This window comes from Xenopus laevis, chromosome 6S (genome assembly GCF_017654675.1).
Source record: "Xenopus laevis strain J_2021 chromosome 6S, Xenopus_laevis_v10.1, whole genome shotgun sequence".
Lineage (NCBI taxonomy): Eukaryota > Metazoa > Chordata > Amphibia > Anura > Pipidae > Xenopus > Xenopus laevis.
In genome coordinates this window covers 116231800-116303888 of record NC_054382.1, presented here as the reverse complement: position 1 = coordinate 116303888, position 72089 = coordinate 116231800, and the positions used below count along the sequence as shown (strand labels likewise).

General features: G+C 41.1%; 3 protein-coding genes across 5 annotated transcripts; 1 reads left to right on the top strand and 2 right to left on the bottom strand.

Annotated features, from left to right (window-relative positions):
• Positions 1 to 7130: 7130 nt before the first annotated feature.
• On the bottom strand, positions 7131 to 14437 carry uqcrb.S (ubiquinol-cytochrome c reductase binding protein S homeolog). The gene is given in 4 exon segments (NM_001093801.1): positions 7131 to 7318; positions 10173 to 10339; positions 12270 to 12341; positions 14399 to 14437. Coding segments are annotated over 4 exon segments (336 nt in total). The 5' UTR covers positions 14418 to 14437; the 3' UTR covers positions 7131 to 7240.
• A 3973-nt stretch (positions 14438 to 18410) lies between these two features.
• Positions 18411 to 33812, bottom strand: mterf3.S (mitochondrial transcription termination factor 3 S homeolog). Of its 3 annotated transcripts, none has more exons than XM_018268538.2 (8): positions 33673 to 33812; positions 29704 to 30171; positions 28122 to 28274; positions 25944 to 26133; positions 24126 to 24273; positions 21785 to 21856; positions 19939 to 20100; positions 18411 to 18779 (listed from the first exon to the last, which is right to left on the bottom strand). In XM_018268538.2, the coding sequence occupies exons 2-8, from the start codon at positions 30038 to 30040 to the stop codon at positions 18585 to 18587; spliced, it is 1257 nt and encodes a 418-aa protein (XP_018124027.1). In that variant the 5' UTR covers positions 30041 to 30171; positions 33673 to 33812; the 3' UTR covers positions 18411 to 18584.
• A 101-nt stretch (positions 33813 to 33913) lies between these two features.
• ptdss1.S (phosphatidylserine synthase 1 S homeolog) lies at positions 33914 to 68982 on the top strand. Its single transcript, NM_001096780.1, is given in 13 exon segments — positions 33914 to 34117; positions 45412 to 45503; positions 46897 to 46941; positions 48600 to 48724; positions 50038 to 50196; positions 53837 to 53988; positions 55886 to 56027; positions 57499 to 57611; positions 60060 to 60125; positions 61698 to 61797; positions 63592 to 63660; positions 65329 to 65395; positions 67994 to 68982. Coding segments are annotated over 13 exon segments (1398 nt in total). The 5' UTR covers positions 33914 to 33938; the 3' UTR covers positions 68083 to 68982.
• Positions 68983 to 72089: the final 3107 nt, after the last annotated feature.

Here is a 72089-nt window from a genome sequence, read left to right as displayed (position 1 = left end):
ATCCCCATGTCCTGGTTACACAATTAAATCGTTAAGAGAGCTGGGGGAATGTAGGGAGAGCAGTGACATCTAGGAAGTGCTGAATGGAAAGTGAAAGTAATTGCTTGCCCCGCCTCTATGCCTAGGCATAGAGGCGGGGTAGGCAATACTTGATTGACAGCTGATATTTTTAAATGAGTTTACAACAGCTATGAATGCTTTAATAAAAAAAAGAAATTGGATTTCATATTTAATTTAAGAAGGACTTTTATTATACAGATTTTTATGTCTAGGTGACGGGTCCACTTTAAAAATACATCTATACAGACCCCATAATAATCTGCTCTATGCGTTCCGTACCTACTTGTATTTAATCATAGGCCAATGATTGACCTATGATTAATGATTGGCTGGTGATTAAATATAATTGGTGGAATCATCATCATCTTCATTTATTTATAGAGCGCCAACAAGATACGCAGTGCTTTACCTTAGTTATAACAAACTGAATAAATGGAGGATAACAAACAAGGGTTACAGAGTATAGTAGGATTCAAGCGCTCTACAAATTAGAGTTTACAAATTAAAGGTTAGTGTACAATTGAGACATTAAGATTTTAGAAACAATTTTGTGATTTTTGATACAGCAATGATTGATTAATAAAGGTACATTAAATAAGCCTCTTTAAACAGGTGGGTCTTTAAGGGCATGCAAAGGCAAAAAAATAAAATCCCATTTTTACTTTCTTTAATGAAAAAGAAACCTATCTCCAATTAAAAAATGTGTACCGTTTTTATAAGAAACCTGACTGTATGCAGTGAAATTCTCCCTTCATTTACTGCTGTGGATAGGAATTGTCAGATGGTCCCTAACTGCTGAGCAGGGAAACAATCACACTTATGAACAGCAGGGGGAGCCCCCACCTTACTTCCCAGCCATGCAGAACTCAAGCAGCTTTGTTTATGATGATCCCTAAGCAGCCCAGACCGCACTGAGCATGTGCACAGTCTTAGTCTTGCAAAGATGTATAACAAAGTTACAAGATGGTGACCCCCTGTAGCCAACTTTGAAAGCATAAATTATTTGTTTGATTAGGCTTGTGGTGCAGTAAGTTCATGTTTATATTTAGTATACAAAATACAGCATTTCTAGCCTTATTCTATTTTAGAATTTACATGCCCTTTAAGGAGTGTTTGAAAGTTTGGAAAGAAGGAGAAAGTCTGACTGTTTGAGGCAGAGAGTTCCAGAGAAGAGCAGAAGCCAGAGAGAAGTCTTATAGACGAGAATGGGTCTGTACGTATGTCTTTTGCTTAGTAGTCAGATTCTGTCAAATCCAAAGTGCCTAGTGGGATTAAATCCTACAAACTCTCCAAAGACATAACGAGCGATTGTTATTTTCTAATCAGTTTTCTGTGTTATTCCTAATTTGGGCCAGTTTGGGAAAATGATTATACAACTGATTGGGAAAGTCATCCATGGATGAGCATCAAATTTTATTTCATTGGAACTTTCCAGTAAGGTTTTACATTCCAGTTGGTATTTGGCTGAATCTTTTAAACAATATTCAGGTAAATAAAATTACAGATTATGTGCAGCCCTTGATCATATTATATATATAGATATTTGTGTGGGATTATTATATTGTGAAGCTTGATGACAGTTTAATAACTTGCTTTGTATCTTGAATGCAAGTAATGTAGCGGCCCCTAGTGTCAGACCTTTTATAACTGAAAGAAATGCATGAAATCCAGGCCAGCAGGGTAAGTTACTATTATCATGCTTTATTATATAGCACAAGAATATTCTGCAGTGCTTGTTCATTATTTCCATCAATCCCTGGGTCAGTGCTCTTACAATCTAACACACTCACGCTGTGAATCGCTGACAGATTTGCAGGGAAGCAATTTGAGCTGGAAAAATAATTAAAGGGCATGTAAAGTCTAAAATAGAATAAGGCTAGAAATGCTGTATTTTGTATACTAAATATAAACATGAACTTACTGCACCACAAGCCTAATCAAACAAATAATTTATGCTTTCAAAGTTGGCTACAGGGGGTCACCATCTTGTAACTTTGTTAAACATCTTTGCAAGACTAAGACTGTGCACATGCTCAGTGTGGTCTGGGCTGCTTAGGGATCATCATAAACAAAGCTGCTTGAGTTCTGCATGGCTGGGAAGTAAGGCGGGGGCTCCCCCTGCTGTTCATAAGTATGATTGTTTCCCTGCTCAGCAGTTAGGGACCATCTGACAATTCCTATCCACAGCAGTTAATGAAGGGAGAATCTCACTGCATACAGTCAGGTTATATTGGAGATAGGTTTCTTTTTCATTAAAGAAAGTAAAAATGGGATTTTATTTTTTTGCCTTTACATGCCATTTAATAATCAATAGCTAGAGTTTGAGAAGACATGTTTATATCGATGACAGTTCTCCTTTAAGGGGAGCCCCATCCAACAACTGATTTTTGCATAATGAAAAAGTCATACTAAGTAAAGGTGGCCATACACTGAGAGATCCGCTCATTTGGCGACCGGGCTGATCCGATCGTGGGCCCTAGGCCAATGATCGGATCCTAACGCATGGGAAACGGGGGTCGGATCGCGGGACCGCATCAACGAACAGATGCGGCCGCGATCCGACGGGATTTTTCGTCCCATCCGATCAAGATCTGGTCGATTTCGGCCAGATCTCGATCGGTGAAGCCCGTCGGGGGGCCCCATACACAGGCCAATAAGCTGCCGACACGGTCTGTCGGCAGCTTTTATCGGCCCGTGTATGGCCACCTTAAATTTCTAATACACTAGATATCAGCAGTCTGCTAATATAGTGAATTTGAAACAGCAGTGCCACCTGCTGTTCATTTAGGCCCACTGGCTACAGTCAGCTGAAAATTACTTTTGTGAGAAAAGAAAAGCCTTGTGATGTTGCTTTGTACAGGGTCGGACTGGGCCGGTAGGACACTGGGAAAAAACCTGATGGGCCCCAGCCCTCATGGGCCCCCGCCGGCCAAGACCCGCTCCTCCAATCTGCTGGCCCCCAAAAGAAAACAATGATGTGTGCTGTGTCGTCGTTCGCAAGTGCCCGTCGGGGGGGAGTTTGGAACCTGGTGGGCCCTCAATGCTCTAGTCCGATCCGGGTTTTGTAGTCATGGTCAGACCAGACCCGTTATTGCTGCTGCCCCTCGACCCCTGTCCCAGCCCCTGGTAATCGCTTTTTCCACGAGCAGGAAAAAATCTAACTGCAGGGTGCCAGACGAAGGTTGTGGCTGGGGCGGGGAGTCTGAGGTGTCTTTGCCCCTGGGGGTGTGTGGGGAAAAAGAAACCCTGGTGGGCCCTGCCCCCCCCAGTCCGACCCTGTTTGTTGTGATGTGCAAGCTGGCCGCAAACCCATGGGACCAGTAACTCTTTAGTCTGTCCATGGCCAACCCCACCCAAGAAGTTACTGCGAGTCTAAATGCCCCGACAGCTGTCTGCCTTATTTAAACACATGTGCCTTCCCTGTCCCTATTGGTGATGTCAGAAATAGGCGTCTTGAGTGTGGGCATATAAATGATAACAGCACGGTGGGTCAGGTAGGGTTTGGGAGTAAGTAAATTAAAGGAATTGTTCAGTATAAAAATAAAAACTGGGTAAATAGATAGGCTGTGCAAAATAAAAAAATGTTTTTAATATAGCAAGTTATTATACAAAAAAAAAAGGATTCTGGGAGTAGATTCCTTTTAAAATCTCAATTGAAAATGTTTAATTAGTATATATCTGACAGTTGTTTTATGATACAAAAAAAAGGATTCTGGGAGTAGATTCCTTTTAAAATCTCAATTCTTTCTAGTTTTTCTGTGGGACAAGCAAAGAGAAACCTGTCTGAACTTTTGCTGAGTAATCACAGGAATAAATTCAGAGTCCCTTGGCTTCAGTGCCTTCTGGCTGCAATTGGGAGGATTTCATTGTACAACATTCACTCGCTTTGGGGGATTTGGGGAACAAAGCTGTGTTTAGGGAAAGATCTGCCTGAGATTGTTAGTGCTCCCTGTCAGCTTTAGCAGGACTTGTTCCATGATATAAAGTGGAAAATGAGATGCCACACGATTAACACATTTCTCAAGGAATCTTTCTGGCTCCTGGGGGAGGTATATGTAACGGGGTTCCTGGCTGCCTCAACAAAACAAGCAAATCATTCCTTCAAGGCCACGGTGTATGTGAGGCCGGGCCTCTGTATCATAGATGGAGATGTGCAGGGAAGATGGATGAGAAGCAGATGACTCTTGGAGGGGGACACTAAGGCCCATCAATTATAAAGGATTAAACAGCCACAGGAAACCATAGGAAAAGCACGGCGAGAACCAACAGGTTCCTTATTGACCTTTGCCGGAAGCACCTGCTTTTGTTTGGGGCCCTGAGTTTAAGGGGATTAAATCTGAGCAGGACATCATATGAGGATATGAAAGCACCCTAATGGCTTTAGCCTGCAAGAGAAGAATGCCTTTTCCTTGGAAACTCAGCCCATACAAACACACTAAAGCCAACACTCTTCTGCTTTACTTCACCCCGAGGAACCTCGGGAGAAGCCATCAAACATCTTCTTTAATCATTCAGGATTAGTAACCAGACCATGAGGTAACCTGCCCAATAGCGGACGATTAAATGCGCTTATTAAACAACAGTCAATATATTTGTTCAGTTGCTTTGGGACTGTGGCCAATCAATTTGCACCGGATTGACACCCCTTTTTACTTTTTCATTGTCCAGAGGGGAAAATGAATAAAATCAACATGGAGAGTCTAATGCTAAGGGTCTACATGGCAATTTTGATCAATGGATTTATATTCAACCAACCAAACTGACATTATCACCTGATTCATTGGGGTGCATTGGGGACTGTAAAGCTGGCCATAGATGTTGAGATTTTTTAAAAGATCAGATCCTGATCGTGAGACCACGATCTTCTCAGAACGATCGTACGAATCTACCATCAACTAAAAAGACCAATTTGGCAGGAAAACAAAGGGGAGCTGCCTGCTTGGCCCTGCAAACATAGAGAGATTGCACTGGGACCGACAAAGATTTTTTGACCTGGCCGATCAATTTCCCGACAGATGTCGGCCGAAAAATCGTAAGATGTACGATCGTTCGAATACCACTAACCGCACGATAATTTCGAAGGATTGGTCGGGCTTCCCTAAAATCGGTCGTTCGGCAAGAAGAATCGTCGCGTCTATGGGGACCTTTAGGGTCAGGGCACACGCTCAGATCAGGCGACTAATCTCCCTGAATTGCCTCCCGCTGGCTATAATGTAAATCGCCGGTGGGATGGCACTCAAGATCGCTTAATTTTCTGACTTCGCCCGAAGTTTCCTCGTTATCACATTGGCGATTTACATTGTAGCAGGCGGGAGGCAGTTCGGAGAGATTAGTTGCCCTGAAGAAGAGGAGATTTGTTACCGGGCAACTAATCTCCCCAAATCTGAGCCCTGACCCTTAGGCACAGCATCAGACTGGGGGTCAAAGATCCCCTCTGTCACTCCACCCCTGACACCCCCCCGAGTCCACAAGAGCATTAGTAAAGTTTGGCAATGATGTTGGAGATTAGGCCTGGATCACAGTTGGGATACCTGTTCATCCCACAGGGGCTCCATTGGGTTGAGGTCAGGGCTCAGTGCAAACCAGACAGGTTCTTCGTTCTCTGCAAATCCATTCTATACGGACTTCATGGGAGGCATTATTGTTCTGAACCAGGAAAATACCTGAAGCAGGAATCAAAGAATTGCCAAGAATTCCGTTGTACACTTATTTTTTGCGTTCAGTTTTACCAGGGGCCCAAATCATGGATAAAAGGCCACTTATACCTCCTCAAGAAACCTTACAATAGGCTTTATGTCAAACTGTCAGACTACAGATAAGCAAATTAACACTAGAAGAGGAGTCCAATGGTGTGGGACCTTTACCCCACTCCAAGCGACACTTGATACTGCACAAGGAGATGTGAAGTTTGTTTGCCTCTGATAGTCCGTACAAACCCCACATTCCCTACTAATAATTCTTGTTCTCATATTGCTTCTAGGCAGTTTGGAACTCAGCAGTGAGTGTTTCAGCTGAGAACATCATTGTACAAGGAGTGTTTAGGCCAAAAAATGTATTTTATCTATGGACTACTGCCTCATGAGGAAACAGGCGACTTTGGAAAACGAAACGTTCAGAGTGCCATCCCGCCGGCGATTTAGATTCTAGCCAGCAGTAAGGTAGTTCAGGGAGATTAGTCGTCCGAAGAAGAGGCAATTTGTCGCCTGGCGACTAATCTCACCTAAACTCCACATGTGTCTCTGCCCTAAATGTACTATGTAACCTGTGCCTTTTCTCCTGTTTACCAGTTTTGAATGGCTGCCCCCATGGCTACACAGCAGCTTATTTATATAAACTATAGTAGTGTCTCTGAAGCAAACACACCAGTTTTAACTAGTGCAGGCCAGCAGTACACTATTTTTTATTACTCTGCTACACTTTAATTTGTTGGTGTTACTGTTCCTTTAATATGGGGCACAGAAGTTTGGGATGCCATATTTTACATCAGTTTCCACCAAAGAAATAAAAATTGCATTTAAGTTTACTAATAATTAAATAAATGTAATATTTTTACTGAAATGAACTGTAATTCTTAATACAGGTATGTGATCCGTTATCCGGACACCCATTATATAGCCGAGAATTACGGAAAAGCTGTCTCCCATAGACTCTATTTTATCCAAATAATCCACATTTTAAAACTGATTTACTTTTTCTCTGTAATAATAAAACAGTAACTTGTACTTGATCCCAACTAAGATATAATTATTCCTTATTGGAAGCAAACCCAGCCTATTGGATTTATTTAATGTTTACATGATTTTATAGTAGAAGGTGAAGATCCAAATTACAGAAAGATCTGTTATCTGGAACACCTCAGGTCCTGAGCATTCTGAACAACAAGTCCCATTCCTTTATCTGAAAATACCTGAAAGGAACCCATTTGTATAAAACCCCAAATATCTGTAGGTGCCCAAACATAAAATAAAATATTTTATTCTAAATGGTGTTTATTAATATCTTCACGTTTCTGTGGCTGGAGAACGTTTTGGGGAGGCATTAATACTAACAAATAAGACAGATGCTGCTCATGCTGAAGGTGTATTTATTGGCGAGTCCCACGAGTACATAAGGACGTGCTCTGTTTGAATAGAAAGACATTTACATAAACTTTCCCAGAAGAGAAAACAGCATTTACAGCTCATTTCTTTTGCCATTCTTCTTTTTCTTTTCTTTCACGAATCACTTCTTTCAGATATGGTTCAAGATAGCGAACATCCTACAAAACATACAGAATTATTCTTTTAGTAAAATCATTAAATATATTTAATCCTCATTTGCATGAAACAGAGATGTGTTAGTGCTCATTAACAAAACTGACTCCAGAACTAACAAAATAACTGGCTTTGCCACAAATCCTGCCTGTAGATAGAGAGTATTTCTGGTGATTTTAAAAGAGTGAACTCCAAAGGCTGCTTTGGACCCAACTGTCATTAAAGATCTGACTTCCGGCTGTTGCACGAAGAGAGTCAGATGCTGAAATGGGGAAAATGTCTTATTTTAGTTTGATGAAGCTTAAAGGGCATGTAAAGTCTAAAATAGAATAAGGCTAGAAATGCTGTATTTTGTATACTAAATATAAACATGAACTTACTGCACCACAAGCCTAATCAAACAAATAATTTATGCTTTCAAAGTTGGCTACAGGGGGTCACCATCTTGTAACTTTGTTAAACATCTTTGAAAGACTAAGACTGTGCACATGCTCAGTGTGGTCTGGGCTGCTTAGGGATCGTCATAAACAAAGCTGCTTGAGTTCTGCATGGCTGGGAAGTAAGGTGGGGGCTCCCCCTGCTGTTCATAAGTATGATTGTTTCCCTGCTCAGCAGTTAGGGACCATCTGACAATTCCTATCCAGAGCAGTAAATGAAGGGAGAATTTCACTGCATACAGTCAGGTTTCTTATAAAAACGATACACATTTTTTAATTAAAGTATATTGGACATAGGTTTCTTTTTCATTAAAGAAAGTAAAAGTGGGTTTTTATTTTTTTGCCTTTACATGCCCTTTAAACAGTTTTCAGTTTCGTGATAGTTCCCATTTAAAATGAAACTAAACCGTTTTAGAGAACTGATATAGATGAAGACATCAGAATAATATATTCAGCAAGGAAATTCAGCAGGGAAAACCCTTGCGTGTTTATTTAGAGGAAAGATTGCAAGCCCCTTTGTCAAGCATCATCATATTATTATTATGTTTTTCCTGCTGCACACACTCTGTGAGTCGGTGAATTTTGTGGTCTTTTGTTTCAGGAGGGCGCTGATCCCTCTATCCATGTGCACTGAGCTCCTCATAATTTGGAAAGGTAATTGTGTTGTGAGCTTCTTTCTCACCAATATAGATCAAGACAACAGCAGACTACCAGGTTATAAAGAGACTGCGGTTGGCTCAGGCAGAAAGTTAAAGGAGAGATTTGTGTAAAAAATAAGAATGTACCAGTTTGTTATACTCATTTAGATATAGAAGAATTGTGCTTAAAAAAAAAGTAGTGTTTCAGGCTGATTTATTGAATATTTCTGCAAAAAATAAACCCTCCCTTTTCTTCCACTTCCTGCTCCCTGAATTCCCAGGCTGTACAGGGGAGCCGATGGCTCTCCGCTCACTGCACTGTAGGACATGAACCAATCAGCAGCTAGCAGGACCTGAGAGGGAACTGAAGCCTGTCTGTGCTTGTGTGACTACAGGGATGTGATTGGCTGTCCCCCTCCTACTGTGCTTCTGGCAGGGGCCGTTAGGACACGCCCACCCCTCATATGAAACACAGACAGGGACCAGAGAACATCTATAGGAAGGTGATTTTTTAAGATAATTTTTAGCACCATGTAAAAGAAACACCATATATTACTTATAATTGCCTACAAAATGAGGGGTTTTTCATTTATCCAATATGTCTCCTACAAAAAAGCAGCAGTTAAAGGAAAACTATACCCCCAAAATGAATACTTAAGCAACAGATAGTTTATATCAAATTGAATGACATATTAAAGAATCTTACCAAACTGGAATATATATTTACATAAATATTGCCCTTTTACATCTCTTGCCTTGAACCACCATTTCGTGACTCTATCTGTGCTGCCTCAGAGATCACCTGACCAGAAATACTACAACACTAACTGTAACAGGAAGAAGTGAGGAAGCAAAAGGCAGAACTCTGTCTGTTAATTGGCTCATGTGACCTTACATGTGGTTTGTATGTGTGCACAGTGAATCTTACGTTCTCTGGGGGCGGCCCTTATTTTTTAAAATGGCAATTTTCTATTTATGATTACCCAATGGCACATACTACTAGAAAAGTATATTATTATGATAATGGTTCATTTACATGAAGCAGGGTTTTACACATGAGCTTTTTTACTCTATCTTTTAATAGAGACCTACATTGTTTGGGGGGTATAGTTTTCCTTTAATAAAAAAAGTTCCATTGCCACTGTCACTGCTTCTCATGAAGTACAATGGGATTTTTATTTGCAGCGACAGACAACTGTCCAAATAGACAAAAGTCTTGCTGTCTAAATAAATCATTTTTAATACAACAGCTCCCACATACATAAATGAAACACGAATACAGAATGATGGGGCAGGTAAATTAGCAGATGTGCAATTAGACAATAATGGGATCTGTTATCCGGAAACCTGTTATCCAGAAAGCTCAGAATTACAGAAAGGCCATCATCCATAGACTACGTTTTATCCAAATAATCCAAATTTTTTATAATGATTTCCTTTTTCTCTGTAATAATAAAACAGTAGCTTGTACTTGATCCCAACTAAGATATAATTAAGATAAAACCAGCCTATTGGGTTTATTTAATGTTTCCATGATTTTCTAGTAGAATTAAGGCATGTAGATCCAAATAACGGAAAGATCCATTATCCCGAGCATTCTAGATAATAGTTGCAATACCTGTATCATGATACAGTGCAGCAGTGCCTCTTTCACATGACATTACACAAGGCATGTAATGTTACATCTGGCACAAAATAGGGCCCATCTCAAAAGCATTTTAAATAACGAACTGGACATGTCATTACATTAGTCATTTACATTTGAATATAATCATGCTCCATACCTCTTCATATTTAGTCCACTGTTGTTTTGGGAGGTGCTGCTGTCTGAGGCTAACGTCCAGAGCCCTCTTGATACGAAAAAGTCTGTCATCATAAACTCTAGGTGGCAGCCTCCGTATTGCCTCTTTCACGTCATCATCTTCATAAATGGTGTCATCTCTCATTAAACCTGGTAAAGGGAACAATGCATGGTCACACGAGTAATGCGCGGTGACACGAGTAATGCGCGGTGACACGAGTAATGCGCGGTGACACGAGTAATGCGCGGTGACACGAGTAATGCGCGGTCACACGAGTAATGCGCGGTCACACGAGTAATGCGCGGTCACACGAGTAATGCGCGGTCACACGAGTAATGCGCGGTCACACGAGTAATGCGCGGTCACACGAGTAATGCAGGGTCACACGAGTAATGCAGGGTCACACGAGTAATGCAGGGTCACACGAGTAATGCGCGGTCACACGAGTAATGCGCGGTCACACGAGTAATGCAGGGTCACACGAGTAATGCGCGGTCACACGAGTAATGCAGGGTCACACGAGTAATGCGCGGTCACACGAGTAATGCAGGGTCACACGAGTAATGCAGGGTCACACGAGTAATGCGCGGTCACACGAGTAATGCGCGGTCACACGAGTAATGCGCGGTCACACGAGTAATGCCCGGTCACACGAGTAATGCCCGGTCACAATTGCACCAATATTTTGCCACGCTAGGAAATCTTGGAAAATCACAAAGAGAACAGGGCAGACTGTTGGCAGCATTTAGACTAAGGTGGTACGCGGATACGCTGAATACTGGTGGTACTCAGATGTTTTCTCTGTACGATCTCAGCCAATACACATCCTGAGGCCATGCAGTTTGTAAGTCTTGAAAAGGAATCTATCCCTGTGTGAGGGCAGAGCTGCGATTGGTTATAAACATCCAACCAGAGAAATTTTTTTAGGGGTAGTTAAGAAAGACTAATTCTAAGCAACATTCTAATTGTTTTTGTTTGTTGTTTTGGCTCTTTCCGGCGTTCAAATGGATGTCACTGACCCCCATTGCTTTCTGAGACTATAATTAGTCTATTCCTTTTTATTATCCTTTTATCCAGGACTCCCCTATTCATTTCACGGCCTCTCATGTAAGCCAATGGCTGGTTGTTGGGGTATACAGAACCCTAGCAACCAGGAAGCTGATGAAATTGCACACAAGAAAATGAAAAGTGAAATAATTTAAAAAAACAAATATGCTTGCAAATGTTCTTACAATATCCATGTCTACATCATGCTAAATGTGTATTTACAAATCAACTACCCTTTTAGACAATAATCCTTTTAGCCCAAATTTTAAACAAGACGTTATATATTTATTATTGCCTCCAAGATAAGGGTGATTTTTAACAAACACTATGTGTTTATTTATTTCAAAGTGGTGGTTCACCTTTAAGCTTTTAGAATGCTAGGAAATTGCCAATTCTAAGCAATGTTTCAATTGGTCTCCATTATTTATATTTTATTATATTTTTTAATTATTTGCCTTCTTCTTCTGACTCTTTCCAGCTTTCAAATTGGAGTCACTGACGCCATCTAAAAAACAAATGCTCTGTAAGGCTACAAATGTATTGTTATTGCTACTTTTTATTACTCCTCTTTCTATTCAGGGCTCTCCTATTCATATTTCAGTCTCTCATTCAAATTAATTCTTGGCTGTTAGGGTAATTTGGACCCTAGCAACCAGAGCTGCTGAATATAAAACTCAAAAACCACAAATAATAAAAAATTAAAACCAATTGCAAATTGTCGCAGAATAATACTCTATACATCATACTAAACGTTTAGTCAAAGGCGCAGGACCCCTTTAAATTGTTTTGCAGTTCTCCAGATTGGAAATACCCAGGCTAAAAAAAAAAAAAAAAGAGAAAAAACATTACAAAAATAATTTTTGGCTTCCCAGGGTGACTGACTCTAGTTACCAGAGGGCCGTTATCTGGAGGCTTCTATTTCAGTTGGAAAAAGACTTTGAACTACTACAAATTAATATAGTTAGGTGAACTGCACTCTGTGTTGGCTCCCTGGTGAAAAATATAATTTTTGTTGCATCAAATTAGCCTTACCGAGTTTGTTGAATCCAGCAATATTATAATACCATTTCCGCAAACCATCTAAGAGGCGGCCTGATGCAGCAACTGTGATAGAAAAATAAATCAACAAAATGGCAATTTATATTCCATGGTACAAGTTATCTGTCATTGTGTTCAAAATAAATATATAGAATATATATGTGCCCACACTGCACTTATAGTTTGTCGGTGTTGTTCATATATAGAATATATATAACAATAGAATCACGTTCATTTTAAAAGCAAAATACCTATGGCACATTAAATACTACACAGGAAAAGCAGAATGAAGAAAAGTTCAGAGATTACTCATCAGAGATTTTTGCTACAATACAAACAAGCCTCCAGTGCATGCATTTATAAAGCTATAGCATTTCTTCCCAAGAACTGCCTGTTTAGATGTATTAACACTGACAGTGTCTTAAAGGAATTGTTCAGTATAAAAATAAAAACGGGTAAATAGATAGGCTGTGCAAAATAAAAAATGTTTCTAATATAGTTAGTTAGGCAAAAATGTAATGTATAAAGGCTGGAGTGACTGGATGTGTAACATAATAGCCAGAACACTACTTCCTGCTTTTCAGCTCTCTTGGTTTCCACTGATTGGTTACCAGGCAGTAACCAATCAGAGACTTGAGGGGGGGCCACATGGGTCATAACTTTTGAATCTGAGCTGAATTCTGAGGATCAATTGCAAACTCACTGAACAGTTATGTTGCTTAAAAGCCACTGGTTGGGAATCACTGGTGTAGATGATCACAAGGACATTTATTGGATGAAATGCCCAGCCCACATAAAGCCCAACATTTGCCACAGACTATCCCATGCAGGGTTGCCAGGTTGGTGGTTTTCCAGCCTACTAACTTAAAGCCCAGGCAGGTTTTGAAATTACAAACTAGCCAAGTTCTGAGCTACTTTTTGAGCCTTTGGCTGGTTTGTGGTTTGGAAACCAGCCAAAGTTTTTTCTTGTCCTACTGTGCCAAGCCTGCGTCTCCTAATGCATGTTGGGTAATGTAGTTTTTGTTTAACAATTTGCCAACTTTAATGCAAGACTACAATACCCAGCATGCAAAGGGACTGACTTGTGTAGAAGTCCGGAGTAACCAGATTTTGGGCTCTGTACCCCAGTCTCCCGTCACACTTAAGTATTCTAACATTTTCAGATGACTTTCCTCAATTTCAGACAATTTTGGGGCAAAAATCTGCTGGCCACCAAAAATGTCTAGAGGTTGACCTGTTTCACCAATATTTATTGAAATTGTATAAGTATTAAAAATTTGCAAAACAGTGAAAATTTGAAAAAGGCGTAATTAGACATTTTTCTCACTGCACATATTGTGCTATTTTTGGGCTACTTTTGAAGTGCCTCTTGGCTAGTTTTGGGCTGGATTTATTGCCGACTTTGGCTGGTTTTGAAAATTAGAACTGGAAAGCTCGTCTTCATGAGCAAAATGATATGATGTAAATACTAGAGATGCACCGAATCCAGGATTCAGCCTTTTTCAGCAGGATTCAGATTCGGCCGAACCAAATCTAAATCCTAATTTGCATATGCGAATTAGGGGGCAGGGAGGGAAATCACATGACTTTTTGTCAGAAAACATGGAAGTAAAAAAAGTTTTCCCCTTCCCACCCCTAATTTGTAAATTAAAATTAGGATTCGGAATTCAACCGAATCTTTTGCCAAGAATTCAGGGGGTCGGCCAAATCTAAAGTGGTGGATTCGGTGCATCCCTAGTAAATACTCAGGGACAGCAGCTACATGAGGCAGAGCTCCCAGCCAGTGCAACTGTACCTTTAATTGGTGCCTTATTACAGGGATTTCTGTTGGTGCTGACAATAGGGGAGCAGGGGACATAGAATGTCATGCACAGGTTATTGCTCTACTCACTCTATTATTGGACAAATGTAAAACACATAAGCACCAAGTACAAGCCATGGCCACTACAGGGCGATACAAGCAAGGGGACAGGGTCACTGAGAGGACACAGGCCGCACTCCCTCCCTGTATGTCACATCCACACAACAAACGAGGTTCTGACAATAAGGGCCCCAAATAATAAACAACCAGCAACCCTACGTCCCAGAAGGTCCAATAAAGGAGAAGCCTGCCACGACCTTACCCGGTGCCCGAGCTGCCATCTTTCTGCAGTGAGAATGACGTCTGACGTAAGAGTCGCGTAGAAATGACGTCACCTAGAGTGCGGGCGGAAGTTTAATGGGGAGAAAGGGAAGCGCGCGTCTCTGTCAATAAAGCTTTATTAAAAAAAATGGACATTTTCGACATTAATTACTGAGTTAACGTCAACTTTTTGCGAAAGGAATATAGAGTCGATAGGAACGGCTTTGCAGTTTACAGCATTGCTAAATCTTCCCAGTGCACCTATTAGGCGGTCAACTGGGACCTTCCAGTTTTAGGGTTGTGAATTTGGGCATTCCTGTGTCCTGTGATGACTTGTATTGTATGGTACCGCATTAGCAGGGTTGCCTGCCTTGTTTAAAACTAGCCAAAGTCAGCTACAATTCCAGCCCAAAACTAGCCAAAGGCACTTCAAAAGTAGCCCAAAAATAGCACAATACGCGCAGTGAAAAAAGTCTTAAAAATTAAATGGATATATGTGGAAATACACCTTTTTAAAAATTTCCCACAATGCAAAATGGGACAGATTTGCCGTCACCAGGGGGTCTAACTACAGAGGGGGGCAGGAGGTATAGGGGCCCAATAAGGCCTAATACATATACAATTTCAATAAACATTGGTAAAACAGCTCAAACTCTAGAAATTTTGGTGGGCAGCAGATTTTTGCCCCAAAATTGTCTGCACATGAGGAAAGTCACCAGAAAATGCAAGAATGCTTAAAAGTGACGGGAAAATCTGCTATCTCCCAACTTCTACACAAGTCAGTCCCATTGCATGCTGGGTATTGTAGTTAGGGTTGCCACCTTTTCTGGAAAAAAATACCGGCCATCCTATATTTTTATGGTTTTTCCCTATTAATAACATTGTCACCAAGCAGCATTTTTACCGGCCAGGCCAGTAAAATACTGGCCAGGTGGCAGCCCTAATTGTAGTCTTACCATACCTCCCAACATTTTGGAAGTAAAAAGAGGGACAAAAAATTTTTTTCCACACATAGCGCAGCAATTTTTTTGACCACACTCCTTTCTGTGGCCACACCCCCTAATTACCATGTTTGTTTTACAAAATTTGGCAGGTTATGAAAGTTTGAAAATATTTCTCCTTATCTAAACTGTGTTTTTGTGTCTCAAAATTGTTACAAAGTATGTTATTTGCACCTGTTAGCTGTTCTGGGCTCTCTGCTAAAAGCCAATTAAGTGAGAAACTTTGTTTCTTTTTCTGGCTGTTCAGTGCAGAGAAAAGAGGGACTTTCCAGTACAAATGAGGGACTGCGGGTTGAGCTGTCAAAAGAGGGACTGTCCCTCCGAAAAAGGGACAGTTGGGAGGTATGGTCTTACATTGGCAAATTCTTAAACAAAAACTACATTACCCAACATGCATTGGGAGACACAGGCTCGGCATATTAGGTCAAGAAAAAACGTTGGCTGGTTTCCAAAGTACAAATCAAACCTTGGCTAGTTTGTTCTTTCAAAACCCGCCTGGGCTTTAAAATTGTACCCCAATTTGGCTGGAAAACAGCCAACTTGGCAACCGTGCTCTTACGTCTAACTTGGCTTGTGGCTGGTTGGTTGCTTTGAGGTGTAGATGTAAGAAGGGTTCCTGCAGGGCAATCTTACAACTAAACTACATGGGAGATTTCGATCATATTTTGTGGGTCAGATTTCATCTGATCTCATTGCCAGTCTAGGGTTGCCTTTTTTTCTGAAAAAAAAAAATACAGGACTTACTATATTTTTTCCGTTTTTTGCTATTAATAACATTGGCATCAGGCATCATTTTTACCAGCCAGATGGCAACCCTAGTTGCCACGCACCACCGATCTGACCCCCCATAGCTGTAATGTGATCTCTGATTTTGTCATTTGTTCATGTGTTTATATCAGACAGCAGGGCCGGATTTACATAGAGGGCATCCCTAGGCCCGCTGTCGTTCATCGCCCCAGTGCCCTCCCTTTTATTTGCTTAAATTTTCATTACCGGGACTGGAGCAATGGGGATTGGCTCACAGGAAATTAAAAAAAACTATAGTATGCGCATGGTTGAGCAGTATGCCGCCCCCTAAAATCCTGCCGCTCTAGGCCTGGGCCTTGGTGGTCTCTCCACAAATCCGGGCCTGTCAGACAGTCAATGTATTTCAATGAGAAAAAAAGTATTTTCCACACTATTTGTTTTATACCTTGTCAGATGAAGATGCTGCGTTCTGTCTGATGGCAGATGTTTAGTGTAGTTTACACACACACACAGTTTACACGATTTGAAACCATGCGTCTACATCTGACTTGTAGGATGTACAAAATCTCCCGTGGAGTTTAGCCCCTTACACAAGGTTAATACAAATTAAATGGTGTTTTATACCGTGTTGTTATTAGCTTTTTCCTGCATAGAGATGGCCAGGCTGCCTCCTTCCATAAGCTTACAGAACTGAGAGTTGTAGTTCAGTGTGAGGAGTGAAGATCGGACATCATATATATGTGTAATTTACTCTCCCCTATGTTTTCTGACCAATTGTCAGCTTATCTGCTAGTGTTTGGGCCCTCCTCAACTTCCTCTCCGACAGATATATGGACAAAAATCTGCAAGTGATCTATCCAGCATGTTTAAAAATCCAGTCAGGTCCACACCAGTCCCTCCCCCCCCCGACTTCATCGGCCTCTGTTAAGCTTCAGTCGTTGGTCTGAGTGCCAAGTGATCAGATCAGCCGGATATGGCCCAGCATCCACGTGGCGATATTGGGCATAGATTCACTCACCTGGTCATACGAGCAGATCTTCAGATGTACTGCCAGTTTAACTCTTGCTATGGGTTGTGGTAGTGGGAGGGTCTCTAGCCCATAAAGTCTGTGACCAGAGGTAACTAGTAAAGATCACCGTGTGGAGTTTATACCATGATGTGTGTTGATCAAGCAACTTTATATGTTTTTCATGTTATTATAAGAACGGTACAAAAACTCTCTCTGTACCAAAACAGTATGGGGCAGATTTATCAAGTTTTGAAGTGAAAATTCGAATTCTAATTTTTTTATTGCCAAAACTGTCAAATTCGACTAGGGAATTGTTAAAATTTTATTTGAGTTATTTTAAAAATTAAATTTTTGAAATTTATCATACACTGGCCCTTTAAGAAAACAAATCCAACTATTCGCCACCTTAAACCTGCCAAATTGCTGTTTTAGCCTATGGAAGATGTCCTGGGATCAATTTGGAGTTATTTGCAGCCTTCCTGACATATGAGTTTTTGTTTGGAGAAACAACTCGAATTAGGTTTTTAAATTCAAACTGATTTTTCAAAATTAGAGGAGTTTTCAAATTTGATTTGAGTTTACGGGTCGATAAAGTTTGATTGGTCGAATTTTGACCCTTGATAAATGTGCCCCCAGGAATAGCTTGGCTTCAACTAGGGGTGTAACTAATGCTAGGGAAGAGCCCCTGCCACAGACTAAGCAGGAAGCATCCTACAGAGCATAGCAAGAATTTCAACATAAATGGCATGTAAAGTCTAAAATAGAATAAGGCTAGAAATGCTGTATTTTGTATACTAAATATAAACATGAACTTACTGCACCACAAGCCTTATCAAACAAATAATTTATGCTTTCAAAGTTGGCTACAGGGGGTCACCATCTTGTAACTTTGTTATACATCTTTGCAAGACTAAGACTGTGCACATGCTCAGTGTGGTCTGGGCTGCTTAGGGATCGTCATAAACAAAGCTGCTTGAGTTCTGCATGGCTGGGAAGTAAGGTGGGGGCTCCCCCTGCTGTTCATAAGTATGCCCTTTAACATAAAATGTACTTTCACTCTTTTATTAGAAGTCAGATAAAATTATGAGCACAAAGAGAACACTGAGCTGACAGTAGTAGGGGCATTGCATGAATTATACCTTAAATGCCAATAAGGAGAATTCAAGTGTATCTAGTGTAAGCTTTTTGGCTGCTACAAATATCTCACATATCCATGAGGATATTATTAATTAAAACCAAGACAAGGATCTTATTTGTATATATATTTGTTTTTTAATATTCAAATTCACATATTACAGTGTTACAGAACTGCCTGTAAAACATATCCTTTAATGCATAAAAAATATAAAGCTACTCTCCATGTGTGCAAAGACACTATACACAGGCGCCTAATTGCAGCTCATAAAACACAGTTCTCGTACACTTGTTATTCAAAGCGTTTTCAGGAACTGCTCATAATCTTGCACCGATGCCTTGGCAAATTCCACACAGAAGATCTCATCAGGAGAAGATGTTAGTTTGTCTAAGGAGACATAATTTGGCTTTGTAGGATCATATACAGCTCTTCCCAAAAACTTGAGGAACAGATGTCTCTCCTTAATTTTTAACAGCTTTGAATTAAAGACCTGCAGAGAAAATGAAACAAATCAGTTACTTGATAGAACTGCCCAAGCTGCACCAATGCAATCCATGTTCCACTGCATGACGTTTCCCTCCATCTGATTAACCCTCTCTCGCTCTCATTTCTCTAATCTTTATTAAAACGAATTGTGCTTATAAGCCAAAACATAAAAGTTGGTCTAATAAAACAAAATATAATCCTATATACACTGTATACTTCAGTGGGTTTGAAGTTATTGGTAAATGGAATCTTTTTTCGGGATGCACCGAATCCCCAGATTCAGGGCATCTGAGTTCACGGGCGCCATCTTCCGGCAGTTCGGCAATCTTCTGATCTTCTTCCTTCACTTCGGCAATTCGGGACTTTCTGTGCATGCGCAGTTGTCGCGAAACGGAAGATGGCTCCAGCTGCGCATGCACCGATACATCGATCTCATTTCGGAGATTACCGAAGAGAAGAAGATGGCGCCCGTGAATTCTGATGCCCTGAATCTGCACCGAGGGCTAAGTAAAAAGTTAGGGGCATTTACCCAGGGTAACACCTAGGCTGGGGGCAGGGAGGCTGATCTATGTAGGGTTGGGGGGTAGGGTTTTTTAAATTAAGGGTTCAATTATCCTTTAAGGATTCGGATTCCGTTCGGCCAAGCACAAGGTTTCGGCCAAATCCTGCTGAAAATGGCCGAATACCGAGCCGAATCCTGGATTTGGTGCATCCCTAATCTTTTTATTACTTTGCTATTCTAAACGCTCACTGCTGGTTTTGACTATTGAAATCATGTGCCAGCGACTGTTAGCAGAGACCCAAAGACACTGTGGGAACTGGGAGCCTTGGCTGAGGTTACATTGTTTCAAGACTCAGAACCAGCAGCACAGAAAGAATAGATAAACAATGTTTTTTTTTTTTTTATTGCAGTTACATTTGGAACAATTGTAAATGTTTAACCAATGCATTTTCAAGTTAGAATTAAAGCGTCTCAGTTAGGCTAAATATTATTTTGGGGTTTGCATATTGAAATTTTGGAGAGTTTCCGGAAACTTATACTTTTGACTATAAAACACTAATATTGTTCCTGTAGACTGACCTTCCTAAACAGAATGCAATATTCAAGTTGAGGTCTCACTTATAAACTATATGATCCATATTAACCCAAAAGCTCACAATACCTGTGGGAATTTAACGATGAGATGATGGGGGATTCCCATTATATTGTGCACATAATCAAAGGTTTCTGTTAATTTCTTCTTGTTCGCTGATAACATTTTAGGGACTTTCGTTGCAATGTGCTGGATCTCATTTTTTTTGAATCCCAGTTCAATTTCACATACCTTAAAGAAAACAGTAAAATAAAACACAAGTACATGAACAACAGCAGAACTTGACAAATGGAGCTGAAATCGACAGCATTGCTGGTAGGACACGCAGATAACGGACATCTGTACATAGGTGAAAACAATGTAACAGTCACAAGGTGGTGCTCAAGTGACTTCTAAAAGTAAAATGAAGATAAAGGACCAGTAACACCAATATTTTTTAATACTTAATCCCCCTCCCCAAACTGCTATAGTAGTAGGTAAGGCTTACGATCTCTTTGTTTTTTTTTTTAAATCTTGAGCTTTAATCTGACTAGCAAAGTGTCCCATAGCAAAAGGCAACAGCAGCTTGTATTCCTCTGTGTGCTGAACCATAAGTCAGCTTCATACTGATGACCTAAGCTTTATTCAGCATCTGCAGTTTAAATTTATGATTAAGACATTACCCCCAGAGCAGTCTGAAGGAAAAAAAAACCATACATTTAGGGCAGAGAACTACAGTAAGATTCGGGGAGATTAGTCGCCCAGTAACAAATTTCCTCTTCTTCGGGGCGACTAATCTCCCCAAACTGCCTTCCCGCTGGCTAGAATGAAAATCGACGGGGGGATGATACGATTGGAGCACTTTGTTTTCCGAAGTCGCCCGAAGTTTCCTCGCGCTTTATGTCATCAGTGCAAAGCTGACTTTTGGTTCAGCGTGCGGAGGAATGCAAGTTGCCGTCGCCTTTTTTCTCCTTTCTGCTAGTCAGCAAGTCAGATTCAAGCTCAAAATTAAAACAAAGAGAGTCTTACCTACTAATATAGCAGTTTTGAGGGGGGGTATGAAGTACATTAATTAAGTAAAAAAATTAAAAAAGTAATTAATTTAAAAAAAATTGGTGTTACTATGCCTTTAATATTTTGTACCACAACTAATATTATAAACAATCAATATTTAGACTACAAATAAAGTTTACTTTTCCTATTAGATACTGTAATTTAGGACTTTTCCCTGTTTTATTAAATCCACATCCAGGATTTAAGTAGAGAGGACTGAATCCACTATTTTGGATTCGCCAAACCCCCGAATCCTTCACAAAAGGTTCGGCCGAATACAAAACCAAATCCATATGCAAATTAGGGGTGGGAAGGGGAAAACATTTTTTACTTCCTTGTTTTGCGACAAAAAGTTGGGCAATTTCCCTCCCTGCCCCTAATTTGCATATGCAAATGAGGGTTTGGTTTGGCCAGGCAGAAGGATTCGGCTGAATCTGAATCCTGCTGAAAAAGGTCAAATCCTAGCTGAATCCCGAGCCGAATCCTGGATTCGTTGCATCCCTAGATATAAGTAGTTAATAAAATATTGAAATTAGTGTATTGGCCGTGTTTTTTGACACGAGTGTATTTAGTTTAGGCTTATGTAGAAAAGCCGCATAAACATTACGTGAACTTTCATTTTTTAGCACAGGTATCCCTGATTTAACATACTGAAAGGAACCCATGATAGTCGTGTGCTGCAGAGACCAGGTCCTCACATGAAGTCGCTCCTGCTTTTCAGACAATATGTGTACCATTTTATATATTTATTTCTTTATCTTGTTTCTGGGAAGTTCAGAAGTGTTTATGCAAGCATTTTACACAAGCCCAAGTGAGAAGGCTCATGACATAAAGGAAGATATATTTTCCCTTTAGGCTTTCCTTCAGCAGTGAATGGACTTACCTTCAGATTCTCTCTTACAGGCTCAAGGCTTCCAGTTATCAACCTCGGGAGGCGAATAATCAGGTCCCTTGTCTGTTGAAAGATATTATAACTTGGCATGAATGCAAACAGAATATGTCCACACATTAGTGATCACAAGGCTCAGAGCCTGGGCTGATGCATTTCCTCAATGAAAGATGAACCTGCCCAGGGTACTACTGTAGTGAGCACTGTACTGCCATCTTACTTATGGTCTAAGCCAGCGATCCCCAACCAGTGGCTCATGAACATGTTGCTCCCCAACCCCTTGATTGTTGCTTCCAATGGCCTCAAAGCAGGTGTTTTTTTTTTTTTTTTAATTCCTGGCTTAAAGACAAGCTTTAGTTGCATAAAAACACAGGTGTACTGTCAAGTAGAGCCTCCTGTAGTCTTCCAGTCCACATAGGAACTTTCAAAGAGCCAATCATTACAGCTCATATTTGGCAACCCCAAGAATTTTTCATATGCTTATGTTTGTCTCAAACTTATTTTACATTTAAATGTGGCTCAAGGGGAAAAAAAAAGGTTGGGGATCCCTGGTCTAAGCAATCTTTGCTACTTTGGGTTGTGTGTTTGCACAATTGAGAAGAAACTTTGTCTTTCAGATTCTAAGGCCAAGGACACATGGAGCATTGTCTCTGCTACTCTCAGCCTGTGTTTTTTTTTGCAGGCTCAGAGAAGTGGATCCTCTACCTTCCAGATCTCTGTTTATCTGCACTGAAAAGTCCAGCTTCTGCTTGAGTGCAGGTACATGGAGCAGAGATTGGCCCAAAAAGAAAAAAAACACCTTTCCTTGTTATTTATAGGGGAGGTTCACCTTTAAAGGAGAACTAAACCCTAAAAATGAATGTGGCTATTAATGACATTTTATATACTGAACTTATTGCACCAGCCTAAAGTTTCAGCTTCTCAATAGCAGCAAAGATCCAGGACTTCAAACTTGTCACAGGGGGTCACCATCTTGGAAAGTGTCTGTGACACTCACATGCTCAGTGGGGTCTGAGCAGCTGTTGAGAAGCTAAGCTTAGGGCTCGTCACTAATTATCCAGCAGAAAATGAGGTTGGCCTGTAATATAAGTTGATTATTACATTCTGATGCTAATTGCACTGATTTCTGTGCTGCCATGTAGTAATTATCTGTATTAATTACTAATCAGCCTTATATTGTGACATTTCTATTCTATGTGTACTGTATATTGTGAGTGGGTCCCTAAGCTCAGTAAGTGACAGCAGCACAGAGCATGTGCAGTGAATCAGCAGAAAAGAAGATGGGGAGCTACTGGGGCATCTTTGGAGACACAGATCTTTACTGCTAAAGGGCTGTGGTTGCCTTGGGCTGGTACAGAAGCCCCAAACATCATGTACAACATTTCTAGCTACTTCTTTAGTTAGGCTTTAGTCCTCTTTTAAGTTAACTTTTAAAACAATGACCAATTCTAAGCAACTTTTCAATTGGTCTTTATTTTTTATTGCTTTTCAATTATTTGCCTTCTTCCTCTGACTCTTCCCAGCTTTCAAATGGTGGTCACTGACCCCATCTAAAAACAAAAGTTCTGTAAGGCTTCAGATGTATTGTTTTTGCTAATTTTTATTGCTCATCTTTCAATTCAGCCCTCTCCTATTCCTATCTCTAATTCCAATCAATGCATGATTGCTAGGGTAATATGGTTCCTAGAAAACAGATTGCGGATATTGCAAAGTGGAGAGCCGCTGAATAAAAAACACTAAATAACTCCAAATAATGAAAAAAATTAAAACCAATTGCAAATTTTCTCAAATTCACTCTAGATCAGGGATCCCCAACCTTTAGAACCCATGAGCAACATTCAGAAGTAAAAGGAGTTGGGGAGCAACACTAGCATGAAAAATGTTCTTGGCGTGCCAAATAAATGCTGTGATTGGTCATTTAGTAGCCCCTATGTGGATTGTCAACCTACATTGAGGCTCTGTTTGGCAGTACAACTGGTTTTTATGCAACTAAAACTTGCCTCCAAGCCTGGAATTCAAAAATAAGCACCTGCTTTGATGCCACTGGGAGCAACATCCAAGGGGTTGGAGAGCAACATGTTGCTCGCGAGCTACTGGTTGGGGATCACTGCTCTAGATCATACTTAAAGTTCATTTAAAGGTGAACAACCCCTTTAAACAATATCAGTAACATGGGCTCCGCAAACCTTAAACTCGAGTGCAGTATTTAGGCAGCATTAGTGAATTACATGCCAGAATACACAGCGACATCCTTGGATGCAGATATCAGTGTCCGTGGACTTTGCTTGAAATGTCCCATTAAACAATTAAACACAGGAAACTACTGGCACCTTACCTTTTCGGTGCTTAGGCCCAGTTCCCTTTGGAAAAATCCCAAACGGTTATCCAGCCTTTCCACTGAGAAGTTCAGCAGATAAGGGGCTTTGGCGACCATTCGAGCGACTGCTTCCTTGTTGAATTCTTTCTTTCTCAGGTACGAGACCCTGTAAAGTGGCGAAAGGCTTGTCACTCTAATGGAAGCAATTACGGGATTTCCCACTTTTCATAAGAAGGTGAACTTTTAATTCCAAGACACTTTCCCATATCCGTTCATGAAATATTGTAAATGTAATTGCTATTGAAAGCAGTATCTGTCATCCCCTTTCTGCCAGTTTGGTTTCTTGAAAGAGTGCAGCACAAATAAGCCCTCTTGCTTCTTCTAACACATTACTTTAAAACCACTGAACAATTGAAATGAATGTGAGTTGGAAGTGAATGGAAGTCTAAGTTGTTTATAGTTACCCTTTTGGTTAGTTTATTTCAACAGCAAAATCCTGCCATAAAGCAAGGCAGGACTGCAGTTTTTCCAGAAAGAACTTAAGAAGTATAACCCACCCAAAATAAAAACAGAACCAGGAAACCTAGACATATTATGTGCCCCTCCCCCATTGGTTCACAGGCATGGGACCTACGATCCAGAATGCCTGGGGTTTTCTGGATAACAGGTCTTTCTGTAATTTGGATCGGCATACCTTAAATCTGTTAGAAATTCATGTAAACATTAAATAAACCCAATAGGCTGGTTTTGCTTCCAATAAAGGATTAATTATATCTTAGTTGGGATCAAGTACAAGGTACGGTTTTATTATTACAGAGAAAAGGAAATTATTTTTAAAAATTTGGATTATTTGGATAAAATGGAGTCTATGGGGCAGATTTTCTAAAGGGCGAAGTGGCTAGCGCCTTTTTGCCTGAAATCACATCCGCAGGGACATCGCCAATTCACTAAACGGCGCAGACGACCATTCGCTAGTAGTGATGGGCGAATTTGCGCCTTTTGCTTCGCCGAAAAATTCGCGAAACGGCGAAATTCGCGAAATCGCGCCGGCGTCTCGTTTTTGATGCCGGCGCCCGTTTTTGCCACAAATTTTCGTGGGCGTTTCGCGAATTTATTCGCTGGCGGCGAATCGCGCAAATTCGCCGCTAATTCGCACCTGGCGAATAAATTCGCCCATCACTATTCGCTAGCGTAAGAGACCGTCGCTAGAGTTCGTACTCTATCACCATGCGACTTTTCACTCTGGCGAATCGTCGTTGCTCCGCATATTCACCAAATTGTGGATTTTACTAGACTTTCGCCAGAGTTTCCTTCACCACCTCAGACCAGGCGAAGTGTGGTCCTGTACCCCGGAAAGTCATAAAAACTGTAAAAAAAAAAAACGCAGGCAACTTTTCTATTTCTAAAGCGGGATTGCCTTCAAAAGTCCGAACTATTAAAGATTATTTTTTAACACATTTGAGGGGCATGTCATATATATTTTAGGGTGGGCTCATGTCTAGGGCATAAGAGATACTTTTATGTCTTTATTAAGCTCCCTTGGACATTTATAATAAAAAGTGGCCACTCCAAGCATTTACACCAACATCTCTAAAAAAAAAAAAGACGTGTATACGACTTTTATGTGCCTCCCCTAGTCAAATTGACCTAAGCGTAAGATTACTAGCGAATGTTCACTGGGCACAAATAAACGCTACTGATTCTTCGCTATGAAATGCTCGCACTGAATAAGTATCTCTGATGACAATTTGCCCTTTTGTGAATCTGCCCCTATGAGAGACAGCCTTTCCATAATTCGGAGCTTTCTGGATAATGGGTTTCCGGATAACACTATACCTCTTCTGGAGATTTTCCAGATCCTCGTTCAGAATGAAAGGATTTCTCGTCAAAAATGCTCCCAGATGATCATCTTCTACACCCACATCCTTCAGGAACAGCAGAATTGGGGTCACATCCTTTTCAAAGTCCACCTTTAGCAGTAATGTAGCCACATTGGGGCGTTTCTCCAACTTGGATAAATCAACACCTGAGGTAAAACAGTATAAAAGCCAGATAAAAGTGTTGGCCAACAGATTTTTTGCATTTAGAGAAATGATTAAATAATTTTGTGCAGTTTTATAGCCTATGACCTCTAATTTTTTTTTACTGTGGCAACAAACCAAATATTTGGTACCATTATTCTACCTGCAGCTGGCCAAACACGATTAATCACTGATTGGTTGTTATGGGTTACTGCCCAGGTGCAAATTCGTCCGGGGATAGTAAATGAGCCTGAATAAGTTCATCCCATGGGGGTGTGTGTGTGTGTGTGCTTGATCATAGTAATTAAAGGAATAGTTCAGTGTAAAAATAAAAACTGGGTAAATACTACCAGGCAGTAACCAATCAGAGACTTGAGGGGGCACATGGGTCATATCTGTTGTTTCTGAATCTGAGCTAAATGCCGAGGATCAATTACAAACTCACTGAACAGTTATGTCCCATGTGGCCCCCCTTATAGTCGCTGACTAACTCAGAGTTAGAGAGCTGAAAAGCAGGTAGTAGTGTTCTGGCTGTTTTATTAGACATCCAGTCACTCCAGCCTTTATACATTACATTTTTGGCTAACTAACTATATTAGACACATTTTTTATTTTGCACATCCAATTTATTTATCCAGTTTTTATTTTCACTCTGAACCTTTTTTACTGCCTGACTAGCACTGTAACATTTAAGCACAATATAAATGATAATTATCAAAGAAAATTGACCCCAGTATGTCTAGTACTTGCACTTGCTCAAAGCTTCAAAACTAGATGCAGCATGTAACCCCTAAGTGTTACTATACACTTAAAGGGATAATGTCACTGTAAACATGTTTTTTTCAAAACGCATCAATTAATATTGATACTCCAGCAGAATTCTGTACAGAAATATGTTTTTTAAAGGAGCAAACTTTTTTTAAATGTAATTTTGAAGTTTTGCACGGGGCTATTTCCCAGGTGCCCACAACCACGTGACTTGTGCTCTGTTAAACTTCAGTCACTCTTTACTGCTACACTGCAAGTTGGAGTGATATCACTCTCCTTACACCCAGCAGCCTATCAATAGAACAATGGGCATCCTATCAATAGAACACCTCTGCTTAAAGATTGCTAAAGGTGGCCATAGATAAAAAGATCCGCTTGTTTGGTGACATTGCCAAACGAGCCGATCTTTCCCCGATATGCCACTAACCGGCATGGCTATATCGGGGGTAAACTGAACGTTCGGCCCTATGGCCGAACGATCAGATTACGATGAGAGCGCAATGGGCTCCACCGGGATCAGTTCGGACAAAATCAAACCTGTCCGATCGACCAAACGACCAATCTCAGACGGACGAAAAATGTCGGGACTCTCCACGCACGGTCCGAAAATCGTACGAATCCTCGATTCGTACAATAGGATCATTGCGTCTATGGCCACCTTTAAGGTGGAAAACCCCTGCTTTTTCCTGCTTGGCTGCTCTTCTCATGTCTATCACTAGGGCTTGTACAAAGTGAAGTACAAAGCGAAGGGGAGAAACAATAGCTTCTCAAACCAGTTCCATCCCGAAGTGCTGGCTCCTTCTCAAAGCTCAGACACAATGCACCGAGATGGCTGCCTGCACACCAGTTAAAAATACATTTGTTGGTTCAAGAATAACATTTGAATTATTTGCAATTTAAATTGTAATTTAGAAATAAAAAGAAAAACCATAAAACCATGATAGAATCCCTATAAATGCTACATTAGAGTTGTACTTCTTATAGAAGGTACTATGTAGGCATAGATTCATGATGTGTCTCTATACAAGCTCATAGGGAATTGTTCCTCCTATAGACGTTCCCTGTTTATCTGACCAGGGCCACAATTAGTTAGACACCCATATTTAATTTGCATAAAACCGCTCAGTTTGAGTACCCCCCACACACGTGTGCTTCTCACAGCAGAGCTCACAATCTAGCCAACTGTAAAGTGAAACAGCTTGGCACACAGACGCTGCTCTCTTACCCAGGAACACTAATTTCTTTAGAGTCTCTGACTGATCCACATAGTCCCGGAGTGTGAAGGAATCTGGGGGGATTGGAAGATCTGCGGCAATCTGGGCAGCTTCATTCTCTGTGATTTCTTCCAGTGGAGACTGCAAAGTGGCCCCTTCCAGGTCTGAGCAAAATTAACAAATTAGTCGATTTATTTATGTTTCAGCTCATATGTACCCTACATGCAATGCAGTATCTAAAGCCAATGTTGTAGCAGAAAATAATGTTATTTATGGAATAATTTACCCCCCACTGTAAAATGTGTATATTATAAGTCCCAGAGGAATTTCATGACCATATACAGGCGCACTTTTTATACAGGTCATGGTACTCTTGACTGGTTGACTTATAATATCCTCATATTTTACAATTATTTATTATAATTAGGGATGCACCGAATCCAGGATTCGGCCTTTTTCAGCAGGATTTGGCCAAATCCTTCTGCCCGGCCGAACCGAATCTGTATCCTAATTTGCATATGCAAATAAGGGGCGGGAGGGAAATTGCGTGACTTTTTGTCACAAAACAAGGAAGTAAAAATTGTTTTCCCCTTCCCACCCCTAATTTGCATATGCAAATTAGGGTTCGGATTAGTATTCGGCCGAATCTTTCACAAAGGATTTGGGGGTTCGGCCGAATCCAAAAAAGTGGATTCGGTGCATCCCTAATTATAATACACAAGTTTCAGAAAAGACATCACTGAGCACAGATTATAACTGATGACATCACTAAGCACCGTTTATAAGGATATGATTTACAGGATATTCATGGCTATTGTATATGCAGGGTTTTTCCTTTGTATTTTGGGCTCCATTGTAACGTGTTTTTGGCACAGCTCAACATGAAACACAGTATTTCAATTAGATTCATTTTAATGGGTCAAACTGCTAAAAGTATATTGTGTATTTTCATATTAAAGGCCATGCTGCTCATTAACGCCACTGTTTCTGGGCTGGCTCCATGCAGCTAGTATCTCAAAACTTAAAGGAACTGTAATACCAAAAAATTTAATTGTCCTAAACTAATGAAAATATAATGTACTGTTGTGCTGCACTGATACAACTGGTGTGTTTGCTTCAAAAAAAATCTCCAATAGTTTATATAAACAAGCTGCTCTGTAGCCACGGGGGCAGCCATTGAAAGCTGAAAAAGGAGAAAAGACAAAGGATACACAGCAGATAACAGATAAGCTCTGTAGTGTACAATGGGATTCCTCAGCACTTATCTGTTATCTACTGTGTATCCTGTGCTTGAATGGCTGCCCCCATAGCTACACAGCAGCTTATTTAAATAAACTATAGTAGTGTTTCTGAAGCAAACACACCAGTTGTACCAGTGCAGGGCAACACTGCATTATATTGTCATTCCTCTAAAACACTTTATTTTTTGGTTTTACTGTTCCTTTAAAGAGCATGTGAAAGGCTCCATTCTGGCCCCCAGCCTTAGGTAACAAGTGAGCAGTCCACAGACTTTCCAAGTGTCCGTATATATTTTAGTTGAAAACAAATACTTTTAAAGGTAAAGTAAATCCTAATTAAGCAAAGCTTTTCTACCTTCGCTGAGTGCATCCAAGTTTGTGCTGGGTAATACTTGATTCTCCTGGGGATCTAATTTGATAGATGGCAGGTTCTGCTCTGAAGACATTACGGCTGTATCATCTTCTGTATTGAGATGAGCAAAGTGTCTTCTTAACAGCATCACAGAACTCCACGTTGTTCTTTCTGGACCATATAAATGGCCTAGAAGTTGTCTCAGTGCAACCGTTTCATTTTTCCTTTCAAATCTCTGACTGAGGGCCGCAGAATGCCTCAAGCCTCTTGGAAATTGGGCAAAATTACTGGTGTTTAAAAGGGAAAATCTTCTGCTGATCTGACACACAACCAGAAACATTCTTCCTGCCTTTATCAATCACTCAACAAGGGAAAACAATGCACGAACAATATGGCATGTCAGGCAGGGCAGCCGAGAGCATCAGTCATCATCTGAATGCCAAGATAGTTCCCTGTCCTTGTGAAGATTTTCTAATAGAAATACAAGAGATTGGTTGACAAATTAGAAATGTGTTTTTATAATAAAATGGTTACTAGTAACAGAACTGGATATATCTACACACACACATCCAACACAGTTGGAGGTTATGTTCATATGATTGTAACTTACATATGTATAATTTATAAAAATACACTCGGGTAATACACCCTGCCCACTCTGTTCACATTAGCAAGTCATTAAAAGAGTACAAAACCCTAAAAATTAATATGGCTAAAACTACCATGTTTTATATACTAAACTTATTGCACCAGCCTAAAGTTTCAGCTTGTCAATAGCAGCAATGATCCAGGACTTCAAACTTGTCACAGGGGGTCACCATCTTGGAAAGTGTCTGTGACACTCACATGCTCAGTGGGCTCTGATTGGCTGTTGAGAAGCTAAGCTTAGGGCTCGTCACTAATTATCCAGCAGAAAATGAGCTTCCCCTGTAATATAAGCTGATGCTACAGGGCTGATTATTAAATTCTGATGCTACTTGCACTGGTTTCTGTGCTGTCATGTAGTAATTATCTGTATTAATTACTAATCAGCCTTATATTGTGACATTTCTATGTGTACTGTATATTGTGAGTGGGTCCCTAAGCTCAGTAAGTGACAGCAGCACAGAGCATGTGCAGTGAATCAGCAGAAAAGAAGATGGGGAGCTACTAGGGCATCTTTGGAGACACAGATCTTTACTGCTAAAGGGCTGTGGTTGCCTTGGGCTGGTACAGAAGCACAAAACATAATGTACAACATTTCTAGCTACTTCTTTAGTTAGGCTTAAGTTCTCCTTTAAGCCAGGTCACCACTTTCAAAATTCTTACAATGTGATACATTGACAGATCTTTGCCCAATTTTGCCTTTACATGATTTCATCATTTGGCATCCAGGCCAACCATCGATCATAATAAAGGCCCATGCACACCCAAAACATCAACAGCCTGATGTGGTCCACTGGGATTTTTAAACCTACTGAATAGGTATTTGACCAATCCTTGGTCAGATATCGGTAGAGCAGGTAGATGTTTTGGCCCCATACACAGGTCAGTTATAAAATGAACGGAGCTGCAGTATCCAAGATGGCAGGCACTGTCGGCTCATGCACGGCTAGCTTTACTGAGCTCAACAGCATTATGAAACACTGCCTTTATTAGATACAAATGCAAGGTTTCAGGCTGCCATGAAGAGGCAAGGGGGTGTAAATTAACCCAATCTATTTTCTGGAAAAAAATACACTTTGCACAAAATGTCTCCTTTAAGCATTTTTACAAAGAATAAGAATGTACCAGTGCATTATACACATTTAGATACAGATGAATTGTGCTTAAAAAAAGTAGTGTTTCAGGCAGATTTATTGAATATTTCTGCAAAAACCCTAATAATACCTCCCCAGAATATTTCTGCAAAACCCTAATAATACCTGTGCAGGGGAGCCGGCGGCACTCAGCTCACTGCACTGTAGGACAGGAACCAATCAGCAGCTAGCAGGACCTGATAGAGAACTGAAGCCTGTCTGTGCTTGTGTGACTGCAGGGCTGTGATTGGCTGTCCCCCTTCTACTGTGTCCCACCCCTCATTTGAAACACAGACAGGGACCAGAGTACATCTATAGGGAGCTCCAATAAAGGGGCTATTTTTAAAGATAATATTAATTTTTAGCACCATGTAAAAGCAACACCATATATTACTTATAATTGCCTACAAAATTAGGGTTTTTTCATTTATCCAATATGTCTCCTTTAAAGGGCATGTAAAGTCTAAAATAGAATAAGGCTAGAAATGCTGTATTTTGTATACTAAATATAAACATGAACTTACTGCACCACAAGCCTAATCAAACAAATCATTTATGCTTTCAAAGTTGGCTACAGGGGGTCACCATCTTGTAACTTTGTTAAACATCTTTGGGATTTTATATTTTTGGCTTTACATGCCCTTTAAAGGGATACTCTCACGTTTCCAAAACGCACCAATTAATAGCGCTGCTACAGGAGAATTCTGCACTGAAATCTGTTTTTTTAAAAGTGCAAACTCATGATTTTTTTTATATTTAATTTTGAAATATGACATGGGGCTAGACATGTTGTCAATTTCTCAGCTGCCCCCCTGTCACGTGACATGTGCTTTGATAAACTTCAGTCACTCTTTACTACTGTACTACAACCCTCCCTTTTCCCCCCAACAGCCCAACAACAATGGGAAGGTAACCAGATAGCAGCTCCCTAGCACAAGATAACAGCTGCCTGGTAGATCTAAGAACAGCACTCAATAGTAAAATCCAGGTCCCACTGAGACACATTCAGTTACATTGAGTAGGAGAAACAACAGCCTGCCAGAAAGCAGTTCCATCCTAAAGTGCTGGCTCTTTCTAAAAGCACATGAGCAGGAAAATGACCTGAGATGAACCTACACACCAATATTACAACTAAAACAAATATATACCTGGTTCAGGAATTACATTTTACATGGCAGAGTGAATTATTTGCAGTGTGAAAAGTGTAATTTAGGAATAAAAACACCATAAAAATCATGACAGAATCCCTTTAAAGCAGTTGAAACAATTTTGGTTAAATGCCAAATAATTGTAATAGGAAGCATGTTAATAGGCAGTGCAAATGCTGGGAATTGCCAGTTACATTTTCCCTAAATCAGCTTCCATAGAATATTACATTTGTCATACCTCATTCAAATGTATGTTTATTCAGCTGTTAAGCTGCCCCTCATTGTCCGGTTATCTAGGAACGAGCTGGTCAGTGATTCGCGAAATGGCAAAAAATTCATTGAAGTCAATGGGCGTCAAAATAATTGTGACGCACGTCCATTTTAATGAGAGCGCCATTTTTTTATACGTGCGACTATTTAGTCCAAATGCATTAAAGTCAAGGGGCGTCTGAATAATTTTGACGCGCAACAGTTTTTTGGGGTTTTTTTTCGATGTTTCCCCGGCAAATTGACGCTGCAGTTTCACAAATTGATTAGCTTGCAGCGAAACATGGAAATTCTCAGCGAATTCGTGTCTGGCGAATTTATTTGTCCATCACTACCCAGAGCCAAATACTAAGGCAGCTCCACTTATCTGGCAATCTAAACAAATGGATCTTTCTGTGTATGACCATAGCAAGATCATTGGTGCGAATGAAGTGCAGTTGTACTACAACATGACCACAGAAGCAACATACGCCAGCCAATCAGCTGTTAGCTTTCATCGGCCCACTGCAGCATTTATTAATAAAAGCAAAGAGACGATTGGTGTGGCAGCTACAGTTTCTGGATATAACAGAAGCCCGTACAATGTATTCTCTGGAGACTAGTCCATACTGATATACAGGTGTAGCATGTACTCACCAGGCAAATGGGATTTGGTGGAAAAGGTCGCGCATTAACACATATTATACCATCTAGCAACGAAACCCCCCAGCAATGGAAATCACATCCACTGTCCCGACCCACGTGCGTAACTAACGCAAGCACTTCCTCCTGGAACGTACCATTCCGCTGCAGCGCCGAGGGGGTCATTCTACATGGTTAAAAGCCCGAGTTTTGCTAATAACTCATTGTTGCCAAGTTCAGCATGTGTTCAATGATTTATTTACGTGGTAAGCGAGGAAGGCGCATTTCTTTAGTCAAAAAGAGGGACGCTGAAGAGAGTTGCTCCCCCCGCCGTCTCGTTTGAGTGGATGAGTCCGGGCGCTGTGAGAGTGGCGGAGTGTTTGCTTCCTGGCCTGGAGGAGAGTGACAGGGCGTTCGCCGGGATATGGCCTCTTCTATGAGGTCCCGCACTCTGAGCAAGGATGATGTGAATTATAAGATGCACTTCAGGATGATCAACGAGCAGCAGGTGGAGGACATCACCATAGACTTCTTCTACAAGCCTCACACCATCACCCTGCTCACCTTCACTACCGTCAGTCTCATGTACTTTGCCTTTACAAGGTAAGCCGGGGGTGGGGCAGCTGTGGGTGCTGCCTGCTGGGTTGGGCAGCTGTGGGTGCTGCCTGCTGGGTTGGGCAGCTGTGGGTGCTGCCTGCTGGGTTGGGCAGCTGTGGGTGCTGCCTGCTGGGTTGGGCAGCTATAGGGTGCTGGCTTGGGCAGCTGTGGGGTGCTGCCTGCTGGCTTGGGCAGCTATAGGGTGCTGCCTGCTGGCTTGGGCAGCTATAGGGTGCTGCCTGCTGGGTTGGGGAGCTGTGGGGTGCTGCCTGCTGGGTTGGGCAGCTATAGGGTGCTGCCTGCTGGGTTGGGCAGCTATAGGGTGCTGCCTGCTGGGTTGGGCAGCTATAGGGTGCTGCCTGCTGGGTTGGGCAGCTATAGGGTGCTGCCTGCTGGGTTGGGCAGCTATAGGGTGCTGCCTGCTGGGTTGGGGAGCTGTGGGGTGCTGTCTGCTGGGTTGGGGAGCTGTGGGGTGCTGTCTGCTGGGTTGGGGAGCTGTGGGGTGCTGCCTGCTGGGTTGGGCAGCTGTGGGGTGCTGCCTGCTGGGTTGGGCAGCTGTGGGGTGCTGCCTGCTGGGTTGGGCAGCTGTGGGGTGCTGCCTGCTGGGTTGGGCAGCTGTGGGGTGCTGCCTGCTGGGTTGGGCAGCTGTGGGGTGCTGCCTGCTGGGTTGGGCAGCTGTGGGGTGCTGCCTGCTGGGTTGGGCAGCTGTGGGGTGCTGCCTGCTGGGTTGGGCAGCTGTGGGGTGCTGCCTGCTGGGTTGGGCAGCTGTGGGGTGCTGCCTGCTGGGTTGGGCAGCTGTGGGGTGCTGCCTGCTGGGTTGGGCAGCTGTGGGGTGCTGCTTGCTGGGTTGGGCAGCTGTGGGGTGCTGCTTGCTGGGTTGGGCAGCTGTGGGGTGCTGCCTGCTGGGTTGGGCAGCTGTGGGGTGCTGCCTGCTGGGAGAGCAATTGTGGGGTGCTCCCTCCTGTGGGGGTACAAGGATCTGCTGATAGTGCGCATTAGTAGAATGAATGTATCCTTGCCACAGAGCAATGCCTATAGTAGCACTGGGCGCAGGAGCTTATCCTTTTTCGATTTCAATTGGGAAGTAGGGAAGAACAGAAGGGTATTTGGCCTTGGTCCCACCAGCTTCCAGTCTCACTTCAAATCTCAGTCCCTCCAACTGCTAAAGGTTGTAGCTCAACAACAACTGGATTATTTGCTAGTAAAATACATAAGGTGAATCCACTCTCCCCAATCCGCTCTCCCCAATTTCCTGCATTACCAGGACCCTCCCCCCAATGATAATGCCTTTTATGTTATTCCTTTGAGCATTACACATAGCACCTGCAGACTTGTACAGCAGTCTAATGACCATTTGCTCCCCATTTGTCCATAGCCTCTATACGTTTGACAGACGGAATACGAGATACCAGTTTGAGCATTCTGTACATGTCCAGTGGACATCACTTGCACTGGGATCAGTATATGGGACCTGTGTTGAGTGTGACAGGTAATAAGTGTATAGTGGTACCTGCACTTGGGCAGCTGCCCAGTAAGAAAAGTCTATGGCAAAGCAGTCGCACAATATTTCATATTACACAGAGGAACATAATACATACAAGCTTGCTGTCTAATACAGTGACTGCATAGATATTCAATAAATAATAGTGAATACAATATGATCATGCAGCATAGCGGCTGAATTGCTGGATCTTGTGGAATTGCAGAAACACTCACTGATGGCCCAGTTGTGCTTATTGTTTAGCCTGTGCTTAGGGAAGTTACTGTATAACTCTAAAGCATTGTCACGCTTCCCTAGGATGACAGTCACACTTTTACATAACTGCCAGTAAAGCAGGGACTAAGCAAGGGCATTGCACATAGGAAAGGCCCACTTATGTTTTTAAAGGGATTCTGTCGTGATTTTTATGATGTAGTTTTTATTTCTAAATGACACTATGCAAATAATTCACAATATAACATTTAATTCCTGAACCAGCAAGTGTATTTTTTTTTTTAGTTGTAATATTGGTGTGAAGGCATCATCTCAGGTCATTTTGCCTGGTCATGTGCTTTCAGAAAGAGCCTGCACTTTAGGATGAAACTGCTTTCTGGCAGGCTGTTGTTTCTCCTACTCAATGTAACTGAATGTGTCGCAACGGGACCTGGATTTTACTATTGAGTGCTGTTCTTAGATCTACCAGGCAGCTGTTATCTTGTGTTAGGGAGCTGCTATATGGTTACCTTCCTGTTGTTCTGCTGTTAGGCGGCTGGCGAGTTAGGGGGAGATATCATTCCAACTTGCAGTACAGCAGTAAAGAGTGATTGAAGTTAATCAGAGAACAAGTCACATGACTGGGGGCAGCTAGGAAACTGACAATATGTCTAGCCCCATGTCAGATTTCAAAATTAAATATAAAAAAAAAATCTGTTTGCTCTTTTGAAAAATGGACTTCAATGCAGAATTCTGCTGGAGCAGCACTATTTTTTTTTTTTTAATTTTTTCCCATGACAGCATTCCTTTAAGAATTCACTGTAGCCCACAACACCTAACAGGCTAGTGGCTGCTCACCCCCTGTATTTGTACTTTAAAGCAGCTTTAGTAACATTGTGCAGAATGTCTCTAAACTGCTATGTATTGTATTGCTATGTGGTGTGTCCGTTTCTCTGCGCTCAACCATCTGCTCCACGTGCATTTTTATATGGACTATTTGTGTCCCTTTGAACACCTTAGAAATGCACAGGCCATGCCTTTGAAGCTATTTACAGTCTACAAAGTAAGTATTGGGTCAGCACTCGGCAGTACTTGCTGCTCTAATCTTTCACTTACATTTCTGTTAGTATATTGATTTACTGATACTGAAGTGCTGGGATCTGGTGGCACTGAGCAAATATGCACCTTAAAGGAGAAGGAAAGGTTACAACTAAGTAAGCTTTATCAGATAGGTCTATATAAATATATAGTAAACCCTCAACGTAATGCTGCTCTGAGTCTTCTGTCAAAAGAAACACTGCATTTCTTTCCTTCTATTGTGTACTCATGGGCTTCTGTATCAGACTTCCTGCTTTCAACATAAACCTCCAGGGCTAGGGCTTGAGCATGCTCAGTTTGCTCCTCCCCTCCCTGCTGTAATCTGAGCCCAGAGCTATCAGCAAGCAGGGAGAGACTTGGGCAGGTAGTGATGTCACAGCAAGCTAATATGTCAGCTGCTATCCTAAAAAAACTGAGAGCTCCTAGAGCTGTTAACTTAGGTATGGTGAAGCATTCTACAGAATAAATATACTGTTATAATTTGCACTATTGTGGCTAATCTATTGGCAATAAACTGCCCCTGTAGCTTTCCTTCTCCTTTAAGACAAGTATCCGTTTGGTTGCAGTGATTAATATGCTCAATCAGTCCCTTGATGCCTAGGCAGCAATATTCCTTTTAGTTGCATGTTGGCATAGTTGTACTGGTTTCAGCTGGATGGATGTCACTTTTTTTTTGTTGCCTGCAAATGTTTTTTTTATCCAGGGCTAAAACTACCACTATCTGCAGGCAGATCTCCGTTCTTCCAGTCTTAGAAAAATCTGACTGTCCCACACCTTTCAAGCAATTGCCAGTTAATGTGGAGAGTGATTTTTGTGTTTGGCCACCACTTGCCATTGCCCTCAGTTGATGTGTCTCAGTGAGTTGTAGTTGGTTGGGTTTTAAGTGTGGAGCAGTTTATTTCCAAGTAGCTCATTTTATTATACTTTATTAAAGGACACCCATTGGCTGAAAATATTTTCTCCAACCAAAGGTGTGGGGTAATAGAGCCCACATTCAGGTTGGGGGTAACAGAAGGTTTTTTTTAAAATTGCCCTCCCCCAGCGCTAAGACACCCGCACCAGGAGGGAGCCCCCGGGTTCAAATGGCCATGTTGGGGCACACGCATGCAAGTTGATAATTATTCCCCTATGAGTAAATGCAACAAACAGTGAAGTTAGAGGTCGCCACAGTCCTCTAGAGTGAAATTCCGCCACTCTCCATTCATTTCTATGGGATTTTTAAAAGAGTATTTAGTTTTTCTCTGAAGAAACTGGAATGTCAGGAAGGCTAGGAACATCTTCAAATGTGTCACTGGACCTCTGCCATTGACTTCTACATGATCTCGGCAGGTTTTAGCTGGCATACTATTGAATTCGAAGTTGTTCCCAGGGTCAAGGTGTGATAAATCTCAAATTCGAGTTTTGATTATTCCCAACTCAAATTTGTGAGTTTTGACCAAAAATCTGACTCAAAAAATTTGAATTCAAATTTACAATTCCAACCTTAATAAACCTGCCTCGGGGAGGCACATTTATCAAGGGTCGAATTTCGAATACATGTGTTTTTTTTTTGTTTTTTTTTTAAAACTCCCTTAAAGGCATGTAAAGTCTAAAATTGAATAAGGCTAGAAATTCTGTATTTTGTATACTAAATATAAACATGAACTTACTGCACCACAAGCCTAATCAAACAAATAATTTATGCTTTCAAAGTTGGCTACAGGGGGTCACCATCTTGTAACTTTGTTATACATCTTTGCAAGACTAAGACTGTGCACATGCTCAGTGTGGTCTGGGCTGCTTAGGGATCGTCATAAACAAAGTTGCTTGAGTTCTGCATGGCTGGGAAGTAAGGCGGGGGCTCCCCCTGCTGTTCATAAGTATAATTGTTTCCCTGCTCAGTAGTTAGGGACCATCTGACAATTCCTATCCACAGCAGTAAATGAAGGGAGAATTTCACTGCATGCTGTCAGGTTTCTTATAAAAATGGTACACATTTTTTAATTGAAGTATATTGGAGGTTTCTTTTTCATTAAAGAAAGTAAAAATGGGATTTTATTTTTTTGCCTTTACATGCCCTTTAAATTCAAATGAATTTGAAATTCGACTTGGGGAGATTTATTAATAAAATCGAATTGTTAAAACTTGGTCTAATTTTACTGATTCGAAAAAAACTTGAATGTCGGGAAGGCTACAAACATCACCATATTGATCCCTCGACCTCTACCATTGACTTATTCAGTAATTCGGCAGGTTTTAGGTGGCAAATAGTCTAATTCTCGTTCTTAAAGGGCCAAGGTATAAAGTATAGTATAAATCTCTGAATTCAAATTAAAACTCGAATTGCTGGATACAAAAAAATCAGCCTTATGGTGCACAGCACAGTGTTAGATTGTTTACACAAGCCCCGTTTTGACCTGCACCTGAATTGTACTCAAGTAACCGAATATTCTACATGCCCCCCGACAGCCCCTCATGAATACAAAGCTGCCTAACGCAGGCAGCATTGTATTCATTGGGGAAGCTGCAGGTTTATGCATTCTGAAACTGTAATTCTACACAAGAGGAAGACTCTTTGATTGGGAAAAACATTTACTTTTGTGGGTTTACAAGTCCTATAAATTAATTTCTGTGACTGTCGGTTCTTAAATTTGTATCACAAATAGCTTCACGTTATCCCAGGGAAAGTAAAATAAGTCAGCTGGACGTGTGCCCAGACTTTACACTTAATGTGAGCGCATAGCAAAGGAATAAAAAACCATTCACTGTATGGGTGGACATCCCTGGCATGGTTTCTGAATATCCCAAGGAGGGCACCGCTAAACTATGGCTCTGTGCCCATGAAAACCTGTATTTTTCGAATGGCAACGGAGCTGATACGTTGATGGAAGTTGCGCAGGATAAGAATAATAAATGATTCACAAACTGCTCAAAACGCCAAGTGATCATGTGTAATTGAAAGGCTTAAGTTTCCTGTACATACAGATCAGACCCACACTCCCCCTCTACTTTATTTCCATGCCTATTTCTTTTGAATCATTTAGTTTCCCTGGTAGGTTGACATTGCTAATGTAGGTTGAAATGAGATATATATATATATATATATATGTATATATATATATATATATATATATATATATAATACACAAAAGCCATGAATATCCTGTAAATTATATCCTTATAAACGGTGAGTTCTGATGTCATCAGTTATAAACGGTGAGTTCTGATGTCATTTCTGTCACATGACTCATTGAAATTTGTGTATTATAATAAATAAAGTACCCCCAGTTGTAAAATATGAGGATATTAGAAGTTACCTCGGATTTCCATGACCTGTATAAAAACACTCGGCCTTCGGCCTCGTGTTTTTATATGTCATGAAACTCCTCGGTAAATTATAATATCCCTATATTTTACAAAAGGGGGTACTTTATTCACTATATATATATATATATATATATATATATATATATAATATATATATATATATATATATATATATATATATAATTTATTTTTTAACTAGAATATAAGGCTAGTGCCATCTGGCTCGTATCTTGGCCTTGTGGAAAAATGCAGGTCAAGAATCTGCTCCTTCGCTGCTGCTCTGCTGTCAATTGGGCCTGCATACGTACATTGCCTCGGCCCGGGTGTAGACAGATTTCGGTATGGAAACTCAAGATTTTGCATTTTGCTCCAACACTTGCTGTGTCTGCCTGCACCCGAGCTAAGGCAATGCATTCAAGTGACAGCAGAGCAGCAGTGGAGGAGCAGATTTTCGGCCTGTGTTTCTCCACAGGCCAAGATCTAACTCATCTGACCCCAGCCTAAAGGTTAGAGTCCTGTGCGGAACCAATATCTAAGACCCGGACCGAACCTGCAGCCTGCAACCCAAACCGCGACCTGCATATTTACCCACTTTAAACCGCTACCAGACCCGCAACTGCCTTATCCGCAACCCGCCGGCCACCATCAAACCGGAAGTTATGTTGCTGCAAACCGGAAGTGACATCCTCAAACATGGTCGAGAGGGTCAGAAGCGCGCCGTGTGATGTCAGAGAGCTGTACCGGAAGTCAGATGGGAGGGGGAGATAAGTCAAGAGAAAGCTGCAGTAGGAAGAGACTGTGACCCTACCCACACCTGAAAAGCCTACCCTCATTCCGCAGGGTACCCTCTTTTTTTGCGGGGTAACCCACGGGTACCCGACCCACTGCAGGACTCTACTGAAGGTGGCCATACACTTTACAATTATGAACTATTATCTTTCTATCTGACGATTTAGCTGTAACACATCTGTATTGAAAGTTAATGATCTTTCCGGTCACCAATGATCTCAGGAAAGATCGTTTTCAATACAGACGTGTTATAGCTGAATTGTCATATATAAAGGTAGAAACAATAGAATTCTACCTGTATCTGACGATTCAGCAGTAAACACTGGCCAATGTTCTGGTGCCTTCAAAGGCACCCAATCAACATTTTACGACTTGGTTGATCGACAGACCAGCCGATATCCGAGTCTTTTTCTGCTATTGGTCGGCTTGTCTTCTGCCATACACGCACCGAATATGGCTCAGAACTTTGTTTGGTACGATAATATCTGTGTATGGTTGAAGATGAGCCAACCAATAGCAAAGAGAGTTGGATATCGGCTGGTTTGTCAATCAATGACTGCGGTACCCCGCTGGTTGCGGGTAGAAGTTCCGGCTGCGGCACAGACATGGGTCGGCGGTACTGCGGGTATGCGAGTCGCCATCCTTCTCAATTGCAATTTTTACTTTTTTCCCCTGAGCATGTCTACTTCCGATGATGTCACTTCCGGTTTACAATGACAGCACTTCCAGTTCTACTCCTTTTTTCTGATCACGCCTTCTTCCGATGACGTCACTTCCGGTTTACAATGACAGCACTTCCTGATTCTTGATGGTCAGCGAGTCTGGGTTGCAGATAAGGTACATGTGGGTCCGGTACCGGGTCCAAGCGGGTAAGAATGCAGGTTGCAGGTCCAGGTTGCGGATCACAGGTTGCGTGTACGGGTTCCAAAAAATGGACCCGCACAGGACTCTTAAAAGCAGGTGTGTAGCCAGTTTCCATAGTTTGATCCCAGTGTTGAGAATTGTCCTGTACTCCAGCTGTATTGAAGGGAAGTAGCAATATTTAGTTGAAGGTATTAACCCCTTGCAATGCAACTCGTGGTTCTTCTACTCTAGTAACATCACCTAGTTAACCTTCAGCTGCAGATATTTGCACTAAACAATGAAAACATTGTAAAAACTGCTATTTTTAAGGCATTTTTTTTAATGGTAGGTGAGGGAAGGTGTCGTATGTAATCTAACGAAATTATTATATAAATTACTCAAATTTGGATTTCTATTCTTTCCTCTAAAAAATTTTTTTCTTAAACTCGAGATTTATAAAAATCTTTAATACAAAACATCACCAAGTAAAAGCAGTTGAGGTTCTATAGAAGTCAATAGTAGCTGTGCTGATCCTATTGGACCTTTTTTTTTTTTAAGCATTCAGACTAAGAGGTTTTCAGATTTTTTTTTGCTTGTAATGATCTGAAAAACTAAATTTTTTAGAGGTTTTTGTGATATCTCAATTTTAGCGCATCTTTCAGCTGTTTTTTTTTTTTTTTCGATCCTACTTTATATTCTGAAATTTCATGGCTTTCATTTCATTTTGGTTTCAGAAACCTCTTAGTGTCAGGGCACACAGGCAGATTCGGGGAGATTAGTCGCCCGGTGACAAATCTCCTCTTCTTCGGGTCTACTAATCTCCCCAAATTACCTTCCCGTTGGCTAAAATGTAAATCGCCAGCGGGGTGGCACCCTGAGTAGGTGACTTTGGAAAACGAATCGCTCCGAGTGCCATCCCTCCGGCGATTTACATTTTAGCCGACGGGGAGGCAGTTCGAGAGATTAGTCGCCCCGAATAAGAGGAGATTTGTCACCGGGCGACTAATCTCCCCGAATATGCCTGTGTGCCCTGACCCTAAAACCCCAAATTCGTCCACTAAACAGGCCTTTGTGTCTTTACATAATAACAAAAAAAGGAAAAGAACAGAGGTCAAAGTCAGAAGTTGCCCCATAGATATGTAGATTATTGTATCAAAGTTTTGGGTTTGTCCTTGGCACAAAGGGCTAGTTATAATGTTCATTTTACAATCTATAAAAGTAAACAACCTTCACTTATAGTGCCTGGCAGAACTCCTCTGCATCGAGGGCTTTTACTTCCCCCAACCCACTGGAAACCCTAATTGCTGATGATGCCTTTAACATTGTTGAATATGTTCCTCTCTGTGCCTGTGAGTAGTCACAGTGTCATTGGAAACCCTTCTTATCTTAAACAGCATTCTGTTACATTGATCTTATACCCCTAGATCACTGCCATTTGAAAAATGCTAAAAATACTGTACTTTGGCTGCTTAGTAGTTGTACATTCTCCATAAAACCCTGTGTCCCTTACATATCAGATCTCACCTCTCCGTGTCCATTCCACCTCCTCTTCACCGCACTCTCGCCCTTCTCTTTTCCAGACCCAGTGCCAAGGCCACTTTATTACACCTCGTGCCATTTTCCAGGTGTCACCGTATCACTGGAACTATTTCATTGTGCATCTGCCATCTCACTTTTCCTCCTGTGTTTGTTTTCCCAAAATATCAGAGCAAAACTGTCACACTTGCTTTATAATCTTCTGTACAGGTATGGGACCTGTTATCCAGAATGCTCCAGACCCGGGGTATTCCAGATAAATGCTGTAATTTGGATCTTCATACCTTAAAGGAGAAGGAAAGATACAGAGGCATTTTATTGCCAATAGATTAGCAGCAAAAGTGCAAGCTAGAATGCTTTATTTATTCTGTAGAATATTTTACCATACCCCAGTAAAAAGCTCTAGAAGCTCTCTGTTTGTTTAGGATAGCAGCTGTCATATTAGCTTGGTGTGACATCACTTGCCTGCCTGAGTCTCCCTGCTCACTCATAGCTCTGGGCTCAGTTTACAGCAGAGAAGGGGGTGGGGAGGAACAAACTGAGCATGCTCACGCCCGGGGCAAGGAGGTTTAAGCTGAAAACAGGAAGTCTGATACAGAAGCCCATGTGTACACAATAGAAGGAAAGAAATGTAGTGTTTATTTTGACAGGGGACTCAGAGCAGCATTACTTTGAGGGTTTACTGGTGTATTTAGGTGGACCTTTCTGATAAAGCTTACTTAGTTTTAACCTTTCCTTCTCCTTTAAGTCTACTAGAAAATCTTAAAATAAACCCAACAAGCTGGTTCTGCTTCCAATAAGGATGAATTATAACTTAGTTTGGATCAAGTACAAGGAACTGTTTTATCATTACAGAGAAAAAGGAAATCATTTTTAAAAATTTAGATATGTATAAAATGGAGTCTATGTGAGATAGCCTTTCTGTAATTCAGAGCTTTCTGGATAATGGATCCCCAATTGTATCTCATTTACTGTATTTAACGGTTTACTTTACAGTTTGACTGGTATAGTTTGTTTATCAGGACATTTATATAGTCTTTATTTTATTTTTTAAAGAGGCTTTGTATCTCTTAAACCTAAGTTTTTCATTATACGAAAGTATTTAGCTCATTGTCCATTAACCGTACTAATTTAGTGCCAAATTATCACAAAAGAAACTCAGAAACTGTTTACATAAATTATCAGTATTGACGACGAATTCCTGCAATTCGCTGCCGGCGAATAAATTCGCGAAACTGCAGTGAAAATTCACTGGCGAAGATTTGCTGGTGTAAAAAAAAAGTCCGTGTTTATGGACACCGGCATTTTCGCTTGCGAATGTCAAAAACGAGACGCCAGCTGTGAGAATGTTTTGCCGTTTCGCGGATTTCGCCCATCACTAATTATCAGTACATTATATCAATAAAGTTATTTTTTAATCATCAAATTTAATTACAGGTATGGGACCAGGGGGTTTTCCTGATAACGGATCTTTTTGTAATTTGGATCTTCGTGAGACCCATAATTTAGTGCTTTCTGGCTAACAGGTTTCTGGATAACAGATCCCATACCTGTATTTTCAGTTGATGTAAATTTACAGGGATTTTTCATTTAAAGGAGAACTAAACCAAATCTACTTTCATACACTTCAAAGGGGTTTTTGTCCCAAAAAAGTAGCAAGCTGTGGAGGGGTTGGATTGAAGCCTTTGCCTAAGGGCAAATAACTACACTTAGCTGTGGCCCTAACTTCCTGAATGCAGAAGAAGCCAAAACTCGCATATACACTAAATTTCTCTACCTCAACAATGCTGATATAGACTCTATAAAACCAAATGTTTGTGGGGTTTTTTTTCTATGCAAAATTTTTTTTTAAAAAAAGGAAAAGAACTAAACCATGAGTAATAACTTGGTCCCATCTAGAGCTGTCCCTCCCAAATCCAAAAGACTTATGTGAATGGTCCCCTATCTGGTTCTGTGGGTTTTGGTGACTTCTTTGTCCTGCCGAGCCTCATGGGAATTGCTGTTTGATATCATTCGACTTTCTCTTTTCCATCAGGGAGAACACAGGCCAGGAAGACAATATCTGGAAGGGAATTCTCTCTGTCATCTTCTTCTTTCTAATCATTAGCGTCTTGGCTTTCCCAAATGGTAATGTATTGTAAAAATTAATTTAACTTAAGTAAATGATTTACAGATTGGTGTTCTGCTTGCAAACAGTGTTATCAGTATCTGGCTTGTTTTTTTTAGGGTCTTCTGTATTTTTTTATGGTCATTTTACTCCTTTCTTAAAGTCAGGGCACACACTTAGATCCGGGGAGGTTAGTTGTCTGGCGACAAATCTCCTCTTCTTCGGGCGACTAATCTCCCTGAACTGCCTCCCGCCGGCTAGAATGTCTCAAGAAGCCAGAAAATAAGCTTTTAACCCATGCAGCCTTTTTTCTTAAAGGAGCACTAAATAAATAATCTGCTAGAAATGCGGAATTTTATAAGATGAATTTACCGTGCCAACCCAAAGATTCACAGCTCCGTAACTATGGTCTATACATTCAAAGCCCAGAGGCACTCCCCATCTTTATTCTTGTTAAAAGGAATGTCAACCCAAAAAATATGTTTTTACTTAAAAAAGAAAACCTAAGCAACTTTGCAATACATCCATTACAAATTTTCTGTAGTTTTTAAAGTTATTTGTATCTAAATTGCTATTGAAATCAGTGTTTGTCTGTCCCTTTCTTTTCTCTGCCCTGATGACTCCTATTGATACAATGTAAGGCACCTGGTTAACAGATCTGTCTTTGCTGGTGAACTTAAGCTGGCCATAGATGTTGAGATTTTTAAAAGATCCGATCCTCATCGTGAGACCACGATTTTCTCAGAACGATCGTACGAATTGTCCATCAACTAAAAAGACCAATTTGCCAGGAAAACAAAGGGGAGCTGCCTGTTTGGCCCTGCAAACATAGATAGATTGCACTGGGGCCGACAAAGACTTTTTGCCCTGGCCGATCAATTTTCTGTCAGATGTCGGCCGAAAAATCGTAAGATGTACTATCGTTCGAATCCCACTAACCGCACAATAATTTGGAAGGATTGGTCAGACTTCCCAAAAATCTGTCGTTCGGCAAGAAGAATCGTTGCGTCTTTGGGGAGCTTAAGACTTTTGCAACATTGTTTTAAAAGTAATAACCAGGCGTTTAGCAATTGCTGCTTTCAATAGCAATTGTTTTTACAAATAACTGTAAAAGCGCTGACATTTTTTAATACATGTATATTTGAAAGCTGTTTTTTTATTTTAGGGTTGACTTGCCCTTTAAGCTGTCTTTAGTGTGTCAGTGGCTCTGCACATGCTCAGTGTGCTCTGGGCGGCTGTTGAGAAGCTGAGCGTAGGTAGTTGCAAATCATCAAAAAGTTCACATTGAAGATAAAGGCCATCTGTCAATCCCAGTTTATCGTGTTCCACATCTATTTAATGTATTCGTGCCGTATAAGACCTGATTTGCAGAAAAGATAACCCTAATATATTTATTTATTTATTTATTTGTAGGCCCATTTACAAGACCGCATCCTGCAATATGGCGAATGGTTTTCGGTAAGACATGCATTTATTTTTAATTATGGCCACAGCCTGGACAGCAGAGAGCACTTCTGTTGCACTGGAACAACAGCTAATATAAAATCTATAGGGGAAAAATTATTTAAAGTAAATAATTTAACATTTAGTAATTTTTTTTTGTTTTAGTTTTTGTTAGCTTTTTGTTCAGCTGCTTCCCTGTGTAAAAAAAAATGGCTACTGTCTGGTTGCCAGGGTCCAATTGGTCCTAACAACCAGCCAGTGGTTTGAATGAGAGATTGAAATATGAATACGAGGGCCTAAATGACATGGTAACTAATGAAAATTAACAATAAGGGGCAGATTCATCAAAGGTTGAAGTGAAAATTCGAATTAAAACAGTTTGAATGTTGAGCTAAATTTTGTGTACTTTAAAGGGAATAGTCCAAATTTGAAAAAAATTTGAAAATGTGACTTTTATGATATACTGTCTCGTTAAAAATTCGACTTTGATCATTCGACATCTAAAACCTGCCGAATTGCTGCTTTAGCCTATGGGGGACCTCCTACAACCTACTTGGAGTCAATTGGTGGACTTTGAAAAATGTAAGGTTTTTTTTTTTTGGAAAAACTTCGAATTATACGATTCGAATGCGACATTACTTCGTATGATTCGAATTCGATCGAAAATGGACCTATTCAGCCGAAAAAAGGGCAGTTAAAAAGTTGGAGAATAGTACATTCTATAATATACTAAAACTTAACTTTAAAGAAGCACTACTGTAGATTTGCAAAGTGCTCCGAATGAGCACTCCAAGCAGTGTAACATTATGAGGCCCATTTATCAAAGGTCGGGATTCTGGATTCATGTGACTTTTTTTTTTTTTTTTTTTTTTTTTTTTTTTAAATTCGAATATACTCACAATTTGACTGGGAGGTTATGTAAGAAAAAATGTCTGATATTCGATCGAATGGTTCCCACCCGAAAATTCGAATCGTATTCAATTCGTACGAATCAAGCTTTTCGCCCTAAAAAAACTTAAATGTCAGAAAAGCTATTAACTTATCCAAATGGCTCAACGGACCTCTGCCATTGACTTGTACATGAACTTGGCAGGTTTTAGGTGAAGTCTCTCATTAGGTTTCAGTTTCCATGGTTGAGATGTGATAAATCTCCCATCCGAATTTATATTCAAATAGGGCAGGGGTCCCCAACCGCCGGGACGCAGCCCAGAAGCGGGCCGCGGACACTCCCGCACTGGGCCACCGAGCCCAGAGTGCAAAAATGTGCGCCCCGATTTCGATGCTGGCGTGGCCCGATTTCGATGCCGGCGCGCCCCGATTTGGAAGCCGCCCCCCCCCCCAAATAGATGCCAGCGCATCCAAATTTGTTGCTGACCCCTCCCCCGACTGCCGCGAAACCCACCGCCGACCCCACCCCCGGGTCCTCTAAAAAAAAAAAAACGGTCCCTGGTCCAAAAAAAGTTTAGGGGGATTAAAATTCGAAGGTGTGAATTATGATTTGAATTCGAATTTACTACTCAACCTATGATAAATCTCTGCCCCTATGTGTGGCTATATGTTTCAAATATCTTGTTTGTTACAGTGATGTGAATAATGGATGTTAAAATCCTTTAGTCCTTGCACTTGCACTAACTAATCTATTTAACCTATTTTTTATTTATTTAAAATTTCAGGCCTTAGTGTACTCTACTTCCTGTTCCTTGTCTTCCTGCTTTTCCTTAATTTTGAACAAGTAAAGGCTGTAATGTATTGGCTGGATCCAAACCTTCGATATGCTACAAGAGAAGCGGATATTATGGTGAGTGTGCCGGTGCTTTTTTACTTAATCACCCATGCTGTCTGCTATTGACTTGAATGGTAACTAGTTTCATCCCTGGTCATAAGTCAATGGCAGGCAGCAATGGACATAGAAGTCGGGGGGTAGGCTGCATGCGCAGAAACAAGTATTAGTGGGAGTTACCATTCAAGTTAATGGCAGACCACATGGGCATTGACTTTCATTTCTCTCTTAGCAGATAAAATGCTACCTGTACCATGCATGATCTTTAAAGAGGCTGTTCACCTTCCAAACACTTTTTTTCAGTCCACTTATTTTCAGGCGGTTCACCAGAAATAAAGACTTTTTTCAGTTGCTTTCCATCTTTTATTTTTTTTACCATTTTCCCAAAATTGAAGTTTAAAGTTGAATGTTCATGTCTGTAGTGTTTCAGTCTGGCAGCTCCAGGAGCAGATTCTGAACGGTTACAATTTGCTACATTTAGGGGCATATTTATCAAGGGTCCAATTTCAAATTGAAAAAACTTCGATATTCGAATACAAAAAGACCAACCAAAATTAAGTTGATTCAAAGTTTTTCCCACCAATTGACTCCAGATAGGTTCTAGGAGGTCCCCCATAGGCTAAAACAGTGATTCGGCAGGTTTCAGATGGCGAATAGTCGAAGTCGAATTTTTAAAGAGATAATACATGATAAATTTCGAGATTCAAATTTTTTTCAAATTCAAATCGAATATGGACTATTCCCTACTCGAAGTACACAAAAAATAGCTTGAAATTACCTTTGATAAATGTGCCCCTTAGTTGATTCCATTAATTGATATATTTCTAAGCAAAATCTGTGGAATATTAGCTACTATTGTATCAATTCTGCTCAGCAGGGACAAAGATAACAAATGTATCAACTGATGTATCAATTTAGATCAGTTAGAGAGTCGATGCTCCCCTCCCTCCCAGAGCTGCTTTTAGGGTCAGGGCACACCGGCAGATTCGGGCAGATTAGTTGCCCGGCGCCAAATCTCCTCTTCTTCGGGGCGACTAATCTCCCCAAACTGCCTTTCCTGCCTTCCCACCGGCTAAATGTAAATTGCCAGCAGGAGGATGGCACTCGGAGTGATTCGTCTTCTGTAGTCATCTGAAAGGATTCGGTGACTTCGGAAGACGAATCGCTTCAATATTAGAAAAATGGTCACATATAGAAAGTATTTGGAAAATGTCTTTATTTCTGTTGAACTATCTGAAACCAACTGAAATGAAAAAAGTGTTTGAAGGTGAATAATCCCTTTAGCAAGTAGTGTGCTTATGACTTCTATATGTTTATACCCTTTCTTGTAGGAGTACGCAGTTAACTGTCACTTAATCACATGGGAACGAATACTGAGCCATTTTGACATATTTGCCTTTGGGCATTTCTGGGGCTGGGCCATGAAGGCTTTACTAATCCGAAGCTACGGCCTGTGCTGGACAATCAGCATCACTTGGGAACTGACGGAGGTGAGCTGTGGTGAATGTAACGGTCTGGGTATCTGATAATGATTTGCTACTGTTAAAGTGACACAATTTTATGTAACTGCTGTGCTGAAAATGTGAATTACAAAATATAAGAGAAAGGCAAAGACAGTGGGCCCCCCCCCCCAGGAAAAAGTGTTGGACAAGGAAAAGAACGTTACGGCAGCAGGGAAAAAAATTACGTACCTCCCCCCACTGCTCCTGCTTTATTGGATCCATTTTCTGGGGCTGCCAATAAGACTGAGTGGGTCACCTAATTAAGAGTGCAGTTGCACCGGCTTCAAAACAAATTAAATGTATGCATGGTGCATTGGGGGACGTAGGGGAGTGGAGGAAAAGTGCCAGTCGATGTGCCGGAAATGGCATTCCAAGTGGTTGGGAGTTTTTCAGCATTAAAGGAATAGTTCAGTATAAAACATAAAATCTGGCTAAATAGATAGGCTGTGCAAAATAAAAAAATGTTTCTAATATAGTTAGCCAAAAATGTAATGTATAAAGGCTGGAGTGACTGGATGTGTAACATAACAGAACAGAAAACAACTTCCTGCTTTTCAGCTCTCTTAAACTCACTGAACAGTTATGTCCCGTGTGGCCCCCCTTAAAGTCACTGACTAACTCAGAGTTAGAGAGCTGAAAAGCAGGAAGTAGTTTTCTGGCTATTATGTTACACATCCAGTCACTCCAGTCTTTTATACATTACATCGTTGCCTAACTATACCGAAAACTGTTTTTATTTTCCACAGCTCATCTATTGATACAGTTTTTATTTTCACACTGAACTGTTCGTTTAAGGGTTTCCAGACAATAGAGCCTATACTTGTACTGTAGATCACATAGTATTTCAGAGGAGCTTCTCGGTGGAAGATAGAGATACCAGCTGACTGTATATGTTTGGAAGGAGAATGAAACATTCAATGAAAATAGAATTGTGGGGTTGGGGTTGGAGATAATTCACTGTCACTTTCCTCCCGTGTCTTATCTGATGAATAAAGTCTATGTTTGGCACCATTACTCTCTCATAATTAGGGATGCACCGAATCCACTTTTTTGGATTCAGCCGAACCCCCGAATCCTTCTCGAAAGATTTGGCTGAATACCGATCTGAATCCAAATTTGCATATGCAAATTAGGGGTGTGAAGGATAATTTTTTTTGTTCCTTCCTTATCTTGTGACATAAAGTCGCGATTTAACTCCCCGCCCCTAATTTGCATATGCAAATTAGGATTCGGTTCGGCCTAATCCGAAACCTGCTGAAAAAGGCAGAATCCTGGCTGAATCATGAACCGAATCCTTGATTTGGTGCAGCCCTACTCATAATATCTTCAGTAGCTCTTTCTGTACCTGAGTATTATTGATACAATAATCCGTTCAACTGCTTCTTTTTTTAGGTTCAACAGAATGAAAGGGATTTTTCAATTTATATCAACCCCTCTCTTGAATTTTCCCATTAAGCTCAGTCTGCAGCCCAGTTGATAACGGATTCTCCGCCTAAAAGACTAATTATGTTGCGGAGAATACTTTGGGGCTGTTGCAGTAGCCAATAAGCTGTGCCCATTTGGCTGGTTAGCAGTCACATTTGACAACCACGCAGGATAGCATGTATTTGTTTTGTGTGAAGCCAATTACTTTAGCATTACAGCTGCCATATGTACTTGTACAAGGTGACCCTTGTGGAACAGATTGGCCCTTTAATTGCTCTGAAATGCTGCTGGCCTCTCTCCACATTATGCTCAATGCTGTTTATTAGGGCTGGGTAATGCCGATTTTATGCTGCGCAAAGAGCATTTAATATGTATTTTTTCTAGCTTGTCCTACTTAATGGATTTTCCTACTTCAAATGATTTTTTCATGCAAACCAGAGCCATCTGTTATAGAATTATACTGAAAAGGGATGACTTTTTAATTATTATATGGGAGCCATTCAGTATAAAAAAAACCTGAACATTTCCAAAGTTCTCTACAAACATATCCAGAGGAGGACTGACCACCTTGCATGCCTTTCAGAGTGAAACCATTTAGCAGCAACAATGGCCAGTATTAAGAGCTGTACTAAATGGGGTAGATATTCTGTTAATATGGCTCATGCATATTAACTGCCACGGTGCCCTCTAGGAGAACAACAATAGCTAAAAGTAGGAATGCACCGAATCCAGGATTCTGTTTGGGATTCGGCCAAATCCTTCTGCCGGCCTAATCCTAATTTGCATATGGGACGGGAAGGGAAATTGCGTGACTTTGTCACAAAACAAAGAAGTAAAAACAGTTTTTCCCTTCCCACCCCTAATTTGCATATTCAAATTCGGATTTGGTTCACTATTCTGCCGAATCTTTCGAAAAGGATTCGGGGGTTCAGCCGAATCCAAAATAGTGGATTTGGTGCATCCCTAGTTAAAACACCTTTCCCCACCTGCAGTCGCCTCCCATTCTGTTGAATTTGTCTGTGACAGAGTTCAAAGAAGAAAGCCTACTCACAAACAGCTTCAAGGGTGCTGGAGACCATCGGCGTCCCGTGCCGCACAAAGCAGAAGATAAGAAGAAGCGGTTCCGCACTCCAATTTTAAAACATCGTAAATCTTTATGCGTCCATAGTTTAAAAGGAAAATCAAGCAGCATGTGTAGCGTGCTTACCTTTAAACTAATATTTACGATGTTTTAAAATTGGAGTGCGGAACCACTTCTTATCTTCTTGTCTGTGGCAGACCCTGGTTCTGTCAGGCAGGGAAGCATCTACCGTACTTCTTTGTGTGTGTGTGTGTGTGTGTGTGTGTGTGTGTGTGTGTGTGTGTGATTTCTATAAATTGCCATATAGCATAAAAACACAAGAAAGAATATAACTTACACCCCAAACACTGGAAATTACACCAGATAAAATATTTGCGCATCTGCACCTGATTCTCGACAAAGAGAATGAACAGTTGTGTTTAATTTTGTCAAATCAGGCTGAATTGCGGTAAGTACAGCATTGTCCCTTTGTAACTGTAATGTTGGTAGTATTATGGGGATAAACACTGCATTATGGGGGGGGGGAATAGTAATTTTCACAAAATTTCACTTTGCTCACTGCACACACAGTCCCTCCTGACAGCAGTCCATACCACCCTATGGCTCGCTCACACCTCTTGTAGCAGATGGCAAAGTTTAAGGTAGGAAAGGGGCTAGAGAGGAGGAAATACTATATAGCAGATCCTACAGCCTGGGGTCTGCTTTATTTCAGTTTTGCCACTGCTGACCACTGTGCAACTAAGGGCCCCATGTATGCTTGGGATGAAAAGCCAAACCGTACAATGATCTGCCTGTGTGGCCTTTAATAAATACCTTTCAAGTTCCGAAAATCTGTTTAAACGCTAATCCTAAGAAGCATTAATTTCTTTTCAAAAGCATTTGAATAACTGGTAGTTGAGCTTTTACCCTTTGATATTGATCCTAACGATTATAGGAATGTTCATGGTTGTGGGAATATAGTCATTCCATTATGTTACTATTTTTAGTTACTATGACCTGTGGTTTTCCATCGACTGGTTCTTTACCTTGGTAGATTCTTTAACCTAGTTTAAAAAAGGCTACACCAAATTTCCTCTCCCCGCTATTCCTTCTCACTGTGTTTCTTTCTTTTCTACCATCAAGCTGTTCTTTATGCACCTCCTTCCTAACTTTGCCGAATGCTGGTGGGATCAAGTGATTCTGGACATCCTCTTGTGTAATGGCGGGGGCATCTTGCTGGGCATGGTAGTTTGCCGCTTCTTGGAGATGAGGTCATATCACTGGGCAAGCTTCAAGTAGGTCAAAATACAAACACATTGGTTGCTAAAAGATCTTTGAACTTTGGAGATTGTTGCAGCATTTCCACTTGGGGCTTATGCAGCCTTTAGCTCATGCAAGTGCAACCTGGGGTCCTCGATGCAGAAATTCCTACTTGTTTTTTTGTTTATGATTGTCACTATGACTCTTCATTTGTCTTGAGTTGTGATTTATTCTACTTTGATTTAATGAGATATAATGCTGTGCTCCTCCTATTGCCAAATCATTAAGCCTATTTCTTCAGTTTAGAAAAAAATCCTATGTCTGGTAGATCTCTCTGATGCTAAAGAAATATGTAAGCTCCAGAGAAATGTGGCCATAAAATATGGGGCTACTGGGATGGGCTTTTATATATGTATCATTATATAATGCTACTTACATATTTACAACACAATAATGGTACGGACATGGGGAATAAACATAGCAATAAATAGTTATATAGGTTAAGAGTTGCAGATGGGAGAAGGTCCTTTCTCCAAACAGCTTGCAATCTTAAGTGGATGACTGCCATTCAGTGGTTGGGCCATTGACCTATTAGCAGCAATCATGAATCAGACACTTGAGTTCTAAAGAAGCTGAGGGTGAGTTAAAGGGATACTGTAATGGGAAAAAAAATGTTTTCAAAATGAATCAGTTAATACTGCTGCTCCAGCAGAATTCTGCACTGAAATCCATTTCTCAAAAGAGCAAACAGATTTTTTTTATATTCAATTTTAAAATTTGACATGGGGCTAGACATTGTGTCAATTTCCCAGCTGCCCCCAGTCATGTGAATTGTGCCTGCACTTTAGGAGAGAAATGCTTTCTGGCAGGCTGCTGTTTTTCCTTCTTAATGTAACGGAATGTGTCTCAGTGAGACATGGGTTTTTACTATTGAGTGTTGTTCTTAGATCTACCAGGCAGCTGTTATCTTGTGTTAGGGAGCTGTTATCTGGTTACCTTCCCATTGTTCTTTTGTTTGGCTGCTGGGGGGGGAAAAGGGAGGGGGTTGATATCACTCCAACTTGCAGTACAGCAGTAAAGAGTGATTGAAGTTTATCAGAGCACAAGTCACATGACTTGGGGCAGCTGGGAAATTGACAATATGTCTAGCCCCATGTCAGATTTCAAAATTGAATATAAAAAAATCTGTTTGCTCTTTTGAGAAATGGATTTCAGTGCAGAATTCTGCTGGAGCAGCACTATTTACTGATTCAATTTTTTTCACATGACAGTATCCCTTTAAGGAGCAACAAGAAAGAAAGGTTGAAGGCATGAAATGGCAGTGGGTGATATGGAATTGAGATAAGGGCAGTCTCACTCATTGTCCCTGTAACTGGTCAGTCTCCTGTAGAAGTTGTAGTCAGTGAGTTTCAGTAAGTGTTAGTGCTAATTTGACTTGCTAATTTGACTTGAGCCATTTTTTTTTACTATCCTTTACAGTGTAGTGCGCTCCTCAACATATTTGCACTGTAGATCTGTAGGCACAAGCCATCGTTGTTAAGGCTGTAAACCAATGGAACAGATCTTACTAAGCATTTAATAGACCCAACTACTTCTTAAATGAATGATGTGCAGTATAGACAGGATACACTTATAAAGTCTGCTCCATCTGAAGAAAAACCTTTTCAAGAAATATAGGATATTTTTTTTCCCATCATTTGAGCCTCAATCCCATTTCAGTTGTCTGCCCTTGATTGCCCTAGGAAGCCATGTATCATCCCGTGTTGGGAAACATTCTTCCTTGTTCCTCCCCAAATAGAAACATTGCCTTGACCCTGGCTATTCTTAGTTCTTCAGAATTCCTCACGTTCAAGCACAGGTGGACATATTTGCACAACTAATGATGTGGTTTATTTTGGGCCGCTGCGACTTTCTGCTGCTCTTTTCTCATAGGGACATTCACACCACAACAGGCAAAATCAAGAGAGCCGTTTTGCAATTCACGCCAGCGAGCTGGATCTACGTGCGGTGGTTTGACCCCAAATCATCTTTTCAAAGAGTAGCTGGAATTTATCTTTTCATGATTATCTGGCAGGTAATAGAAATAACACTATAAAGCTATATATGGGCATTTGTGGTATTCCTGGTGCAGGTCTTTCCCCTAGCATCTATAAAGGTTTACCCAAAACTTTTTAACTATATTAACTTTCCCCCAAATAGTGTTTATCATGTGTGCCCCATAATCGTATGTCTGCCGTCCTTCAATTGTCTTATGATAAAACAGACCAGGGCATGGCCTAGGGGCTGAGGATCTCTTATGAGTTCACTGAGGAGGCCCTATCCCTCTGTATCTGTACAGAGAGAGAGCATAAACCTTTGCCAGCATTCTCCTACACTAAGCATAAGTTTACAGAAATCCTTAAAGGACAAGGAAAGTAAAACTAAAGAAGTAGCTAGAAATGTTGTACATTATGTTTTGTGCTTCTGTACCAGCCCAAGGCAACCACAGCCCTTTAGCAGTAAAGATCTGTGTCTCCAAAGATGCCCCAGTAGCTCCCCATCTTCTTTTCTGCTGATTCACTGCACATGCTCTGTGCTGCTGTCACTTACTGAGCTTAGGGACCCACTCACAATATACAGTACACATAGAATAGAAATGTCACAATATAAGGCTGATTAGTAATTAATACAGATAATTACTACATGGCAGCACAGAAACCAGTGCAATTAGCATCAGAATTTAATAATCAGCCCTGTAGCATCAGCTTATATTACAGACCAACCTCATTTTCTGCTGGATAATTAGTGACGAGCCCTAAGCTTAGCTTCTCAACAGCTGCTCAGAGCCCACTGAGCATGTGAGTGTCACAGACACTTTCCAAGATGGTGACCCCCTGTGACAAGTTTGAAGTCCTGGATCATTGCTGCTATTGACAAGCTGCAACTTTAGGCTGGTGCAATAAGTTCAGTATATAAAACATGGCAGTTGTAGCCATATTCATTTTTAGGGTTTAGTTCTTTTTTAAAGGTATAATGAATAGTGAGTAATAGGGATGCACCGAATCCACTATTTTGGATTCGGCCGAACCCATGAATCCTTCACGAAAGATTCGGCCGAATCCTAATTTGCATATGTAAATTAGGGGTGCGAAGGGGAAAACATTTTTTACTTGTTTTGTGACACGAAGCCCCGTGATTTCCCTCCCGTCCTAATTTGCGTATGCAAATTCAGATTTGGTTCGGCTGGACAGAAGGATTCGTCCGAATCCTGCTGAAAAAGGCCGAATCCTGGATTCGGTGCATCCCTAGTGAGTAATAACGGAGTGCAACTATAACCCTCATTTTCCAGTAAGCTTAGATTCCTTTAGTTAGCCCACAGCTCTTGATACATACTGGAAGTATTCAGCTCACCTTTAGGCTAATGTTATGTGGTGTTCCACTGGTCACCCTACATCTCCTGGGGCCCCCATCAGTTTCAGGGTCTGTCTCCTCTATAGTTATACCATTCTTCCATGAAGATAAACAAGTGTTCCAAAGTTAATTCATTTGCTTTTTTTCCCCTGCAGCTGACTGAACTGAATACATTCTTCTTAAAGCACATCTTTGTGTTTCAAGCAAGTCACCCATTGAGCTGGTGCCGCATCCTTTTCATTGGTACCATCACAGCACCCACTGTAAGGTAACACTGCACCTCTGCTTTTCCACCCTGCGGGTCACAAGACTTTGAACACCGTAAGGGGAATGTAATAAAAGTCGCAAAGAGCAAAACAATTCGCACCAATAAGATCAAAAATCCACATCTTGCAGTGTAATATTGTTCCTTAAACTATTATAACGTTGCGAATTCTAATTGCGCATTGTGAATTTTTAGGGATCCACCGAATCCAGGATTTGGTTCAGGAATCGTATATGCAAATTAGGGGCGGGAAGGGAAATTGCATGACTTTTAGTCACAAAACAAGTAAAAAAAAAAGTTTTCCCCTTCCCACCCCAAATTAGGATTTGATTAGGTATTGGTCGAATCTTGCGCGAAGGATTCGGGGTTCGGCCGAATCCAAAATAGTGGATTCGGTGCATCCCTACGAATTTTATTTCCGCACTCTTAAGAAGTGCTTGAAGGTGTCGTAATCTTTTGGAGCAAACATAACGACTCTTTCAGTAAGAAATTTTATTATATTCACTGCGCAATGGCGCAAACTATAAAATTCACAAACGGTCTTCCACTGTCAGAAGTGGTCGCTAAACAGTTTCTGGGTTCGCAAAAGCTATATTAAATTCGCACAAAGCAAAATTTGTTCGCACAAATGCATTACTTTTCGCATTGCGAATAGTTTTTCCGAAACCGACTTTTATTACATTCCCCCAAATATGTTTAATGCCAAAATGGAGAGTTGCTGTATGGAGAGTTGCTGTATGGAGAGTTGCTGTATGGAGAGTTGCTGTATGGAGAGTTGCTGTATGGAGAGTTGCTGTATGGAGAGTTGCTGTATGGAGAGTTGCTGTATGGAGAGTTGCTGTATGGAGAGTTGCTGTATGGAGAGTTGCTGTATGGAGAGTTGCTGTATGGAGAGTTGCTGTATGGAGAGTTGCTGTAAGGAGAGTTGTATTTTCAAATAAGAAACAAAAGCAGAGTACAGTACTAGGAGTTTCTAGTCCAAATGGCCACTTTGACTCCCCAATTCCATTGATTAGTTCTGCATTCTAGAATTTAACCTGCTGTTCATTGTCCTTTAGTTCATCTTGTAACTTAAGATAATAAGTTGTTCTCTGCCGGATAATGTACAGTTGCTTGTTGTGTTTCTAGTTGATGGTTAGGCAGATTGAAATTGAATGTAAGTGAAAGGCGACCTTAAAGGGATACTGTCATGGGAAAAAATGTTTTTTGTTTTTTTTTCAATAGTGCTGCTCCTGCAGAATTCTGCACTGAAATCCATTTCTCAAAAGAGCAAACCGAATTTTTTTTAGATTTAATTTTGAAATCTGACATGGGGCTAGACATATTGTCAATTTCCCAGCTGCCCCCAGTCATGTAACTTGTGCTCTGATATACTTCAGTGACTTTTTACTGCTGTACTGCAAGTTGGAGTGATATCACCCCCTTCCCTCCCCCCCAGCAGCCTAACAACAGAACAAGGGGAAGTTAACCAGATAATCACTCTTTAACACAAGATAACAGCTGCCTGGTAGATCTAAGAACAGCACTCAATAGTAAAATCCAGGTCCCACTGAGACACATTCAGTTACATTGAGTAGGAGAAACAACAGCCTGCCAGAAAGCAGTTCCACCCTAAAGTGCTGGCTCTTTCTGAAAGCACATGACCAGGCAAAATGACATGAGATGCACCTACACACCAATATTACAACTAAAAAAATACACTTGCTGGTTCAGGAATTAAATTTTATATTGTGAATTATTTGCAGTGTAAACCGTGTAATTTGGGAATATAAAAAGACACCATAAACATCATGACAGAATCCCTTTCAGTTACACTGGAAGAAATGTACCTTGGATGGGAGGACCACATTCTATAACTCTTAAAATCACAATCCACACTATTCATCATGGCTCCGCATTGCGCACGGTGATCTAAACTTGCACATAGCTCAAACCTTGCAACACCAACTAGAGTCTAGTCAAGGGGGCTGCCAAGATCACAAGGAAACCGTATATTGGGGTAACTTTGCAGTTGTCATTTTTGAGGTGCATCACATGCAGAATAATTCTGTTCAACTCTTCTTTAAATTCATGGTGCCCTATTATTTGTCTATGGACACCCCATTGATCAGTCTATAGCTTTTTGTGGTTCAAGAACCTTTTTTGTGCTCCATTCTCCCAGGTTCCCTTGTGATTTTGTGCCAAGTGTATTGTGAACAGCAAATGAGCATTTAGCCCAATTTCGATTTGTACTTTGGTTGGGCCATGGGGGCAGCTGTACAATTTAGCATCGTCTGGTGTGAAGTATGATAATGGAAAGACAAAGGGAATCTTCCAGGCAATGGAAATACCTCACATGTAATCCTCCCATTGCTTCAACTTCTCAAAAGGCTCATGTTCGTTACTTATAGTGCAGTTATTTACTAATCTTTAAAGGTGTTTTACCACTATTGTTTTATTTTTGTTTTCTAGGCAATACTATGCATATCTCACCGACACCCAGTGCAAAAGGGTTGGAACGCAGTGCTGGGTGTTTGGGTAAGTTCTCTGCTACGTGCAGCACTGATTTTCATTTAAATTTTTTATTTTTTTTGTTAATTATTTATCTCTTTTAATTTTGTTGCCCATATGACAATGGATTTAATGGCATAGAGATTGGTGTGTTGGCCAGGTAAGAAGAATGCTGTAGGATGCTTGTAGCCCCCTCTAGCCGATTCTAGAGCACTTGCCAGTCAACAGTTGTCGGCAACAAAATATCTCTAAATAGTCCATAGAAAGTAGTAATGAATTGATGTAGTTACATATGTGTTTGTGAGTTTGTCCCAGACCAGTATCCAATCAGATGTTTCAATTGGTTGCTATAGGTTACAGGACTGGGCCAAACTTTTTGCCAGTGATACTTGCTGTAGACTTGCAGTTGCCATGCTCTTTATCATCACTAACTGGGATCATCCGTGAATGATTCTTAGAGGATATTTTTTTTTAATTGCTTGTCATAGAGACCGAAGCACTATATTAGTCAGAACAGCCCATCTATAAGTACAATTTGCCTATATAAATATTAAATATATATATATATATATATATATATATATACTACATTCTGCTAAATAAGATCAACATACTTTATATCTGAAGTGGACTTACGGAGCAGGGCTAGACTACCTTTAGTGCCCCAAAATATTGCTTTAACGTTCTGCTTAGTACAGGTTGATACATGTGTGGTATGTGTATGAGGGGCTTCCGGTCGGAGACCCTCCAGCTTTGCTGTACTGTTCAGTGGAAATAAAGTATTGTCTGCACCATCTATCTCTGAACAACAACTCTCAGCGACACAGCTCAAGTTTGCCTTTCCTGCTGCGGTCTCACGAGTGCCAGCAATATGTCTGCGCTGGATCAAGAAGGCTGGTTGGAAGATCAGCTGGGTGACCCACTTACATTGGGGTTTCATGGAATAGCCGTTCCCTAGAGCTTAAAGGGATAATGTCACGGCAAAACATGTTTTTTGGTTGTTTTTTTTTTTTTCAAAACACATAAGTGCTCCAGCAGACTCCTGTACTGAAATCTGTTTTTTTAAATAGCGCAAACAGATTTGTTTTATATTTAATTTTGAAATCTGACATGGGGCTAGATATATTGTCAGTTTCCCAGCTGCCCCCTAGACATGACTTGTGCTCTGATAAACTTCAGTCACTCTTTACTGCTAAACTGCAAGTTGGAGTGATATCACCCCCCTCCCTTCCCCCCCAGCAGTCTAACCACAGAACAATGGGAAGGTAACCAGATAGCAGTTAAGGTGGCCATACACCTTTAGACTGATTCGGCAGCTTATCTGCCCATGTGTGGGGGCTCCCGATGGGTCCTCCCGATCAATATCAGGCAGATATCGATCGGTCAAGTTTGATTTTTTTTTTTTTTTTAAGAATCCGCTAGTTGATGCGGTCCTGCAACCCGTCGGCGCCCATTCATAGCATTGTAATCCTATCGTTCGGCACCTGGGCCGAACATTTGGATTCACCCGATACCGCCCAGCCGTTAGTGGGCATATCAGGTTAAGATATATAAATATTCTAGCACTTTGGATGATTGGTGTTTCCTGTATTGTTGCAGCGCAATTGCCTTCCTGGAAGCCTCAGTCTGTATAAAATTTGGACAAGATCTCTTCAATAAAACGCATCTACTTTATGTGGTTCTCTGGCTTCTCTCTGTGGTGAGTAAATTAAAAATTCTAGCACATAGAGCTGTTGTTCCATTCTATCCTGTAGGAATGCCGCCCCACTGATTGGAACAGGGCCGCACTTGTAAACTTATGATGCCTGCCAAGCTCGCTCAGTTGGGCTGATCCTTTTGCTTGCACCATTTAGCACTTCATAGAGATGACTAGAACAGCACCCCTAGTGGTCATAAATGATCTAATGAAGTAAGGTCTTGAAAATAAAAAGTATTCATGACTTTGACATTCAAAGCACTTCATAACTCTGCCCCACCCGACATCTCTGAACTCATCTCTATATACTCACCCAACCGCTTGCTACGCTCCTCTACTGACCTGCTCCTCAACTCTTCTCTCATTACCTCCTCACACGCTCGCATTCAAGACTTTGCAAGGGCTGCACCCCTACTCTGGAATTCTTTCCCTCAGTCTGTCCAACTTTCTGCTTTCAAAAAATCTCTTAAAACACACTTATTTAGAGAAGCCTACCCTCACTCTGCTTAACTACCAAATGCAATACCACATACAGTACTACATCTCTCACTCACTTAAAGGAAAACTATACCCCCCAAACAATGTATGTCTCTATTAAAAGATACTGAGTAAAACAGTTCATGTGTAAAACCCTGCTTCATGTGAATGAACCATTATCATAATAATATACTTTTTTAGTAGTATGTGCCATTGGGTAATCATAAATAGAAAATTGCCATTTTAAAAAATAAGGGCCGCCCCCTGAGATCGTAAGATTCACTGTGTACACATACAAACCACATGTAAGGTCACATGAGCCAATTAACAGACAGTTCTGCCTTTTGCTTCCTCACTTCTTCCTGTTACAGTTAGTGTTGTAGTATTTCTGGTCAGGTGATCTCTGAGGCAGCACAGATAGAGTCACGAAATGGTGGTTCAAGGCAAGAGATGTAAAAAGGCAATATTTATGTAAATATATATTCCAGTTTGGTAAGATTCTTTAATATGTCATTCAATTTGATATAAACTATCTGTTGCTTAAGTATTCATTTTGGGGGTATAGTTTTCCTTTAATTCTGATCTTGCCAACTCCCACACCTTGTGTCTTGTTCCCTTCCCTTTAGATTGTAAGCTCTTTTGCACAGAGCCTTCCTCACCTTTTCTACCGTATTGGTTGTGATGTATGTAATTCCATATGTTCTATATGTATGTAATTAATGTGATTTAGTTGTATAAACACATTTACTTTACAGCACTGCGAAATATGCTGGCGCTATATAAATAAATGTTAATAATAATATATTGTAGTGCAGGTTGCCATTTCTTTTCTCAGAAAATTGATTTTTTAACAATAAAGCAAAAGACAGCAATGCCTTGATAAGTAATATGGTATCTCCCACGCATGAAGAAATGCAGATTTTCAGATGGGCATTGTTATAACCATCCTCATAAAGCAAGTCGTGAATAAAGGGCACATTATCCTCCTCCTTAGGGTAGCGGGACCCAATGGCAGTGTCCATGGAAATGCTGGCAACTGTGATACACGGAGAAGGAATGTTCTGTGCAAACAATAAGCTGTGCCTTGGCCTTTACTGTCTGAGGGAAAATAGACTAAGGATAAACCCTAACTCTGAGATCACTGACTGCATGCAAATTCCATCTGTATTTATTTGCACTTTCTGTGGATGGGGCGGGGGGTAGTCTGTCTCCGCCAGATCCCTTTTCTATTGATGGCTTATTATAGTGCAGTAGCTGTTATTCAGTTTAGCAGAATTGTTGTGGCCTGATGCTTAATGCCCATTGTGTTCTGTCCTGCAGGCAATCATTACATTCCTGTGTCTGTATGGCATGGTGTGGTACGCCGATTACTGTGGCCAACGAGAGAAGGTACGACTCTACATCCCTTGTCAAATTTACACATATGTTAGGGACAACTTCATCAGGAGACGGTTTACCTGCCTGTCAGCATTGTTTGTGAGATTAAATGCATGCAGATGTGGGAAGAACATACACACATTACAAGGGATGCACCGAATCCACAATTTTGGATTTGGCCGAACCCCCGAATCCTTTGTGAAAGATTCGCCGAGTACCGAACCGAATCCTAATTTTCATATGCAAATTAGGGGTGTCAAAGGGAAAACATTTTTAACTTCCTTGTTTTGTGACAAAAAGTCACACAATTTCCCTTCCACCCCAATTTGCATATGCAAATTAGGTTTCGGATTTGGTTCAGCCAGGCTGAAGGTTTTGGCCAAATCTGAATCCTGCTGAAAAAGGCCAAATCCCGAACCGAATCCTAGATTCGGTGCATTCCTACACATTACTGGCTGGAATCACACCCAGGATCCTAGCCCTGCAGTCTTACCCACTGAGACACCGTGCCCAGTAATTCTCCATATCTTATGTGCCACGTGAGCGCCATTATTTTCTGTGAAGCGGTTTTAGAGGGACAGTCCCTCTTTTGACAGCTCAACCTGCAGTCCCTCATTTGTACTGGAAAGTCCCGTTTTTCTCTGCACTGAACAGTCAGAAAAAGAAACAATGTTTCTAACTTAATTGGCTTTTGGCAGAGAGCACACAGGTGCACTTGGAAACTTTTGTAACAATTAAATAAGTAATTGTAACAACATAAGATAACAGGTCCCTTGGGAGAAGTTAGACTCACAGCTTAAAGGTCAAATTACCTTCATTAGCAAAAAAAAAACCAGAAATGTGTTCAAACTTTCATAACCTGCCAAATTTTGTCAAATGAACATGGTAATTGGGGGGTGTGGCCACAAAAATGGGTGTGGTCAGAAAAATTTTCCACACTACGCACGCCAACTTTATTGTCCCTCTTTATTTCCAAAATGTTGGGAGGTATGAAATAACTGTATTCAGGGCCACCAACAGGGGGGCACAGGGGGTACTGCTGTACAGGGCACGGCCTAAGGGGGGGTCCGGCTGTGCTGCACTTTTTGAATTAGCCGGATCCCCCGGATTGGTGTTTTGTTTTTTTTATTCTATTAAACCCCTGGCCACCAATGTATTGTTTTAATACTCAATAGGCCCCAGCCACCAATGTTTTAAAAAATAAAAAAAAATGTTCTCTGGGGCCCCAGTGTTTCTTTTTAACTTGTAAGGGGAGTCCCTGGCACCAGTTTGTTTTTTTTTTTAAAAAAAACCTTTTATATGGGGCCCTGGTGCCAACGTTTATTTTAACTTGTAGGGGGGCCCTGACACCAATGTTTTTTTGTTTTTTTTTAATTTATAAGAGGGTTATCACCATCAATGGCTTTTCATAACTTGTGGGGGGAGGGGTTACCGTTTTTAGCTATGTGTGGTGTTTTAACAGTGGTGTGGGCGGGATCTGGGGTGGGCTTGGGGGCTGGGATGGGGCACAGAAAATGTTGTTGTACTGGCCCCATGATTTCTAATGGTGGCCCTCAGTGTATTTAACAGAGCCACTAGTAACATTCATATATAGATGCGACGGCTAAAAGAGCGACCCCTAGTGCCTGTGGCAGGTTAATGTGACAGTTGCAGCACATGTTACCTGTGTTTCTTCTGCAGACATTTTCAGAGTGTGAGGACAGCACATACAACACAGACATTCCCTGGCATCACAATGACAAACCAGGTAAGTATACAGATTAAGTGCCAGTGCTCTGAGAGATGAGCCGTCAGTTTCCTTCCCCAGATATCTATCTATCATACTGGATAGGCCTTCTCGGGTTTGCAACCTGTCATTCCTTTTAAAATATATTGACAATGATAACGGATACCCCACTCTGTTGGCAAGGATAAATCTGTGGTTACTTATTCTGTATGTAGCACTTTACCTTCTGCCTGGGCAGAATAATGTACATAATTGTTCTCGAAGTGGTAATTAGGGATGCACCAAATCCACTATTTGGGATTCGGCTGAATCCTTGGTGAAAGATTCAGCCGAATACAGAACCAAATCCGAATCCTAATTAAAATGTGCAAATTAGGGGCAGGAAATGGAAAAAGTGGAACAAATACTTCTTTTGTAACGAAAAGTCACGTGATTTCACTACCGGCCCCTAATTTACATATGCAAATTAGGATTCGGATTTGGTTCAACCAGGCACAAGGACAAAGGCCAAATCCCGAACAGATTCCTGGATTCACTGCATCCCTAGTAGTAATCACTTTGACCCCTGTCTAGGCAATGTGTCCATGGTGTGAATGTATCGCCTATGCCGGAGAACTGCTAGAATAGTTTTCCAAGTAATACTAGTTAGTAATTAGGAACAGCTTCCAATCTACACAGCCAACCTTAAATTAAAGGAAAATTATACCCCACGACATAAATACGTAAATATTGCCCTTTTACATCTCTTGCCTTGAGCCACCATTTCGTGATGGTCTGTGTGCTGCCTCAGAGATCACTTGACCAGAAATACTGCAGCTCTAACTGTAACAGGAAGAAGGGTGGAAGCAAAAGACACAACTCTGTCTGTTAATTGGCTCATGTGACCTAACATGTATGGTTTGTTGGTATGTTGTGTGCATGGTGAATCCTATGATCCCAGGGGGAGGCCCTTATTTTTTAAAATGGCAATTTTCTATCTATGATTACCCAATGGCACATACTACTAAAAAAAGTATATTATTATGAAAATGGATTACTTGCATGAAGCAGGGTTTTACATATGAGCTGTTTTATGCAATATCTTTTTATAGAGACCTACATTGTTTGGGGGGTATAGTTTTCCTTTAACTTTTAGTATGACGTAGAGAGTGATAGTCTGAGACAATTTGCAGTTGTTTTTTTATTATCTTTGGTTTTTGAGTTATTTAGCTTTTTATTCAGCAGTGCTCCCATTTGCAAGCTCGGCAATCTGGTTGCTAGAATCCTAATTACCCTAGCAACAATGATTGATTTGAAAAAGAGCCTGAAATAGAAGAGGCCTGAATCGAAATATGAGTAAAAAAATGTAGCAATAACAATACATGTGTAGCCTTACAGAGCATTTGATATTTAGATGGGGACATTAACCCCTTTTGAAAGCTTGAAAGAGTCAGAAGATGGCAAATAATTAAAAAAAACAATAAAAAAAATTAAGACCAAATGAAGTTGCTTAGAATTAGCCATTCTATAACGTACTAAAAGTTAACGTAAAGTTGAACCACTCCTTTGAGCCAACAGAGCAGAGTCTGTGAAAGCCGTCTCTTTTCCTCCCTATTCATAAAGTAAAGGGGCCCTTATTTGTCCAGCCACCATATACCCGTGTATTATAAAGAGTTTAGGATTGGATTAACTAAGAGATGAGTTTGCTTTTGATACTTTGTAGAGGGCCTAGAACTAAGTTTTGCTTAGCTGTGGTTCGTGCAGAGCAAGCACATGTTCCGATTTCCCTCTCGACCAATCAGTAAATCTGTTGTTAGATAATATGGCCCAAGGTGACCGTCTCCTATCAGTTTGGCCTTAGAAGAATTTACTGTGGGAAGCCAACCTTTACCAGTCTGACATCAGAAGGAATATTGAGTATCTGACTTACTGTTTAACTCAAGGACATCAGGAAACATTAGACTCCACAGTCTCCATGTGTTTAAAGAATATTTCCCAGAGCCACTAGATGGGGCACTAGTATAACCTTTTGGAATAAGCTCCTGCTTCATTTAACGTATGTGAAGACTCAAAAAAAATCCACAGCCATCACTGTACTGTATTTTGCCATCAACTTTCGACTTCTAAGTAAACACTTTTAAAGGCAAAAAAAATAAAATCCCATTTTTACTAGTGGCGATGGCATCCCTTCTGTCACCTATTGACACAGCCTCCTGCGGGAGCCCAGTATTTATCATCACATTTAAGGTGGCGCTATCTCCAGATCTTCCCTTGTCTCATAAGTCAAACCTGTAGGTAATACTACTGCGGCCAACCAATGAGGACTCCACCCAAGTGGATGTGTAAGTTGTGTGCTTTAATACACGCAAGGTTTGTGTAGATTTTAGGATAAATCAGCCCTTCTATATAATTCACATCAGTTTCAGCCCAAGAGGAACTTCCAGGCTAAGGTCCCTATCACAGTCAGGAGCCAATTAACCTGCCTGTATGTTGTTGAATGAAGCTAGAGCACCTGGAGGGCCAAAGTGTTTTCATTCCATTTCCAGATTTTTGTAATCATTTAAAATGGATTTTCTGCCTATTTTTTTGCACTTTTAACAGAAACCTTTAATTCTTTCCCCCCTTTTGTTCTACTGATAGTTGAAGCCCCAATAAAGCAGAGTGAAGGTACGTCGAGAAGAAAGAACCGCCACAGAGGAAAAGTCACCAACGGGGTTGGCAAGAAGTAAATGGAACATGCGTGGAGAGAGCAGGAGCTAACACAATTGTACTGTGGTTCACACCCAAGAGGAGCCTTTAGACAATTGGAGGCAGAAAAGGATCATGCAATCAGGGTTTTTTCCCTTAAAAATTTCACAAGTTAAAGCTCCTTCAACACCTTGATTTCTAAGCCATTTCCTGCTCTTTAATATCATTTATAAGCTTCTCAGAACCATGATAGGCATTGGATCTTCAATACTGCAAACTGCAGGCAATCAAACACCTCCACCCTATAGCGGAGAAACACTTTTTGGCCCAAACACTGCTTATTTGTGACAAAATGTCTCTGCTATCACAGATGACTTCCAAAGCTTCCTCGCACCCAGCTTTGCTGGTTTTATTTCAGTCGGTAGACCTTTGTATTTTTAACCCGACACTTTGGCTTCCAGAGCTTTGTACCTGGGAATGAAACGCTTTTATTGCTTATTTTTTCTGGCATTTTGAACAGCCTTCCCCCCCATTTTGTATACGACCATCACTCGGGCTACCTTTATTATTACTGTTATTATGTCCTTGCATACTAATGTAATTGTTCCATTAGGAATGAATAGATTTAACCACATCCAGGTCTTCGTTCACTGATCATAAAAGCCAGCGTTTTCAGCCATAGGCTGAGGCTTGTGTTTAATGTTTTCTGACCTCATCATGCAGGTTGGCAGGTCGCAATCAAAATGCACATGATGAGAACCTGAATGCCAAAACACCCTGCACAAATTGATCCTGCGACTTTGTAGCTGCCACGAGTGGGGCTTGTAGGACTTTTTCGGGTAAACAGGGAAAGGCAGATCTTGTACCAGCCACGACTCATTTGCCAACATGACTAAAATACACATCTTTGAGGCACAAAATAAACTTATCATTATAATAAATATCTTGAGAAATTTTATTTTGTGTGTGCGGTGTAGAAAGGGAATTCTGGGAGATGTGAGTTGGTTGCAAGTCCCAGTATATGGTGTGAGAAGGTTTGGGCTGGTGCAGGGGGCGCAAGTTTGAAATCAATTGAAAGACAACACTCTTTGGTCCAGACAATTCTTTCGTCCGGCACATGCACATAATCAAGGGATTTGGACTATGAGCCCAGAGCCTATCAAGGGATTCCTCGTCTGTCTTGTGTAACACGTATGAGCATAATGAGCTGGGACATTATTTGTGTGCATCCAGGACTGGTACTAGGTGTAGGCAGAAGCACATTCCTCCGGTGCAACTGTCAGACTTTGGTCTACTTACCCCTAGTCAGGGCCCTCGACCCCCAACGCTAGCTTGTCAATTACTGCACACCCCCCTCTCTGGTATATTCATTGCTGTTTTTTAGGGAGGCTGCCCGAGCATTGCATGCAACAAATGCCGTCTGAACCAACTACAACATTTTAATCTGCTCCCTCACAGTGCGGGCGACATAGGGCTTGCTAGGAGCATATTTTGGTCCAAATAGTATTATTCCCACCAACCAATGTGCAGACTCTATTAGAACTCTATCAAAACTCAATTCCAGCCATTATAAGCAATGCTATGGCAGTAAGATGGGGATGATCAAATATTAGCCTCCCACTTTCGCTAAACTGTTGCTTGGCTGGGAGTGATTAGAGCTGCAGTTCTGTAGCGGAGGTGGCTTCTGTTTGGTTATGGCTTTTATAAGGAGCCTTGTTTCACAGCAGTGCAGAATAATTTAAAAAGTCTCCCGGGGGGTTTATATTGGGCCACACAATGTGACATCTGGTGCAGGGGAACAGGAAAAATGTTTACTGCGCCAAAACCAACATTCTATTTCTTTACCTTGGCATCACACGTTCTCTTTCTATCACTCAGAAAACTCTTTCCCTGAAACTTCCTCTCCCAAATAATCTCTGTCTCTCCATACCCCCGACATTATGCGCTCCAGCCCTTCTGCAGTTGGTGGGCTCTGCCAGGATCACATGTTAGAAGAACGGTTTTCTGTGCTTCATATTTAACTGAACGGAACAGCCCTCATTGCTTTATAACAAGGTTTTTTTGGATGCCGACGCATCAGCAGATCTCATCCTCCAGTTCAGATGTAATTGTGCTTGTCTGAAATTAGAGGAGAACAAACCTCTAGTTCAGAGTGCACCACTGTGACCTCCAATACAGCCCCATTTACCCTACATATTCCCAAAAATCAGATTAACAGCAGGGTTGACTGGCTAAACTCTCTCCTCTTATTCTTCTCTTGGAAGGGATCACTCCACTGAGCATGTGCAGTTGAAGCCAAGTCCAGTTACAGCTGTGCATGATGGATGTTGACAAATAAATGGAGCCCACCTGCCATGGAAATGTTTGCCCAATTTATCAAAGCTGGTCGATGTTTCCATTTAGCAGACTATGTTTGACTACTTTGAGAGGTTAAACAGCTTTCTTTCGTAGTGTAGTGTATTGAATAATTGGCTAACTATATGGAGAAGGCTTTAGCATGCATTTGTCAACATTAATTAGGGATGCACGGAATCCAGGATTTGGTTCGGGATTCAGCCTTTTTCAGCAGGATTCAGATTTTTTTTCACTTTTTCCCCTTCCTGTCCCTAATTTGCATATGCAAATTAAGAATTGGTTTAGTATTCTGACGAATCTTTCCAGAAGGATTCAGGGATTCAGCCGAATCCCAAATAGTTGATTCGGTGCATCCCTAATTTTAATCAAGGCTGACCTTGATTGACTTTGGAATAAAAATACGGTACATCACATTAAAGGGCCGTATTCTATTTCTAGCAAGAAAAAAAATGAAAAAGGAGAAACTGTAATGAAGCTCCTAATGTTTCTTTCCTGGCTTCTAAAGAGATGTTAGTGCCTTGCAATTTAAGGTTTTCCTTTGACTCCATCTTGCCTCAATTGCCCCAACTTTATTTATCTTCATTATTCCTGTAGTGATAACCTCCCCTCAAAAAGCCAACAATAAGTTAGGGCTAATAGCCAAGGCTTGTGGCCTGACCTCTTCATTGATAGCCACAGCAGAGACTCAGGTTGCTATATAATGTCAGTATAGGCATTCTTCTATACAACCAAATTCATCAGGAAACTGTGTGTTCAGTGTCCCTTTAAGGGCAGAGACACACGGTCAGATTCGGGGAGATTATTCGCCCGGCGACAGATCTCCTCTTCTTCGGGGCGACTAATCTCCCCGAACTGCCTTCCCCCAGGCTAGAATGAAAATCGCCGACGAGATGGCACTCGGAGCGATTCATTTTCCGAAGTCGCCCAACTTCGGACGACTTCGGAAAACAAAGCACTCCAAGTGCCACTCCGCTGGCAATTTCATTCTAGCCAGCGGGAAGGCAGTTTGGGGAGATTAGTCATCGCAAAGAAGAGGAGGATTGTCATCGGGCGACTAATTTCCCCCAATCTGACCATGTCTCTGCCCTAAGGGAAATTAACTGGAGGTTAAAGTCTCTTTATAGACTGTATATAAAATTCTGCATGTAAAGGTGGCCATAAACGGGCCGATAAAAGCTGCCGACAGGCCGAGACGGCAGCTTATTGGCCCGTGTATGAGGGCCCCCGATCGAGATCTGGCCGAAAGTCGGCCAGATCTCGATCGGATGGGACCATAAATCCCGTCAGATCGCGGCTGCATCTGTTCGTTGATGCGGTCTCGCGATCCGACTTCCCGTTTGTTAGGATCCGATTGTTGGGCCCTAGGGACCACGATCGGATCAGCCCGATATTGCCCACCTCAAGGTGGGCATATCGGAGAGAGATCCGCTCGTTTGGCGTCCGCCAAACGAGTGTATCTCTCCGTGTATGGCCACCTTAAGACGAAACCACTGCACATTTTCAGTAACTACTAAATGAATCCTTTCCAACAGATAAAAATCACTAAATCCGATTTTTCCGCCCTGTACTGCTATTGACTATCCGTGTACAGAAGAAGACAGGGCAGATAAGCTGACACAATACATATACTGCTTATACTCTTTTATCTCTCTTGGGTGAATAACAGTCAGGGAATCTGATGGAGAGATTGGGC

Coding starts and splice junctions, on each gene's coding strand:
- mterf3.S (XM_018268538.2), bottom strand. CDS start 30,040: ATGTTTCTGGTTGTGTGTCAGATCAGCAGAAGATTTTCCCTTTTAAAC. Junction 28,275..29,703: donor CTTGGATGCACTCAGCGAAG/GTAGAAAAGCTT, acceptor AATTTTGCTCAG/ACCTGGAAGGGGCCACTTTG. Junction 24,274..25,943: donor CTGGAAAATCTCCAGAAGAG/GTATAGTGTTAT, acceptor GCCACTTTACAG/GGTCTCGTACCTGAGAAAGA.